The 72,089-nt window shown below is 35.3% G+C and overlaps 2 protein-coding genes across 3 annotated transcripts; one reads left to right on the top strand and one right to left on the bottom strand.

Annotated features, from left to right (window-relative positions):
- The first annotated feature begins 26,002 nt into the window (after positions 1-26,002).
- LOC134848894 (titin-like) lies at positions 26,003-51,668 on the top strand. The gene is made up of 4 exons (XM_063866429.1): positions 26,003-26,824; positions 41,233-41,613; positions 45,878-46,045; positions 46,609-51,668. Exons 1-4 carry the CDS (start codon positions 26,747-26,749, stop codon positions 51,217-51,219), a joined length of 5,238 nt encoding a protein of 1,745 aa, XP_063722499.1. The 5' UTR covers positions 26,003-26,746; the 3' UTR covers positions 51,220-51,668.
- Positions 51,669-55,368: 3,700 nt separating this feature from the next.
- On the bottom strand, positions 55,369-57,919 carry LOC134848180 (uncharacterized). 2 transcript variants are annotated; one of them, XM_063865550.1, is made up of 5 exons: positions 57,805-57,919; positions 57,476-57,560; positions 56,823-57,004; positions 56,338-56,511; positions 55,369-56,000 (listed from the first exon to the last, which is right to left on the bottom strand). In XM_063865550.1, the coding sequence occupies exons 1-5, from the start codon at positions 57,840-57,842 to the stop codon at positions 55,664-55,666; spliced, it is 816 nt and encodes a 271-aa protein (XP_063721620.1). In that variant the 5' UTR covers positions 57,843-57,919; the 3' UTR covers positions 55,369-55,663. The 2 variants fall into 2 exon arrangements, with proteins under 2 accessions (XP_063721620.1, XP_063721622.1); XM_063865552.1 differs by having other exon boundaries at positions 56,823-57,001.
- Between the last annotated feature and the right edge of the window lie 14,170 nt (positions 57,920-72,089).

Here is a 72,089-nt window from a genome sequence, read left to right as displayed (position 1 = left end):
AAGTACCAACCCATATTTGGCCCAAAAATGCAACAACAAATAACATAAATCTAGCCATATTAATCAATTTTAAAATAGCTTTTGAAAGGTACTTGTAGTTTTTGAATTTTTTATGAATTTTCGTTCTGAATTACATTTTTGGTTGAAACACGTTTTTTTGATAAGAGCAGGTTAATTTCGGTTTTAACTTGAAGAGAAATGAAATCCGTTAACGAGCAAGTTTTTTCTGACTATCGACTACAGTAATCAAACTTTGTGATTCAGATAACAATTTTTCTAATTTTTTGATGACTTTTTGAGTAAAGAGATCATTTTTGTTCCTCATTTTGACGTTTGATTTATTAATTAAAATAAATTTGTCGCTTGAACACAATGTGATTCATTAACAATGTCGCGCTCTACGCAAAAATAATGAAGTTGATAATTTAATTTCTAAAACAAAAATATTGTGAATTCAGAACAGGTTTAGTAGAGAACGAGGATCTAAAAGTTCACTCGATCTAAAAGTTTATTAGAGCCAGAGACCTAACCTGGAGAAGTTAATTATACAAAAACCAACCAGAGCTAATTTAGCCATGAGACCATTAAGCTATGGCTATATTGCAATCGTTGGCCCTGCAAATTGCAGTGCACGTGAGATTTGAACCTGCAATGATATGATTGCTGGGCATCATCACTACCCGATTCTCCACAGCGCCATAAAAACTTGCGGCCATTCTCACAGTGAAAAACAGGGCAAACGATTTTAGAGAAAACCCTATCTGTTCATTCAGGTTTTGAGGTTTCTTTGGGCAGTTAGACCAAAACGACAGATTTTGGAGGAATCAAATTTTTCGGCTAGCCTCAAAACGATTAGGTTATTTTTGAGGTTCTTAACAATAATTTTCTTTGATGAACAGTTTTTTTCTAGTTTTTTTTGTGTTTTTTGTATGTACCTTTTTCTTTTTTCGAACAGTTCTTGAAACTTCTTGTTATTTTCCGGTGACGGAGTATGACTGTTGATATTGAACAACAATTAGTTTTATCAGAAGAGGCCTAACAATGGCAGGAAGAAGCGTAAGGTATCATAAAAAGTTACTAGACCATGTGTGAAAAAAAATCTGTAAATCCGTATAGGGAATTGATCATTCACTTGTGTAAAAATTATTATTCTTCTATCTAAATGATTAAATTTGTCCTTTATAAGAAGGGGTGACTGTTTCATTGATGAATATAGGAAATACGCTGTTCACACAGACAAAACCATTTTTCAGAAAATTTTTTTGTATTAAAAAAAAAACGGTCGCGATTATACGGAACTGCGATTAGGTTTAAAAATAAATCATGAAAATCAATATGTTTTAATGGTATAAAACGATAAGCATACGTTTCATGAAATCCTACATAAACAATTTGAATCAGTTCTGGAGAGTACAAAAAAAGAATCAGCCTCTCAGGTGGCATCTCTATTGACAATCTTAATTTAAGCAATTAATGATTAAAAAAGTCACACGTTTTGTACTCAATTTTTACTAAGAAAGTTTGTTCAAAAAAGTTATTTTTTTTTCCGGTTGAAAATTGTCTTTTTATAGCTAGATATAGACCTGTTTTTCAGAATTTTCAAAAGGGCTACTAACACTGTCACTTCTCATCATTGTGATTGAACGCCACTTTTCTGGTGAAAAGTGGTTGATTGCACAAAGGTTTCGACGCGCAATCAAAAGTTTTCACTGAATATCAGGTGCTGTAACAGTGATAACACAATTTATGTTAGCATCAGTCTCGGGCGTTCAAAATATGAGCTAAACGTGTTCATTCTGAAGAAGGATGTTATCAAAAATCAAATCCTTGGCTTGATCTTGGTTTTCAGATTTTGTAAAAGTTTTGGCTTCAATGTTTCTTATGCTCGGTCAAACATGAAACTGACTTGGCTGAATATATGAACTATAATGGTAAGTCGACATTTCAATCTCTTTATATTTTGGTCTGGCAAAAAATTATGCAAGGATTGTGCTAGTTACTAAACCAATGTTTACAATTAACTACAATGATTGCGTTGTATGCAACCAATTCTTTTAGAAAACACACCCTCAAAAAGAATAGAAACACCTAAAAGAATCTGGAATCTAAAACATTATGAAAATTTTCTTTTCTCTTTCAAAAACAAAAATAAGAAATCATCTGAGCCGAAAAAACAACAATAGCTGTAAAAAAGCATAAAAGTTCAACCATGGAGGAGTTCCGATCAATTTTAGAAAACCCAAAAACTTGACATTTCTCAAATTTTTGACACGAATTTTTTGTCACGGGTTGGGTCTGAACAGTGAGGTGACCTAAAATGAAATTAAGTAGGTGACTCAAGTTAAAGTGAGGTGACCTAAAATAGACTGGTCTTGAATTAACATGAAGCAAAATTTTCGGGCCTCAGCCGAAACATCTAGACCACCTGTTACACATTGCACAACACCTCTTCTGTCTAATACAAAAGCAAGGAGGGCAGCTTGATCGTAAAAACTTGAAGACAGATGACGTCTTATAAGATAATTTAGGAAACGCATCATTATAAAGATGGGTTTTCTGAGTTACTTGACAAAACACCATAACTCTTCAGGCTGTTAAAATCAAATTTCTCTCCTTGCATTTGTGTCAGACAAAAGAGGGGTTGTGCAATTTGTAAGATGTATAGATGTCTCTTCCAAGCCCTACATAATTTTACACAAGTTAAGTCATGTTTAGCTTAAATAATGTCATCTTATTTTATTTTAGTTACCTGTTTTCGTTCGACTTAGGTCACCTCACTGACATCTACGACAACTCATATCGAAAAAAGTCAAAATTTTGAAAATGTCTTGTTTTTGGTTTTTTAAATTTTGTCGGAATTCTCCGACTTGATTTTTTTGCACTGATGACAAAAGTCGTTTCTTTTTCGGCTGAAACGATATTTTTGTTTTTGTCTTTGAATGAGATATTAAAAAAATAATTAATAGATTTGCAAATTTCAGATCCTTTTGCAAATTCAGCCTAAATTTTCCCTTTTCGTTTTATGGGTATCTGCTTTTCTAAACAGTGTTGGTTGCATAGATCTCACTCCTTGTCGTTGAACTGTGATTTGGCAGAATTGTGATTTGTAAACTTGTTTTCTGTAACCAACACAATCTTTGACAAATTTTTGTAAGATTAAAATATAGAGAGTTTAAAATGTCTGTGTATCATTATAGCTCATTTATTCAGCCAATTCATTTATATATATTTCTGAGAAAGCATACTAATCGTTTTAGCCAAAAACCTTTACAAAATCAAAAAAACCGAGCTGAAGTTAAAGTTTGGATTTTTAAGATCACCTCTTTTTCTTGGATGAATGCGTTTTGGTTGTAAGATTGAAAATCACTCACTAACACAAATGATGTTGTCACTGTATTCGGTCCTGGATCTCCATGAAAGTTTTTAAATGAAAATCAAAAACAATTTGTAATTAACTAACTTGCACCACTAAATTGGAATCTTGTAAAATGCAAATTCTTGATACAGAAGCGTGAAGATTCATCAAAAGGAAACAAATTGGCAGCAAAGATGTCTAAACTAGCTTAATTTTTTTCACACCCAATTTCGACTATATGAGGAAATTTTGTAGTATTTCAAGTGTAATATCATAATAAAACATTATTCGACGGCATTATGTTTCAAAAACAAAAAACATTGTCTTTTTTTCGAGAATAAGTCATCTGAGTATTTTCGGTTTTCAGATAAATTATGATAAAAATTGAGAGGTTTTTCTCCAAGTAATAATTTTAAAAGTTATTATACAATTAAAACTTTGGGGATATTTAAGCAATTTTTAAAGTACCTCTGTATTTGCTGTTTTTCATCTAAATCAGTTAAGTTTTCGACTTTACATTTTTCAGTTTTTTCATTTTTGCTGAAATCAGTTTTTTCAAAGTATTCTGCATTTGTTAGCAAGCTGAATCTTTTCTCTTTCTTTAGGGGGCTTTTAACTGAAACAACAAGCAAAGCCCTTTTTCATCATAACAATGAATCTATACTGTAAATTAATCAGCAAAACTTGGTCTTTAATGTGTTCTGGAAAACCCTGAAAATCAAATTCGTCGACAAAAAAATCTTTTCCACATCGGGAAAATATCAGATCTGATCCTAACTTCAAAAACAACTGAACTTGAAATTCAACTTTCAAATAATTCTCGCAGGATATATAACATGATTAGCATGTTTAGTATTCTGTGAAGAGGGCAGAGACGCAACGTTTATTCACATCTAGGGGCTTGGGAAACTCATTGCAGTCTATGTCCAATGGCTCATTGACAGTACATTCTTTTGTCTCTCTGTTAAACTCCTGACAAAGATTTCTGCAGGGAGGAATGATTTCTATCATTTCCTTAGTTTCGTCGTCTTCATCAACAAGTTTTTGGCAATTCGGTGTAAAAAGAGAACAGATAAATCTACCGATATTCGGGCTGTCAACGTCGCAATTTTGTCTCTTCAATGCGTTAAAAAATATCAATTGACGAGGATTGTCAGATCCGGATTTTATTTCATCTCCAAATAAATCAGTTTTAAATGTTTGATTCCAAATTGTGCATGGTCCGCTTTTCAATATTTCTGGAATTTCGATACACTGACCCGGCATTGGAGTTGATGTAATTGTAAAATTTGGTTGAATTACAAAGGCACTTCCACTTCTTCCCAGCGAAAGTATAAAACTTACTGCAAAAATATTCATTTTGCTGAAAGATAAAATTAACCAGCCAAGAAAACAATCAGCAGCTTTATTATGTTGAATGCTAGCTATTGGGGCAACCAAATGGTGATGTAACATTATTCACAGTTTTAACGTGAAACAAACACCACTTGTGCAACTCATAAGGTAGAATTGGTGTTATGATTGAAATTTATATGCAAATTTCCTTTGTTTATTTTGCGGGCTGTAAAATAATTGGTTCTTTTTCCCTATTGTCGGTTTTAAAAACTGTAGCCTTAGAATTACGAGGTTAAAAAGGGATGCGAAAACAGGAGTAAATTAATTTTGAGGAAAAATATGTGCAGTGCGAAAATCTGCATATTTTGATAGCTAGGTAGGACTGCTAGTATCAAGGAAAAACCCTGAAACTTTCGACTGCTTTTTAAGTTCTATGGATTAGTACTTAGCGCCGCTTTTGAACTTTTTTTAAAATTGAAACAGAAAATTCTTTTTTTTAATCTTTGAGAGTTATTTCGAAAACGATCCCCACACGTTATGTCAAGTACATTTTTAAGCTTTGTTACGAAAGTAATGAACATTTCAAAAGCTTTAAAAATAACAATTATTCGTAGCATTCTTTGATTTATAATGTACGCATTTCAAAAACCGATCCATTTGACAAACTGAAAGTTGTCACAGTAAAATTGTTTTCATATAAAGCAATTTTAAGAAACCAATTTTCAGAAATCGGCGCATAAACAAAAAATTATAGTCGTTTGAAAATTTTGAAATTCGGCCTGTAAAAATCATGAAAGTCTGTTGTCATAGACCCAAATAGAACAAATTGCAAGCCACTATTTAATTCAAGACGGTATTTAAGACAGATTTATTCTCCGTGTACCCATTATTAGCATAAAATATACGTTAAATATCCCGAATTGAACAATCTTTAAACCCCCATAGTTTTACGAAAACAGATAACAAAACAAAAAAAATTCTCAGACTCAAGACAACAAAACTTTTAGGCGCCCGGGTTGACCAAAACTTCTAATCATACAATTTCCATACAATGCCATACGTACAGAACATTGTATGAAATCTCTATGATAAACATTTTTCCATTTATGAAAATTGTATGATAGGTGTTTTTCCATAAACCAAAAATTTTGATTTTTTCTTTCTAAATTTAGTTTCTGAAAAATTTTCGGTTGTGTTTGCAAACGAACACAAGTGACAAAGACCTTTGTTACTCAAAACACCAAAGATTGGACGGACTTGCATTTACAATGCATAGCAAACGACCTGAATTTGGTTTTTCGCAATTGATATAACAAAAGTAACGAACTTTTTTTTTGGCAAAATTTTTTAATGATGATTAGTTTAAGTTTTTGAATTTTCAAATTATTAGACTTTGATCAAGGCATACATAAACCCAACATACAAACGAAAAGGAATTTTCAGCGTTTTTGAAAAAAAAATTTAGGCAAAAAAAAAAATAAAAGGCAATATTATCGTATCCAGGACTACGTTATACAAACAAAAAATTAAATTTTGCACGCAAAAAAATTTTTTCGAAAAATGTTTGTTTGCGCACGAAATTCGATTTGCGATTGAAAAAAAAAAACAAAAAAATGTAAGCCAAATTTTCAAAATTACTTAGTACTTTTTGGTGTCGCCATCAAAAAAATGCCAGTCATACAACTTCCCTATATGGGAATTGTATGATAAGCATTTTTTTCAAAAAACGAGAACCTCAGTTTTTTATCACCAGACTGTTTTATAAGACATCCACAGAAATAAGTTTATACCAGTTTTTAACCATTTTTAGAGTTTGTATGAAAATTGTATGACAGGCATTTTTCCACACACTTGATGTATGGAATTGTATGATAGCCATTTTCGGTGTATGGAGGTCAACCCGGGCGTCTGCCACCCTCAGGGAGTCGACCACCTGCCGACCCAAAAAGTCCCCCCTCTGTACTATTTTGTTGAAATATCCGTTTTTGGTGATGGACCCTAAATTTTTTCGAAGGACATTTTGGCGCCAAAAGATACTAAATTTGAGGGGAGAGCGCGCATCATAAAAAACGTTTATTTAAACCAAATTTTCCTGTCTGTTTTTTCAAAACTTCTAAGTTTGAGCTCAAGACAACAAAAAACTTTTATGCGTCTGCCGCACCCTCAGGGATTCGACCACCTGCAGACCTAAAGTGTCCCCCTTTTTACTATTTTTTGAAATATCCATTTCTGGTGACGAACCCTAAAATTTTCAAAGGAAATTTTAGCGCTAAAAGATACTAATTTTGAGGGGGGGGGGGGGGGGGGGAGCGCGCATCATAAAAATCGATTATTTAAACCAACTTTTCTTGTCTGTTTTTTTCATAACTTGTAAGTTTGAGCTCAAGACAACAAAAAACTTTTATGCGTCTGCCGCACCCTCAGGGATTCGACCACCTGCAGGCCTAAAGTGTCCCCCTTTTTACTATTTTTTGAAATATCCATTTCTGGTGACGAACCCTAAAATTTTCAAAAGAAATCTTGGCGCCAATACATACTGACTTTGAAGGGGGAGCGCGCATCATAAAAAAACTATTATTTAAATAAAACTTTCCTGCCTAACTTTTCAAAACTTCTAAGTTTGAGCTTGAGACAACAAAACAACTTTCATGCGTCTGCCCCCACCCCTCAGGGGTTCAAACACCTACCAATCCATAGGAGCCCCTTTTTATTATTTTGTTGAATTATCCATTTTTGGTGATGAACCCTAAAAGTTTTTTAAGGAAATTTTGGCGCGAATACATACTAACTTTGAAGGGGGGAGCGCGCGTAAAAAAAAAACGATAATTTAAACAAAATTTTCCTGCCTATTTTTTCAAAACTTCCCAGTTTGAGCTCAAGACAACAAAAAACTTTTTCGTCTGCCCCCCCCCCCCCGTCTGCAGTTTTTTTTTACCCACATTGGCAACGCATGCTTTTCGCTTGTTAATTTTTTTTCAAAAATTCTGTACAATCTTTTTAATTCTGAATCAGCAGCTTTAAATTTTTCCCGTTTTTACCAGAAAAAAATTCAATAGGTTGTTTCTTTCCTTTGTTTTGAAAACTTTGTGTTGCAAATTTTACAAATACTTCTGGTAGTCGTCATTTCTTGAAAAGAAACTTTTACCTGACAAAAAATGCTAGAAAAATCAAACAAATAAAACAGCTTATGAAGAAAAACTGTTTTCCTTTTTTGAGCTATAAAAATTGCTATAAAAACTTAAAATGCTCTGCTCTTCAACTTTATTTGAAAAAAGGTCTCGTGACAGATTTGAGGAGAAATACTAAAGAAATAGTACAAAAGTATTAGCACGAGCGGTTCAATCCGAGGAGAGTCGCTCTGTTAAAGAATTGCTAGTTTGCAATTACTCGCAGCAAACCAATAAATATTGCGTTTTTGTGCCTGCAATTCAAAAATAATCAAAGCGAAATTTTTTTTCTAGATTTTGGGGAAAAATTTGAACCCAAAATTATTTGGTTATAACTTCAGATATATAGTAAAAGTCAGAAATTCTTCTCTGATACCAGTGCCATTTTCAACCAGAACGTTTTTAAAATATTTATATATATATATATATATATATATATATATATATATATATATATATATATGAGATTTTGAACTTAATTTAATTCATTTGAGTCAGCTCGTTTTTTTGAAAATGGTTAGCAATCCTAAAGGCTGACAGGCTGGTCCCAGATGAAATATTGCACTAATTTTGTTGTCACTATATGAGGACCAGAAACTCAATGAAAGTTTAATGAAATTGAACGTCAAAAATTTTTTTAATCCACCACCCTGCAACACTGAATTGGATTCTTGTAAAATGCTAATTCTTGATAAGGAAGTGCGAAGATACAACAAAAGGAAACAAATCGGAAGAAAAAATTAGCTCGATTTTACACACAAATTTGATTATATAAAAAATTTTGTAGTAGGTCAAGTGTAGTATCAGGGTGGATTAAAAGAAGGGCGGGGAGGGGGGTCCGCTGCCCCCCCCCCTTGGTGATTGGACCCCTACTACACACGGGTCCCCTCTTTATACTGTCTTTAAATATCCAATTTTGGCAGAAGGACCCTAAAATATTTCTGAATGCGCCTTGGGCGCTAAACTATTCTAACTTTTAGCGGAGCGCCCGCCGAAAAAACGCAATTTAAAATTTTTAAAGAAGTGCCTACAAACGCTATTTTTGACCTTTTTGTACAAATTTTTGCCTGCAGCGCAAAAACAAATTGGCCAAAACGGAGACTTTTTCAGGATCTGGGAGAGTTCAAAACATCATTTTTTGACCGACCTTAAAAAATTTTGGCTACATTTTTGAAAATTTTTCAAAAAACCGCCCCCTCCTTGAAAAAATCTTAGATCCGCCACTATGTAGTATCAAGTTAAAACACTATTTTTCGAATTTATGTTTCAAATACATTAAAATTTTTCAATTTTTTTCTAGAATAGTTGATCTGATTTTCTTTGGTTTTCAGATTAATTGTGACAAAATTTGAGAAGTTTTTCTCCCAGCAATAGTTTTAAACTTTATTTTACAAATACAAGTTTGGGGTTATTTAGGCAATTATTTTTACTGTTTTCATCCAAATCATTTAAATTTTTGCTTTACATTTTTCAGTTTTGTTAGTTTAGCTGAAATTATCTCGTTTGAAGTATTCTGCATTTGTTAGCAAGATGAATCATTTATCTTTATTTGGGGTACTTTTAACTGTACTTTTATTTATTCTAAAATTATTCTATACTTTACTAAAATTATTCTATACTGTAAAATATTTAGCAAAACTTAACTGTTAACCGTAGTTTTCTTTGAGTTATAAATTACGCATTTCAAAAACCGATCCATGTAACAATCTGAAAATTGTCCCAGGAGAGTTTTAATCAGATACAGCAGTTTTAAGAAACAAATTTTTAGAAGTTGATGCACGAACATTAGGCAAAACTGCTCGTTTTAGGGCGAAGCCTTGAGTTTTCCGACTGCCTTTTAAGGTCTATAGTTCATTAATAACATTAAAAAGTTAAACGTAATAATGTAAATTTTAGTTTTTTTTATTTTGGAGATTTTTTGTAAGAACATCCCCCACACACCATACTAAGTGCAAAGTGATAGATTTTGCTCCTATTAAAAAATCACTAAATAAGCTTCCTTGAACCAATTTTGAACGATTTCTAAGACGGATTAACACTCCGCTTACGCGTTAATAGCGCGAAATATATTGCACGTTAATTGTCCAAAAATGACCGAAACGGCAATCGTTAAACCCCCGTAACTTTACAAAAAATGATCACAGGTGAAATATCTTTTCGATTTTGAGCTCAAGACAACACTTTTCAATACTTTTCGAATGATATAAGAAAAATTCCGTGAAAAATGGCCAATTAAAAAGTCGAAATTTGTCTGAAACAAAAACCACCCGAGCACAAAAATTCCGTTACCTTCGATAGGAAAGTCAAAACAGTTATAGTAATTTTAGTAAAATTTGCAAGCATTCGAAAATTTAAAAATTGGTTTGTTTCTTGAAGTTATAATTTAAATTAAATATCCTGTTGGTATGTTGTTCTAGTCCCAATCAGACCAAATAGCAAGCCTCTGTTCAATTTAGGACGGTTTCTTAGACGGTTTTAACTTCCGCTTACAATTAATAGCACAAAATATACGTTAATTATCCCTAATTGACCAATCTCTAAACCCCTATAACTTCACGAAAAAAGATTAATACTAAAATATTTTTCTAAGTTTGAGCTCAAGACAACAAAACATTTAGTTGACAACTGCTTTTTAACAAAATTTGTCTGTAAAAACCACCCTGAGCACAACTTTTCTGTATAACCTTTTTCGAAAGTCAAAGCTAGCAGTATTAAGCGAGCTCCTAATAAAATCACTTTAGTCAAATTCCACAAAAATGCCAAAAATGTAAGATGTGAAAGCGCACTGCAAACTTCGTTTCAGAAATTTGTCTATCTAGAGCTATGCAACGGGTTTATAATTTTAGGATCAAAGATTTTGAAAAATTAAATGAAGTTGGAGTCAAAAGAAAAGAGAAAGAAATCAAACTGTTACGACTGCTTTGGTTTGTTGTGGTTGCCCCAAATCTGTTTGTGTTGACTGCTGAGAAGTTGGCAACCAATTGAGAGGTCTTAAGTTAAACCAGCAAGTAGAAAACCTTGATAATGTATAACTAGAGACTTTCAATTAGATTTTGAAGACGAAAATGCAAAAAATTCTTTTGTTTGGTTCTCGATGAAGCTAATTTAATTTATTTGGACCAAACAAGTGAAGACTGAAACGTTTTAGACCTAAGATAGATATTCTATTAGCACCAACACTTTATACGACTTAGAATACAGTGCAACAGTTCTCTGATTGCTATTATTTTCATTCTATAAAAATTTCATATCATTTTTTTTTATTTTAGGAAAATGTTAACAGAAAGCATTCTCTTGTTAACAGAAATTGGGATATCTAAGTTGTTTTGAGCGGACTGAAAATCTTAAAATTGAAAATTCAAAAGTGAACTAATAAGTAGTAACATTGCAGGCACATTCAATTTTCAGTAAATACTGCAAAAAAATTCGGCCTCTGTTATTTTCGTGCGTTTCAACCATCTGAAGTTACCACAGGCTAAAATTCAGATCTCAGCTGTAAGTAAACAAAAGTTCTACAATAAACGCAAGTGCATAAAACCATGTTAGGATAAAAAAATGCCTTTTTTTAAAAAAAAAGGTTCAGTGATAATTGGTTTGAGTACGTAAAAGTTTTTTGCCGCTAAATGTCGAGTTAATCTGATCTGCAAAAGCTCTGATATTTTAATTCAATTCATTTTTGGAACTTCTATTATTATTATGTTAGTCTTAAGACTAATTTTTTGACATCAATTTATATAATCAATTTATTCAATGGTATGGCTAAAACGTTTAAAAAAATCGAAAAGATTCAGAATAACGAATTTAAATGACACTGTCCCGCACAGATTATTTTTCATATGAAACATCTTAAATTGCTTAAAAACGTAAAAAGTGATTGAAATTTGGAAAAAAAATAAAAACAAAACTCAGATTGGATAGGAGCTAACTATTGCCAGCTTTCTGACAAAAATTCAAAAATGAAGAAGATTTTTTTTCATACATCAATCAGTTTGAGTCAATTTGAGGAAATTCTTTCAAAAAATCAGTTTTATAATGTGGGCTAGTTGTCGGCTGCTTATATATTTGCGTATGCTGGTACCGCAACTTTTTTTTTTTTTAATTCATTTCATACAACTTCTGTTTCTGACCTGTAATTATCTCGCGAAAACAAAATCAGACAGTTTAACAATATGTCGATAATTATCAAGTCAAATAACTCTTGAAAATTTCCACTTGTATTGGTGTTAAATTTTTGTGCTTGGAAAAATTTAATTGAAAATAGGAAAAATTGAAAAAATTCAGGATGAATAAGAACCTCTTGTTGCCAACTTACCGACAAAGATTCAAAATTGAAACTGATTTGTCTTTCGTACCCCGACTAATTTGAACAAGTTCTTAAAAAACATCTGATTTTAATAATGTCGGCTAATTGTCAGCTGCTTATATTGCTCAGAACCAAGTTTGCATATGTTACCGACAAAGATTCAAAAATGAAACTGATTTGTCTTTCTTATCCCGACTAGTTGGAACAAATTCTTAGAAAATATCTGTTTTTCATAATGTCGGCTAGTTGTCAGCTGCTTATATTGTTCTGAACCAAATTTGAATATGTTGGTACCGCAACTATTTTTTATTTTTTAAAAATTCATTTCTAACAAATTCTGGCTTGTGAGTTTGCTGCGAAACCAATTTTAGGCATGTTGTTATAACAACCTAATTATGCTTTTATATTCAATTCTTTCGACTGCAAACCTTTTCTTGCGTCCGTAGTTTTGGTTTTCGGCTTTGTTTTGTTCGAGAAAGTCAAAAACTACGTTTACGCGATGATTTTGAAAAGCCGAAAGATAGTTATTAATCGAGGGAAATTCGAACAGAAGAAAAAATTTCTATTTTGTTTGCTTGCTCAACTCCAATTGTTGGTTCAACCCCAAATGTTGCTCCTTAAATGTTGCTTCCCGGAACTTTGATTTTCAGTTTTTTTCAGTTGAGACAGTAAAAAAACACATGAATTTAAATAGTAAGGTGGAAACATACACATCATACTAAAAGACGGTAGAATTATACATACACATCATAGTAAAAGACGGTAGCAAAATTGGTAGAGATGTTCGGAACATATCAAGCTTTGCCGGGACAATCAAAAAAATGAGGTCTGGGTATCATAGCTAGACTTTATGGATCCTATATTTGAGCACTACCTTTTTTCAACGATATGCTTAATTTCTTGTCTTTGACTTCCTGGTTGACGTTTCGATAAAAAAAACTTTGGTCAAATTTGAAAGTTTTTTTTTACCCACATTGGCAACGCATGTTTTTTCCTTTTTAATTTTTTTTCAACAATTCTGTACAAGCTTTTTAATTCTGAATCAGCAGCTTTAAATTTTTCCCGTTTTTACCAGAAAAAATTCAATAGGTTGTTTCTTTCCTTTGTTTTGAAAACTTTGTGTTGCAAATTTTACAAATACTTCTGGTAGTCGTCATTTCTTGAAAAGAAACTTTTACCTGACAAAAAATGCTAGAAAAATCAAACAAATAAAACAGCTTATGAAGAAAAACTGTTTTCCTTTTTTGAGCTATAAAAATTGCTATAAAAACTTAAAATGCTCTGCTCTTCAACTTTATTTGAAAAAAGGTCTCGTGACAGATTTGAGGAGAAATACTAAAGAAATAGTACAAAAGTATTAGCACGAGCGGTTCAATCCGAGGAGAGTCGCTCTGTTAAAGAATTGCTAGTTTGCAATTACTCGCAGCAAACCAATAAATATTGCGTTTTTGTGCCTGCAATTCAAAAATAATCAAAGCGAAACTATTTTTAGGTTTTGGGGAAGAGCTTGAACCCAAAGTTATTAGGTAATAACTTCAGATATAGTAAAAGTCTGAACTTTTTCTCTGATACCAATGCCATTTTCAGCCAGAACATTTTTTAATTACTTATATATATATATATATATATATATATATATATGAGCCTTTGAACTTCATTTAATTAATTTGAGTGAGCTCGTTTTTTTTAATATGGTTAGCAATTGTAAAGGTTGACAGGCTGGTCCCAGATCAAAACTTGCACGCAATAAGTAGCGCACAAATGTTTTGCTCCAAATGACAAAACTTTGAGTCGCTTTGCACATTAATAATAATGGCTTCCTTATAAAAATTTTAAAATGCTTGCAATAAAGCAGTCTTAGAAGATGTGGCATTGTTTGTAGTGGTTTTTCGAATTAAAATAGGAACGACCAATGAACGTTTTTGACCAATAAAAAGTTACTCCGAGAATTTTCGAAAGTTGTACATCTGATGAAACAAGTTTTGACTGAATTCGATTAAGCATTTTTTCGAGCAATAAAACTTTGAAATGGCCAAGTAATTACACATGGTCTTTTTGGTCCAACAGTCTAAACACACTTTGTCGATCAAAAAAGACCATGTGTAATTACTTGGCCATTTCAAAGTTTTATTGCTTTTTGACTGTGCTTGGCCTAAAAATTACGTCCCCATGCTTTTCATTGCGTATGATTTTCGTTCACCAGAAAATCTATCAAGGAAATGAAATTTGAGCATTTTAGGCCAAGAAAATGAATAGTTACTGTTTTGCAACAATTATTTCTAATCGAGGAAACAATTGGCCAAAATTTTACCAGTGAATTCATTCCGACCCAACCGAGAAAAAGACATTTTGAGAAGTTGAACAAGCCTGATTTTTAGATGAACAATTGATTGACTATTCAGTTTGACTGTGTTTGAGCGACAAATTGATAAAGGAAACTGCTGTCGACTGTGCTCGACAGGAAATTCTTTGCGACCAAGCTTTACCAAAGAAAATTTTCAACCAAGGAAAAAACCGTCAAAAAACCATTATTCTGAACTTTGTGTTCGGATGCGTTTAGTTTTTTTCTGTTATTTTTTTTACCAAGCAAAATCAGGTACTACAAATAATCATCGGAATGGTTCAAGCAAAAACTCATATTACAGCTTTCTTAAAAACTCCCAAAAAGCTGTGCCAGTTTCGAAAAAAATGGCGTGCAACTTTTCAGTTTCAGTCAAATTTCAAGCGAGTAAAGCGATCGAGCTACGTTCGCTCATATAAAACATAGTACTTTAGGCTGAAAAGAAATTTAAGAACTTCTTTGCACTGAAAACTTTAAATACCTTCGAAATTTTTTTGCCACATATGCGCTAAAAGAAGCTTCCAAAAATAGTTTTTCCTCAAGTAGAAACAAGTTCTTTCATTTTTTTTTGCATAAAGAAAAATTTTTTGGAAGCTTGTTGCGCACATGTGGCAAAAAATTCAAACGTTTTATAACTTATTAGAGCAAAAATTGAAAAGAAGTTATAAAACAAATTTTTTAATTTTTTTAAAAATTTTTGCATGTATATTTTGTGAAGACAATTGTTTATGCCTAACTCGCTCAATTTTACGCGTTCGTATAGTTCTATCATCACACGACGTCCAAGAAAAGACCTTTATTTGAGAAAAATTTCTGATAATGTGGTCGGAGCATTCTGTGCAACTTGCACAGCAACCGGCTATCCTGGTTTTAGTTGGATACCTAAAAGAAGGTGCACAACACTAATTTTTGTATCTGAAAATTTATCCAAGTGTCGTTTTTATCTTTGAATATTTGTTCTCGAAATTGTCTATGACCATGTTTGACCTTTTGCTGCCTTTTGAAATCTACCCCTGTTCATTTTGTTCATTTTGTGTTTTGACTTACAAAGATGGTTGCAATATCAATGTTCGGCAGAAAAATTAAAAAATCGAGACTGTCTTTTGTGTCGAGTTCAAACTCGATCTCGATCACGTTCGAAATTTATCTCGCTCGGGTCGAGCAAATTCGAAAGTTCGGGTCGAGCTAATTCGACAAGACAATGGAAATAAATATGGTTTCATGATTTATAAATCCTGTTTGACATGTGTCGACCGACTCGACTCGACTTCATATTTCGTTCAAAGTGACCTTCTCGACCAGGAGTTATCGGTCAACCCTGACAGTGTTTTCGTCCCACAGTTGTCAAAAATAAATCGCAAAGCGTGTTTTTCTTCCATTGTTATGGGTTTTCAAAAATTCCGTACGCTTTCAACCAGCTTCTATAACTTGTTTTTCCATAAAAATTGATAGTAAAATTGCTATGTAAAACTAGCTAAAAAATTTTCTTTCAAAATTGACCTCATATTATTCATTCATTTTAAGCCTCTTTTTAAGCTTATTTTATTGGATTTTTGCATTAATTTCTGGCACCTGACTGGTTTTAGAAAATATAGAAAGATTGGATTAAGAAATGGCTTTCTAAAAATAAAAACCCCCGGTTTTATCTTTTCCGCCGCAGAGCTTTTAATGATTGCATTGTGTGCACATCTATACATGTATTTGCATTCTGCAGACAAAGCGAGAAGAACTAAAAAACAAAACAACCAGATCTCTTCTGGTGTGCTGGAAAAAAACTCAATTTTGGGTGGTACAGTTAGCAGATATAGACAAAAGCCGAAACAGAAAAACTTTAGAAAAAAATTCGCGCAGCTTGAGCATGGAGTTTCAAACATGTTTTGAAAAAAGTTTAGTATCAGTTTTGTAGTCGCCAGGAAAGCCAAAAAGATCCCGCGAAAGGCGCAACATAGCATAGAAGCCACATGTAACACAATAGGCGCCACATAGCATCTAAAACATTACGTGATTTAGCATACATAAAACCCCTTCTGTGTAAACAAGAATTAACCAGTTTCTGTTCCATATTTTGGTTAGGTTTTCTGATACATCTGCTTAGAATGCCTGTAATTGTATAACGTCATTCTATCATACCATCCTCATTGTCTATTTCTAGCAAGCCCCATTTTCCATACCATCAAAATCAATACTCAATACCTTGTCGTTCTGTTAATCAATTCGTATTTCCCAATCCAATTTCTAATTTATTATAGTCTCCTGCAAGAATTTTTTGTCTTTCTTTTTTTCTTCCCTGAAGTTAATTTGCTGGCCTTGAAAGTTTCCCCAACTACGAAAATGTAATTTAAAAAAGCAAGCGATGGCATCAAGAGAAGACATCGGCTTAATTGCACACTGTCTTAGTTGAAGGCCTGTTATTGCGGTGAAGCTACAAAAAAAATACCGCAATAAAACCGTCTTAATAAATTGAGACGAAATAGAGTCAAAACGAGGGAGTTTGAACGAAACCAAAGTTTTCTCGAATCCCATATTTCAAATGTTCCTGTTTATTTCATGAGAAAAAAAAACATGTTTTGAATGTTCCAATTTCTGTTTAACATGCCTCGTCTGTCTCATATAGTTTTTGGTGATAAAAAAAAGTTTTTTTTTTGAAATCTACGCCACACGCAATAACAAGTTGAAATTGGTGCTTTGCGTCTTTGAATCGTTTACGTTTTTGCGTCTTTTGAATCAGTTAACTTGCCTGAAATCAATTTCAATTTTGATTGTTCCCTGAGCCGGATTTTGCTTTTCAGTTTCAGATAGCTCCAATTTCATTTTTCAATCAATTTCTAATTTATGCACTTTTTATGCACTTCGACCAATGTTCCAATAGCTCCAATTTCAATCAAACTACAAAAATCTGATTGTCTAAGCTCAAATCTGCCAAGTAAAACGGACATCGGCATTCAGGCAAAAATTAAAATCTGCAGCAATCTACAGAAAATGACTCTTCAGTGAAGAATCTTCATTTCGACCATAGTTATTCTTAAACTAAATCGCGGAACTGAAAATAAATACTTACATAACTTAGACTAATCGAGGTCTCTTTTCTGTTTTAGTTTCTAAACAATTTGTTTATTACAGATGGGGAATCTAACTCTATCGCAATTTTGCTGCTTAGTGACTAAAGTTTTTTTTGCTTCAAATTGTTCAGAAAATCAAAAAAGCAAAAAATTTGAGAACTCGATTTTGCATTGAAAAAACGCAGCCGAAAAAAGTTATTTCTTACAATGAAATCGCAGTACCATAAAAAAACCGGCTGTAAAAATCAATTTATTATTACATTTTTAACGCTAGAAACTCAGTGCAATCGTTTTCTAAAATGAAGGCATTCACCGGTCAATCTGGGTGCCCTAATTGAGCACCTGAATTTCTTTTTGTATTAAGAGAAAATCATTTGATTTCTCAATGAAATACTTGTGATGGAACCTTTCTGCTCAAAAATCACAAAAAGTTTCGCAGGATCTTTTTGGTTTTTTTGGATTTCCGGGTTACTACAACAAAAGTTCCAAGTGAATGAGAGAACAATGTTGACCGCAGGCACAGAATGTTCCGACTACAGAAACGCTGGGCTATAAAAATCTTTAAAGTTTTATTAAGTTTTTTTTAAAATTATTTGACTAGTTCTTGTATTAAACTGGGTATTACTCTTTAAAGAAACAAACTAATTAAAAACAAGTTTACAATTTTCCATCACTTTCTTGGAACAACAAGAGTAAAATCTGACACTCACACCGTTTTGTATTTTTTGTTCTAATCTTCAGCCTGATTGAATTACAAAAAAAACTCACAAATAGTTTCTTTTGGTACTGACAAAACAGGCTTCTAAAATCAATGTTTTGATTTACAAATGGAGATGAAGAGACCTTGATACAATATATCTCTGGTTTGGTTACATGTATTTGTTGTTCCTACTTATACACGAAAAACAACCATCGTAGGTCATAGTTATTTACCATTCTGCGGGTGGTTGGAACAACACTTCAACAAATAAGCATATGCGATTATTATTCCGTATTTCGAAGAAATTATCGGAATAGACTTGCTTGGGGTAGATTCAGAGCAATTTTGGCTATCAAATTTATAGTTTTTAACAATTTTTTAACCCTAAATGATGATAGAGGAGTTTTGGCTATCAAATTCAGAGCAATTTTGGCTATCAAATTTAGAGCAATTTTGGCTATCTTATTCAGAGCAATTTTGGCTATCAAATTTATAGTTTTTAACAATTTTTTAACCCAAAATGATGATAGTGATTCATTGGGTCCTTGTGATAAAAAATTTTACTTGCAATAGTTTTTGGTGAGTTTATCAGGCTCTCAAAATTTCAATTTGGTCAGATTCTGAATTATGCGAGATTGAAGAATTTATCTTTGTTGATGACAATTTTAGCTTTGTTAATCTTTAAGCAGAGTGAGTTATACCGAAACTAAATTTTTTAAAATTTTTTATTTGAGGCTGACAAATCTACTTGAGGTTTAAAAAATCAGTTTTGTGTTTCGAAAAAATCAATTATTCGGATATGTTCCATGCAGTTTAGTTGATTTATAGAATTAGTTTTGCGTTACATCGCATTTCCATTACATTCTGAACGTTTCAATACTTTTTCTTGGCGTCGAATTAATAAATACACTCAGGAGTTTGTAAATTTTTTGTTCCAAAACTGATGACGAGAGCGAACTTTGATTTTCAGTTCATGCAAAAAACAAAATAGCTAATGCACAGTTCTCTTCTAGGGAATATCTCCTATATTGAAGAACGTTCAGCTGTGAGTTGAGCTAAAATAAAAACTTTCATCAAGGGATAGTCATTTTAAGGAATGAAAGCACCAAAATTTATAGTTTTAGGTCATTAATTAAAACGATTCACTTCACAACGTTTGCTTTCAAGCCCTCATCCCGACGGTCTACAAAATTTTGAAAAAAAAAACTTTTTTAATTTAAAGTTGTTAATTGATGTTTAACTTAAAGTAGTTACTTTGCTTAAATAATTGTGTGCCATTTTCTAAGCAACGGACAGCCCCAGTTGCAGTTCAAATTGGTCCTTTGAAACTGAGTTGTTTTTTTTTTAACTTCCAAAAAACTGAGATTTGTTTCAGCTATTCGTATCCAGATATACTTTTTGGGATAGTTTTTGCAGCTTTTGAGAAATAAATTTGCGATCCGGATTAAAAAACAATTTTCAAACTTTTGAAAATTACACATTTTTAACTCTTTATAAAATCCAGTGAACGAAACGCAATCATTCAGTATTTTTTAGCAAGTCGCTCATTTTGCTTTGGAAATTTATATTCAGTTATTTTCAGCCAATCAAATCTAAGCTTTCGAAAATCTCAAACGAATCACGAAGGTTTCATTTTGGGCAAATAAATTCCGGTCATCAAAAATGAAATAAACCGACCGCCAAATAAGCAGAAACATGAATATTGAATTGGTGTCAGATCTAAAATGCATTGAAAAATACGGATTACTTACAATTATCAACTTTGAAAACTGAAACAAATATTCGATATGTGCACAAATGGTAGAGCAAAATTTGCCCTTAATTTAGTTTCTGCTCATTTTGACTTCGAATTTGGGCAAAAATCATTCATCAAATAGAAACGAGGAACGGTTCCGAGAAAATGAGAATTTGCGTACCTCCATCATAAAATAGCCCCCTTTTCCAATAGCCGTTCAGTTTGTCATACTCATAAAGAACTTATGATAACACTGATCCACTCAAACAGGTGCCGAATTCAAGTGCAAAGAATTTAAGCTGAAAAAGAGGTTCCTTCTTGTCAATTTTGAGAGTGAAATATCCATTTGAATTTTGTTGCTTTGATTTCAAAGCATTGAGTCGGCTAATAGGATGTAATCTAATGTAGCGATGAACACACGTGCTGTTTGTTAACATTCAGAATTAGAGTAACTAAGAATAAGGGCTGGGGTTAGAGACTGAGATGAAATATGAGGTTTGAAATGAGGATGGATACGATGTAGTGATTGCTGAAGAGTGAATTGAGAAAGTGGATATAAAACACATGACAAACTAAGCCTCAGAAAAAGCACCAGTTATTTAGTGACTGATTAAGTAGTTAGCTTGTGATCGTTAGTTGACCTAATTTGAGTTAAATCAGTTATGACTAGTTGACCTCCACCAGATTAATCTCGTATTTTAATATGTATGGCCTTGGAGTTTTCTTACCTCGACACCCAACTCAGACTGAATTGGATTTTCCAATGTCAGACTGTACCTAATCAAGGTTTGACGACGTTGATCCACCTTAGTCTTGCTCAGGGCTTTTTTCAACAAGTCGGCTTCCATGATCTGGGTAGGACTGACTCATCTTCCCTTTGTTCAAGAACAGAGTGGCACTTCACAGCGATGTGCTGTGTTCGCTTCTGCATCACAGGATTCTCGCACATCTTAATGCAGCTTTGGTTGTTCTCATTGAAAACTGTTGGCCTGCCATTCATCACGCCATCTCATTGAGAAATGATCGCACTTATAAAGCCTCTTGAATCGCTGCCATTGCTTTTACTCAGCCTCACTGGTAGATTTGGCTGCAATTGGTTGATTTTTGGAGCTCCAATTGATTTGTTCCCCTGTATTCTACAAATGAAATCTGTAGCCAGTACTTTACTTTCTATCATCCATATCTCCAGCCCAGTCAGCATCTAAAGATCCATACCGTTTTATACCATCAGCTTCTTTGTTGTAGGACAGCTCCAGATTTTGCTTCCCTTCAAATAACGAAGAACACTCTGTGCTTCCGTCCAGTGCCCGGGCTCTCCAGAAAATGGGAGAGTTGCGTGACAGTAATTAGAGTATTTGGCCTTGTTTGCCTATCTGTATACAAAAAGAAGCGCACAAGCCCTCTGTAGTCCTCACCCTTCATAATCACTGCCTCTACTGACCCAGCTTCAGTGTAGTCTTTTTTGCCACTTGTGTGCTAACATCTGCTGGTGTGGCCACTAGTTTGCAGTTAGATAGCACAAATAACTCTAAGCTGTCGGCGTTTCAGCGTAATTGTTTGACTGTTACCGTCCCAGGTGCCTGCTTGATCTGCAGTCCCATGAACCAGGACAATGCGACTCTGTCATCTAGCTTGAGACTTTCGGAAAACGTTCAATCAATTTGTCATTTTCGTCTGAACGTCTGCACCAAAGATGAAGTCAACTACTTGAACTAGCACATAGATCATTACATCATCTGTTCCCCTTATCCTGAACAAACAGAGATCATTGATGTTTCTAGTGAACCCTTCCTTGAGAACGAATGTGCTCAACGTCTAGTATATGTCTCTTCCAGATTGCCGCAGCCCTTAGAGAATTTAATGCAGCAAGCATACTCGGTTGGTACTGCTGCTGAAGCCCTCTGGCTGCTCCATGTCTCTGATAGAGGAGAGTTTAGCAAGGCTGTCCTAGCATCCATCTGATGGAGTACAAGACTAACTTGTGCCCCCGAAGACAGTAGTATGCTCTTTATTTCGGGTTTACAAGTCAATTCAAGCGTCTCGTTGAAGTCAAGTTCTAACATGTCCATGACATTTTTCACTACATATCAAGCTTTAAACCGCTCTAGATGTAAAATCGCTTGCAAGATCGTGGTTCATCAACAAGTGTCCAACTTACCAAGGCTTCAAAAGATTTCACTTCCAAATTCATGGCTGCCAGCCACTGCTCATTTTCGGGTCCAGGCACTGCTTCTAAATAGCCTGTTGGCTCTTGAGTTCCTATCTTTGAAGCATGGGTATAGGCCAGTCGGTATCGAAAAAGTGGGTTCCTTGTGCCAATTGACCTCTGCACTGGATGCTTAGCAGAATGTGAATCCACTAATTCCTTCTCCACCGGATTCTCTTCATGGGCTCCCACTGAGTATGCAGTATCGCTTTTAATTGGTGTGCTTGATGTTTCTCTGGTCGTCATCGTCGTCGTGATCGTGCTTGATTGTTCAATATCAATTCAAATTTCGTTTAATGGCTTCAGTGTTTGAAATGGCTTATTGCCAACCTTTAAAAGTCTGAAATGAAGCAATCAATGAAAGTCACGCTTCCTGCTCGCACCACTCGTCTTGTCTCCAGATTCATCAATAATTAGGCTTTGCTCTCCTCGTCGTAGCTGATGAACTTGCTTTTCTTGCTCTTTGGATCCAGTTTCCGTCTGTTGCCCAGATCTAGATAGTACACTAGGCAACCGAACACACGCAAGTAGCTCTTTTGGACGGTTTTCCTTTCTGCTACAACATACTGTTGAGTATAAGCACGATGAACTCTTGGCTCACCTGAAAATCTCTGCAAAAAGTATGGCGAAGTTTCACCTCCATTATCAAGCCGCATGCACTGCGGTACTCCATGCTCAGCCACAAACTCCTGGAACTTCTGTGGAGGATCACTCTTTTTCACCAGGTGCTTGACAACAGCCAGCCGACTGAATTCGTCAACGGAACTCGAAGCATACCGTGCCTCATGCATGCTCGGTACTTCAAATGTTTCTTGGACGTCACTGAAGACCCGTTACCCCACTGCCGATGCTCAGCTGTCAGTCTTCTTTGACATTGCTACTATTTACATCTTAGAAGATGTACACATTTTGCAGAAATCTAGCTCGCCCACATAGACAAGTGAAGAAAGATCTTGCATGCTCAGGCTCCCCAGCCGTCGGTGCCACAGTATTGTATCACGGATCTCCTTCTTTGTCTTCGTAATTAGGGTCATCGGGTATCTCTTGATTTCGCACTCCAAAAAAAAGCTAGCCACGCTTCTTTGCAGGTAGCTGTTTCCCATCTGGTTCTAGTAGATGTGAAGCATCTGTGGTAAATATGAAGCTTAACCATCTAACCAAGGCGTGAGCTCGCACACATCGAATTAACACTGTAGCGCGGCAAAAAAAGCACATAGTGTGAAGGCAGATTATCATTGCCCTTAAACTATCCTGAACAAGCCCCTGGTGTGCGTCAGCGCCACAAATTGCATCGACCATGCCGGAAAATCTTTGGACTTTTCACTCAAAGCCGCCAGTTTCAAGTCCACGATTGCGGATTAAAGTATGCCAGCTAAAAGCTGAAATCCCTGACAAAAAAAGATACAAAAAATTAGAAGTCTGGGCCCATAACCTGCTAGGACTCAGAGTTAGAGCAACTAGGATTAAGGGCTGAGGTTAGAGACTTAGACAAAATCTGAGGTTCTAACTGGGGAGTGAAAAAAGGTAGTGATTGTTAAAGAATGATTTGAGAAAAGGAATATAAACTTTATGGCAACTTAAGCATCACAAATTACCAGTTAATTAATTACTGACTAATTAATTAGGCTGTGATCACTACTGGACCTTGTCTGAGTTTAATCATTTCTGACAAGTTGATCTCCGCCAGATTCATCTCTTTAATTAATCCATTTGACCTTGGAGTAGTCTGATCTCAGCACTGATAAGTAGGCTATAATTTTTTTGATAAAATCTTCATTAAAACAAGAATAAAATCTTCATTAAGACAAAAAAAATCGCCTTTAATGTAACTTGATTTATTGAGATGAAAGGAATTTCTTTTTTTTCCGCGTATTTATTATTCAGCAAAACGCACGGTTCAATTTTGCAAATTTGGTGTAGCAAATCTTGAATAAGTAAGCGGTTCGACTGCAATTTTTATGTGGGCGTGCTAATCGACACACATGCTTTTAGGTCGGTCCCCGGCAGAATAATTGGTCTGCTATAAAGTCTAGCACCGGTCTCGAAACACTGATCTTTCATTTCCCCAAAAAGCAACTTGAAATGAGAACATTACATCAATAATGGTCTTTTTGGTGGCAAATATTCATAAGTGCCGCAATTGATGCATTAGGGACCAACATGACCAAAAATGAACAAAGCGGAGATTTTACTGCTGTAACGACTTTCAAACAAAACTAGGATCTCGTGAATTACCCCCCTTCCCCCCTAGCTAGGGCACCTATCTGGTGCTAGGTAAATAAGAACACAAGACATTAAAATGACATGACATTAAGACGACAAATGAGAATTAGAAGTTAGAATATGTAAATTAAACTGTTCGAATTTCTCACAAATACAAAAGGAGAACCTGTGTAGCTTTTTTAAGTCCCGCCAGAAATGGTTGTCGTCTTAACAGCTGTCGTCTCATTTGCCGGACACCAGGGTACCCTTTATAGAATGTAGAAGAAGAAGAAGAATTTATTTCTCCATGTAGTTGATAATACAAGCATCAATTTATTTAAATTATTAAATCAACAACATGTCTTAGCCTTTGAATATTCAAGTCAGTTTCGGAGCTTATACTTAGCATGTGTCTTGTAATGATAAATTCTTCCTTTTTTCTCTGCTTTGCGAAGTATTTGGAGAAAAAAGATCAACCGTACAACCCCCAAAAAAATTGATTTTGGGGGGAGAAAATATGGATTTTTCAGGAAATAACTTTGAGTATACCTAAGATTTATAGAAAGTTAAGTTTATTTAGATAAAATTTGTTAAAAATACGTTAGTTTAGGTAATGTTAGTGAAGATAAAATCATGACAACCAATTTTATGTGCGCTTTTATTGTATTGTAGATTGTACGGTTGATGTCCGAGAAAAAAATTATTTCAAGTGAAAAGAGATATTTTGGGCTACGCCCTGATACGAGCACATACTGGTTGAATTTACGACATGGATTCTGTTCAGTTTCAAACCCAAAACAGGCAGACTAGATTGGCTTCAAATAACTCTTCGAATGACAGTTGAAGAGTTCACTTGCTCATTTAGGAAGTGTGCCCTTAAAAGGAATCTAGCCAACTCCTCGCGAACTGTCCTTGCGCTGTGGCAATTTAATTGAATTACGGGCGCCATGGTGTAAATGAACTCTGGTGAAAATAAACGAAACGCAGAAAGGAGGCCAATAAACCTCGTCGGCGTCGCATTTGTATTGAAAAAAAAAGAAAGTTTTCCTCCTATGATTACAAAAATTCGCCGTCTATTAAAATTTATTTCATAAAACAAGAAAAAATGATTTTTCGGTTATAAGAGGCTTGAGGGTAGGTATAAAATGCATTTGAGACAAACAACATTGTTCCTACTTTTGGAGAATTAGCTTACAAGTTGGCCACTCTGCTTAGTGATCATTTTGCTTTGCAACCACGGCTAATCAATTGACTGCCATGTTGGAGATAGATAAAAGGCAATGACGGAATTTCTATCTTTAAACATGCTGAGATATCTATTCACGCACTTTGATACATACAGTCTTTCAAGCAGAATAACAAAAAAGTCGACACTATGATTATTGCGTTATTAATTTCAAGTCAGAAATCAAACACGCTATCAATTTCAAATTACGGTGTTTGTTTTTAAATAAATAGACAAAAGTATGGATTTTTTGTGCTACGTAACCGAATTTACGCTAGACTTCAGCCAGTTAAAAACTCATTTTTAGTTGATTTGTTGAAAACCGCTTGCAATTGAGCTGGTTATTTTCATGAAATAACCGTATTATGCTTATGCTGTCATTGATCGGATAGACGAATAGCACATTATAGTCATATATAGTCACCACAGAGACGTATAGTCATAGTCAAGATACATTTAGTTGCCCACTTTACTTTAATAGAATCCCCCTGTGAGACTATTTTGCTATTTCCATTTACGACCGAATTTACTTCGCTGAATTTACCTCAAATAATCAGACTTTTCAGACATTTTACTGCGCGAAAAGCCGTGTCTTCCCCTGTCTGATTTTGTGTTAGTAATTTTCAATCTTACTGCGTGTTTTCTTTCATATTATATTATTTCCTATTTCTGTCCGTGACGTGATTTTTGCTACTGCTGCTGCCTTTTACCGTCTTTAGCTTTCAAAACTGGTCGGAACCTAAAGCTTTTGCTTCGCTCTTTCTTTGTATGTGCCGATTTTAAGCTACCTACCTATACTCATAGTCTGATAATAAAATCAAGTCAGTCACAATCTAATTTACTTTGCTCAATAGCAAAGATTTATTTCTAGAAAAACTAACAAAATACTGAAAATACTGACACAATTCAGGTAACTTGAAACTGCTTGATAAATTCTAGCTTCGATTACAAAGCCCCGTGTTTGTGATCTTTGTTATTACAGCTAGAGAGAAGAATTACTCATATTCAAGCTGAGACCCAATTATTTTGTGCGCTCATTTTCAGCCCGATTTTCCGAGGAAATAGAGTGAATAATTTTTTGCATTACATAATACATACCAAGGTGACGTGATCTAATTATGACGTCAGAAGCAGCTCAGTTTTTGGAGGGGGACGGCGGGGACCCCACGTCGTTTCTGTTCAACAATCCACACCAGGTTTGGAAATAGCTAATCTATTCTATCTATAAATCAATTCAAAAAATTTTTAGGTACAAATATGATAGATGGGTCCCAAAAAACTAGATGGAGTCCCTGGATAAAAATGTAAACTCTTCACAATTTTCGAAAAGAGGTTTTGCGATAGTTTTCGTGCGTTTTTGAGATTTTCTTAAAAATGACGGGACCTATATACCATTATTGCTTTTTCTAGGGACCCAACTATTATTATTATTATAATTATTATGATTATTATTATTATTATTTTTATTAATAAAAATTCCACGGGAGAGTCCGTGAGGGTTCATCGACCCTCTGAGATGATTTTCAAGTTGGTAAGTTTCTTATTAATTTTCTGCAGTTGTACTGTACACAATCACAATGCATTTTCCAAGTGCCGGTAACATCGTCATCAAAATATAAAGTGAAATAGTTCCAAAACCATCGAAGAAGGCCTTTCTTGAGAGAACCAATATCTGTAATGTCAACATGACTTGGTGCTAAATTTGCTGGTCGAGTCGAACGAAACCAGAAGTTCTGTTCACATAGCTTCAACTTTGGGCGTTGTACCTGAAACAAACTAGAAGCAATAGACCTTAAATTGAAAAGATTTTGCGTGGGTGAATAACTGATCGCTTTAGCAGCAAAATCGAAATAGTGGGATCCATTCATTAGCTTGGATAAGTATAAAAGATCTAGCATTTGAAGATAATATGGTACTGGTAAATTGTTCAGTTTAATTAGGGCGTCTTTATAATTTTTATGACCAGTGATCCAATAACAAATTCTTTTTTGAAAGGACTCCAATAAACAAGTACTTATGATGTTTGGGTAGAAGCACCAGCTCGAATATGCGATAATAGATAAAATCATACTTTTATACAAGTTCAATTTTGTGCTCATGGAAAGTTTAGGAGATTTTTTTTATTACAAGGAAGGCAGAATTTGCTTTTTTGATACTTTCTGATATAAGAAGATCCCAAGAAAGGTCCTCGGTAATGTAAAGACCCAGGTCTTTGTGAGATTTCAAATTAGTAATTGGAATGTTTTTGAAATATAAATATTTTTGACTTTTCGATTTGAGACTTAGAAAGCAACCAGGGTTGGGAATTTTTTTTAATTGAAAAAATCAATAAAACAGCGTTTTTTTTTATAAAAAACATGTTTTTTGTTTTTTTCTACTGTTTGTTCAGTTCGTGGTAGAAAAATGCAAGTTGCCACATTTTTCCGCCTCCATTTGGTTTCTTAACTTTCCATACGTCCTTCCTGTCGTTGAGAAACATCTTTCCAATCCAGCTGAGTTAGGAACGCCGGAAACGAGAGCCGGTGCAACATCAACCAACGCTGTTTCGAAACCTAGCCTCTTTCCCATTTTTCCACCATGATAACGGTTAACACTTTTGAAATCTTGAAAACAACTTTCATTGTACGGTTCTTCTCGAGTTGTGTACTTAGTGACCTCTCCCATTGCATTTTCGTCAATTGAGCGGATATAAGCGAGAGCTTTTTTCGTGTCATCTGCGTCTAACTTTCTGCCCTCATACCGATGATCTTATAAATATGCGGCAAGAAAAATGGGAGTCAGATAATCGTCTCTTCTTTTTGCTACAAAATGTTTCAGACGATCCGGTGCAGCTTTGTAGAGATCGAGCCAACATTCGAAGCAGTCTCCCAAAACAATTGATTACTTCTGAAGATTGTTCAAATTATTAGTTGCAGGTTCAAGAAAGACCAGCAAATTTTTGTATTCTCTCCTCAGCTGAATTTCCTCGGTATATCGGTATACTTTGTCCGTGCTTTTTGCAACGTTTTGAACGCATAGCGCAATGGATGGAAATTGCTTCTCATAATGAGCGATCAACTTCTTTATGGAATTCCATCTGGTTTCAACAGGCAATGTTTGCTTTGGAATGTCGAGTTTAGTCAGTTCCGCAAGTGCTAAATGACTATTTCGCACAAATTTTGCTATACTTGTTACTTTGGTTGTCACCGATTTTGTTTCAGTCTGACTCACAATGTCTTTTATCAACAAATTGACGGCTTGAGGCTGACAACCAAATGTATGAAGAGTTGTTTCGGAAGAATTTTTTTTCAATTTTCTCAATTTGAACATATTTGCCGCGTTATCAGTTACGAGACAAGATATGACAACTCCCCACTGTTCCTCGCATTTTGTGATTTGCGCTTCACAAATTTCAGCAAGGTTTTCGACAGAGTTGGGCGATCCCGTTGTATCTAATATATCAGCCAGATAAGTACGGTTGGCTGTTGACAAAGCAACCCTATAATTGGGTTAGTGGTGACATTTGACCATCCATCAATAGACAAAGTTGCGAAGTTGCCCTGAATACATTTCGCAATTTTTTCTTTATCAGTTTTGTAAATTTCGTCGAGAGGAGGGTCAGCAACTTGTTTTCTTCCAGGAATCGATATGCCTGGGCGCAACAGCATAATCAGCTTCTTAAACTCTTCATTTTCAACTGCTCGGAAGGGTGCGTTCAGAGCTATAAGAGCCCGGGTGATTTGAATTTCCGTTTGCTTTGCTTTGTCTCAATGATCTTTCGTTCTTTGTACAAACGTACTGCATTGATATTCATATTTGGTACATTTTGCTTTTTCAGTTGAACCTGGCGTTTGAATAAGGCAGAATTTGTTCCCTATTGCATCTTTTGTTCGACCCATATGTTCATATGTTGATCTGAAAGATAAACGCACGTTAAAACAGTGTAACAGAAGTAAGTAGTTAGTTAGTTAGTGAATGAATGTAATTGAGTTAACGTCTGCTTTAAAACAACTCTATTTTATCGTGGAAATTCGTTTTTCATGTGTAAAGGCTCTTCAAATTATCGATACAGTTTAGACTTTGCCTCAGAAATACTGAGCAATATACGTATACGTCATATTATTTAAGCAAACAACCGCATCTTATTAGGGATTGTAGAGCAATTGGGAAGGGCAGGCGACTGCAATTGGGATAGGAAGGGATGGCGCCGGGGCTCGACTCCCTGCCTATACTAGCTTTTTACGATAAAAGTTTTAAAATAAAAAACACTGTTTTTTTTACTGTTTTAAAACGTGCTTTTTTGCCTTGTTTTAAAACATGTATTAAAACATTCCCAACCCTGAAAGCAACACTTGAGGGCATTGAAAGGCATTTTGTTCTTTACGCTCCAAGTATAAAGGATATCTAAATCTGTTTGAAAAAACCGTTCAAGTAAGTTTAAGGCAATGAACATAATATTGGTGAGCTGACAGTACACTGTAAAGGTAAGTCATTGATGAATATTAAAAACAACAAAGGCGAAAGATTTGACCCTTGAGGGACACCACTGGTTACAACAATTAACTTTGACAAGTAGTTTCCAACTTTGTTTCCGACCGCTAAGATAAGAACTGAACAAGTTTAATAGCTTCCTTCTGACACCAAAATCAGAAAACTTTTGAAGTAAAATTCCAATGTCCACTGTCAAAAGCCATCTCAAAGTCGGTATATACAACATCCGTCTATTTCCCCTGTTGAATTGCTGAATAAATTTCATCTAAGTAAACTAAAAGATGAAGTGAACTTGAGCGTTTTTTCCTAAAACCAAATTGAGAATTATGAAAAAAGGGTTTGCAAAAATTATACAGCGATAAAAAAACCATCGCAGATTTTTAAAGGTAGTGATAATAAAGAGACTTTTCGATAGTTTTCTACTTTAATTTTGCTGCCCTTTTTATGTATTGGAGAAATTATTGAATATTTCCATGTTTCTGGATATGCTCAAGATTGCTTAATTTCTTAAAAAAATTGATTTAGTGAACGGCAGATTGTCTTAGCACATCAAGAGAATCAAAAAGGTGGAAGATAATGCGGAGCACCGGCTTTTTCAATTTTTAGGTTTGAACAAAAATCCCTAATTAAGGACTCATCGATAATAAAATCATCTATAATTGGACAATTTGATATAGAATGATGGTTTATTTGATATTGAGAAGATTTGATATAGTTTTCTGCGAAAAAATTAGCCAATAACTCAGCTTTCTTGAGGTTAGTCGAGGCTTCGCAAGGTTGACGGTAGCGGTGATTTTTTTAGAGACCTATAATATTTAAACAAAGCATTTGTGTTTCTACCATCTGCTAGTTGTTTCTCGTATTCAATCTTGTCAATTTGAAGAGATCTCCGACAAATTATAGATCATGCAAGACACTTGGGTTGTTTAGCACCATATTTTCGAGAAATTGTTTCAAGTCGCATTAGACCAGCAATCTGGTTGAAAACCGGATTGAATAATAATGTTGTTTAATTTTTCAAAATCCCCATTACAATAGCTAAAATAGACATCGCGGTTTTATTTTCGAAGTAAAATTTTTTCATTAATGGATACTGGCTTGTATGGCAAAGTGGTCTGACATATCTAGATTCTGTAATGGCAATATTTCTCCAATTTCAATATCTTTGGAAGTAATAAATAAATCTAATAAGCTTGAGTTTGTGGTGAGGAAAGTAACGTGTTGTTGAAAGCTGTTTTCATCCATAAATTCGAGTAAAGATGATTCTGATTCCGTTTTTGTGGAAAAATTAGTCCAGTCAATCCCATAAAACTTGAAATCGGCATTAAAGATCAGGTGGTCATAAGTCAATTTGCGGATAAAAATTAAGCATTCAATTGGATTTTTTGTAATGATATGTTGTAGGGACTGTCATACTTCCTCGGCAATCATAATCCAATCGATGGGCCGGCCTCCTGTTCAGGGGCGGATCTAGGATGTTCTCGGGGGGGGGGGGGTTGGGTTTTCAAAAGATTTCGTAAATGTTGTTGACCTTTTTCTTAGGTCGACCGAACTCGTTTGGATTGGACCATATTGTTCTGCGCTTCCAGAAACATAAATTTTGAAGAAAAAAAAAATAGGTCAAACAAGCCGTTTTTGGGCACTTTCTGGAACATTTTGACCAAAAAAACTGCGGTTTTTTTGGCGCCCGCTCTTCTTAAAAATAAGTTCATATTGGAACCAAAGGAGCCTTGAAAAATTCAAATTCTTCGAGTTGGTCGGCCTTAAATTGATGTCATAAAGAATAGCTAAGGGGGACCCTCTTGTTGGTGCGGGGGTCGAATCCCTAAAAGAAGAAGGCGAGAGCAATCCCCATCCCCCAAATCCGCCCATGATTCTGTTTATCTTTTTCATAAGTGACCTCATCGTTCTCTTATTGGCACCGGGGTGGGGTCTAAACATAGTGTAGTATTGACTCGTTTAATTAAATTGATCAATTCAATGCCGTTCACAGACACCCCCCCCCCCCCCCATGTCAACTGCAACTCCTCATTATCTTTTTCAGGACAGGGAACTAGGGAAATTGTTATGTAGATAGCACAAATTTTGTTCGATAGTTGCAGCAATAAAAGCCTGGCTTTACTCCATTTTGTCATTTTCTATCTGAAATACATCAATGACAATATATTTGCATAATTGCCCACATAATGACCATTACTGATGCCAAATTTTCTATTAATGTTGTTCTTACTGTTGCTATCTAGCATGATTTGTAGCAATTTTCAATAGAAGATCAAGGTCATTTTGACATCGTCTTATCTGACAACCAGATCGCGATGTGCAGCGCACACTGCAAAGTCTGTTCTCCTTGTAATAAAGCATCAGCGTTAAAAAGTTTTTTTTTGGAAAATTTGTCATACAAAACAGCTGTCCAAAACATGATAAGCTAGCTAATCGGACCAGTTCAAACAATAACTAGGAGCGGGCGAAACGGTGGACCTGGGTCTTTGGTTTTTTGCAGTTTGAACTGTGTAATCGACTCTTGCGTTCACATTTCAGTGCAGAACATTCTAATTACCTGACATGCATGTGGATCTGAACCCTGGCCTTCCGCTCAACAGTCATTCGCGTTACCTTATAAGCTAATCACTAGTTACAAGAGTGAATTACTAAGTGTCATAATGTTAGAAAGGATAAGAGATGGGATCATCAATATATGGTAGTCTATAGGCTTGATCCAAACACAGACGTCTCAAACAGTTTTAGTCGAATTCTTTGAAGAATTTCAAATCAATCAAAGTTTTGCTAGTCTTAGTGGGCCTCGAACTGACTCCACTGCTCTGATGGCCAAAATCTTTGCCACTGTACTATCTTCTTTCGATACGAACTGACCATATTTTTTCTTTTTTGGATTTTGTAGCAGGTCTTATTACAATGTTCATGAAAGTTCAGTTGTTTGTCAAAAGTAACACCAAGAGTTCTCGAAAAAGTTCTCTTAGAGTTCTGAAAAAAATTTTCTGGCACATTCTGGGCTTGCTCCAAAGATACACTCAATGTAACCAACAAGGCTATTGGGATGAGTGTCTTGAACTATGCAGCTCTCATTTGGACGTCCACCCTAAGTTACACCAACTGGCAGCGCCTTCAAGTGAAACAAAACAAATGCTCTAAGAACAACAACAGGGTGCTTACGAATGAGTGAAATCACACATCTTAACGACGAAAAAAAAACTTCCGGTCCGAAAACTTAAGGAATTGCTCTCAAAACATTTTCTTCTCGGCTGCTGCCAAGATATAAAGCCGAATATTATTTTGTCAACCCCAAAGGTTTCAATCGGAACATCAGATCTACATTCGAACAGAAGTTAAAGCCCGACATTGTATACTGGCTTTTCGAAAACCAGGAGAGCATCTTTAAGCATGATTATGTGAGAGGAATGAAACAACTTCACACATCAGAAGCACAGAAAGTACAGAAAGCTACTTGATAGAATACCACCTTTATTATCAACAAACGAAAGTAGACTTGACCGGAAAACCAGATGTACTTTCTCTCACTTTAAATTCGGGTACTCGACTCATCTATATGGTTACCATCACAGACTGAACAACAATGTACCCGACGTCTGGTCCAGTTAATATATAGGACCACATACCACCGAACATCTCTTTCATTGCCGGGTACACCCTCCCTACCTTACCATTGATAGCTGGTAGAATCTTAAAAAAAACTGCGAAGTAGTTGCAACTTAACACATAACCGCAACTAATGAGAGCTTTTCTCGGTTCTCTCCACGAACCAAGAACTGCCCGCGTAAACGAGGCCTGGAACTTTTTTCGGTTCTATGCACGCGAAAGTTTTGGCGTGTTATAAGAAACTGGAAACTAAAAACGGGCATATTTTCACCACATCAAGCCTCTCACAGAGTGGAGGTGCCAAAACCAGCACGAAGACGCTAACACTGGAACACGTGGTTCGCTTTTTTGTCATTTTTGCTGCTAGAGACCCTAGGCGAACTGCAGTGATATATTTCACAAGACGAAAACCAAATGTAAACGAAATTTCCTTAGTTCTCTCTCTCTCTATCTCTGAAGCATAATCAATGTCTTAAATTCAATCAGATGTTCAATCAGATTTTATTTCATCTTATACCCAACCAATTGATGGAAAATTGATTGAATTGATTGAAAATTGATTGAATCTGATAAACCAGTCACTGAAGTTCAAAGAATAATTTATTGCTGAAAAAAATTGAAATTTTTATTTAGTTCTGAAAGGTACAAAATTAGGAAACTTTTACAGGGTTCCGGCTGAAAATTATTGTACACAGTGAATTGTGTTTTTCCAGTTATTTGTTGGCATTTTTTAAACAAGATCTGAAAAGGGAAAGTATAAATTTGGAAGTTCAAATGAATAATATAGCGTGTCTTGGGGATGACTGAACATGAATATTTTGTCCATTACTAATGTTTGCGAGCTGTATCATAATTATTTGGCTGTACTGGCTATCAAGTTTTATTGTCTTATGTTCATAATTTAGATATATCTCGAGCGGTTAAGACTTTTCTTGCTTTGAAGGATGCTGGTTTAGATTTCTACATTCTGGATCATCGCTAGTCGATCGGCACACATCAGAGCATGATTCGAAGATTTCATTTTTTGATGTGTATTCAATTGACTTTCAGCTCGTCTCAAGTTTTAGTCGGAGGAGGAGGGTATGGATGTATGGATGGATGGGTGGGTTGGTAGATGTTTTTAAGTATTTATTCAAATTGTCAGATACCCATGTCAGTCAACGAGTCATTCGTCAAAGTAACTTTTCACACCTTGTTCAGAAAATATTTTGTTTAAAAAGATTTAATTGACCAATGTGAAGAAAAAATGTATGTCGTTTAGAACTTCTAATGCCTATTGCGAGTTATCCCATTTGAAAGATTCCCGAAAAAATCATCTGCCATTTAATTGGAAACATTTGCTTTTAAGTCGTGTGTGCAAGATTGCATTCTGCACAATAGATTTTATGAAAAATATCATCTTTTTCTTTGAGCGAGAAAATTGTTCTCAAGTAGGTAGGCTTTGCATAAAAGAGCAATTGAAAACTTTTTTTCTCTATGTTAGTTTTTTATCCTAACGAAAACCTCAAAAAGTTAAAATTTGGGAGTTAATTCATTTTATTGTTATTTGGAAGGAAATAAATCATTTCGAAATTACTATAATTAAGAATTTTATGAGTACAGTAAGTTGATACAATTTTCGGTGGAAGATTTGAATTTCTAGTCTGAAAAATATATTGCCTGCTCCTTATAACTCTCAATTTGAGAGAAGATAGAAACTTATTGCAACCGGGTACTAGACTATTTTGATCCGTAAATAACTTTTTTCAAATAACTCAGTAGTCTCATTTCCTGGGTTAGCAATAAATTTACTGCAACAGACATATTTTGTGCTTGTTAGCATTTTACATATCTGTCCTATTCAAAATTAGCTTTTGTGATTTTACCAACTCAGTTTGTTAAAATTTCATCTTTTTTATTTTGTTTTCTTTTCCTTTTTTCGGATTGATAGGTTGCGGCTTATATTATATCGGCTTCGTGGCCTCTAATTGCGTCGTTTGACGTGAAAAATAGTTGTTTGTGTTATAATGATGAGATGGACTGAATAATTATTTGTATTTTGTAAGTCTTTCGATTTTTTTTTCTTCAGTTTGATATTATAGCGGCTTACTTGCCTCATATTGCGTCATCTCAGAGCGACAAAAGCTTATGTGCGTGTGTAAATGTGTGTTTTGAGGGTGAGGGGTACATAATATTTTCTCTAAGTCTTTGAATTTTTTCGGCTCGAAGGGTTTATGCTACGATGTTTTCGGCTTTGTTACCGGTTGGTAAGTTTTCTTCCGATGCGAATTTCACTTTGTATTGTTTTCGCATGTTTTATTTTAGTTTTAGCTTTTATCTTTTTGATAGATCTGTGTTAAAATGGAATCATAATTTATGCTCAACATTAAGGTTTCCTCGGAGCTATGTACCTATTTTGTTCGTACTTTTTTGTTTTATAAGGATCAAATGAAGCTTTTTGTAGATTTTTTTTCGGGAATTTCTTTTTGCAACTCCTTTTTTAGATGCCCACTTTACGTCTCAATGATTCTGCTCTTAAAGCTCTTGAGGTGATCCTTTCGATAAGATGAATTAATTTCTCTTTGGGTCACCCTATAGGCATTTATGATTGTTTTTAATTAATGTTCCAATGTAGCTGGGGGCCCGACCTACTTGCATGCACTTCGCTTAGCATGTGGCTATTAGTGCAATTAGAAGTGAGTTTGTTTCTCTTACTTGCAACTACAAACTCTGACTGATGCGTGCGGCGTCAAACAGAGTAATTATTTGAATTGCGCATGCTATTCAAATAATTACTCTGTTTGACGCCGCACGCATCAGTCAGAGTTTGCAGTTGCAAGTAAGAGAAACAAACTCACTTCTAATTGCATTAATAGCCACATGCTAAGCGACTTGCATGCAAGTAGGTCGGGCCCCCAGCTACATTGAAACATTAATTAAAAACAATCATAAATGCCTATAGGGTGACCCAAAGAGAAAGTAATTCATCTTATCGAAAGGATCACCTCAAGAGCTTTAAGAGCAGAATCATTGAGACGTAAAGTGGGCATCTAAAAAAGGAGTTGCAAAAAATACCTATTATCAAAATTAAAGTATCTATTATCAAAAAGAACGGCAAGCATGCAAGTCGCTACGCCCCCATGCAGCGGAAAAATTCAAATTTAACTTCACTCAAGGTGTATTCTCAAATGCGCCGATCGCTTTTTAATGTCTTCTCAAATAGGTTTAGCTTCAAAAACAAATGAGCAGTTTCGTTTTTTGATTTTTTTTTCTTCAAATACCGTCCGATTCTTATAAACATTATTTAAAAGAAGTGACTTTAAACCTGATACTTTTGAAAATAATTATTGTTGGCAATCAATAGTTCAATTGAACCCAAGCCATCAAAATCATTGAAAAGGTTGTCAAAAAATCCATCAATTAGTTTTTCTCGCTAAACAAACTGTAAACACTCTCAAACAGCGAAAGCTTTGAATGGATCTTGTACCAGATTGTCCGCATATTCAAAATTCATTCATTCCTGCATATGACTTATTATGCAAGCGTGACCAGTTATCAGAGGCCTTGGAGCTAACCTGAGGTATTCTTGAATCTGTGGAAAAAAATCGTAAATTTTCGTTCTGTTTCTTTTCTTTGTTTCAGTATATCTTTTTATGTTCTTTTTTTTGTTGGTAATTTTTCGTTCATTTTCTTTTCTTTGCTTCTGTAATTTTTTTAAATCAATTTAGAAATTAGAATTTTACATCCCTCCAAGAAAGCACGTTGGTGCCAAATCATTTTGGCAAATAACATTTATTCGAGGATTTCCGTTTGATTCTTTATTACACCTGCTTTCATTAAGTATCAAATTATATGGCAGAAATATGAGTTTGATCTTGATCTTAAAACTGTTTTTACTCTTGGCAGTAATTAGATGCATTATGGGCATGTATCGTCAACAAAACGGCCACGTCTCAGCCGTTGTGACCCTGGGATGCACTACAAACATTTTTAAAAATGAGCCACATTTTTTTAAAATCTAATTGAGATTTCTCTTGATGTCCTTTTGAGTCGAATTTTCGAATGGTTTTGTCCATTTTTCATCGTCGTTGCCTGACTTTTTTGTTTTAAGATGCCCCTTAAGCAGGTAGAATTTTTGAGACTGCAAATTTTAGGCTTTTTCTAAAGAAATGTTCATCCAAGCTTGCTTTTTCTAAGACTTATTGATCACTGCTGCTAAAAATAATATTTTACGAATGAGAGAAGGATAATAAAAACTGTGCTGTGTTGTCTGGTAATGTAAAACATCCTTTTCTTCCAGGTAAGTCGACCGTGTCAAGTTGATAAAACCCAAGGTCAGCCAGTATAAAACAAGTGTGGAATTCAACAAAGCGTTTAAGATTTTAGAAAGCATTCAAACCCCTTTATTATTCAGGGTTTAGCTCAGGCGCCGAAATGCTTAGAAAAATGTTCCGAAAATACTGAAAAAGTTGCCAACGAAAACGAAAAAAAAAAGAATTATCTAATTTAAAACTAACTTCGATTTTCGTTTCTTTCCGGCGCAATAGCCTGAGAATTTAGTTTCTCTCATTTAGTAAATGCAGCATTCCAATAAAATATTGATTAGATGTTTGATAGACAGCGGAACCATAAAATTCGCCAAGGGATATAATATTAAATTGATACAAATGGATGATTACTTTAAATCTATATTTCAGTCTACGAGCCAAGTGAACAATCCCCCCTAAAGCAATTAAGGAGGGAGATCTTTCACTTGGTTAAAAGCATTTTTTTTCAGCCAATCTGATTGAAGAGTAGTACATGCAGGCCTTACTGCTTGAATTTGCATTTAGTGTTTGGGGGAGATTGTTCACTTTGTCTACCTAGGGGGGAGATTGTTCACATGAGCCCAGTCTGCTGACCTTGAATACATGTTGTGCCTTTATTTTTGTAGGTCTGAGACATTTGTCCAAAAGACTTGAAAACTGGTGCAAAGTAAAGGAATAACTAGGCTTGTCCAGCTGAACACATTGGAACTTATGTGACTGTTTTGTTTCAAATTGGTTTCTATAGGACTTGTTTCAAGTTGCACCTCATCTGTTTAGTAGGAAATTACGGATCTTATTTTTTGTTTCCCGTATTGATGTATCTTGAAATAGGGGGATTCGTTACGAAGAATGAAAGTTGCATAGATTGAATTAGTCCTAAATGGCGGCTTTTTCAATTTTTACTATTAACTGAAACAAACCTGCGACCAAATTAATTTTTTAAAAGCTCTGACTCAGACCAATTTATTAGTGAAAAATCAAGCTTCGAATAGTATATCGTTATAAAAATTGAACATTTCAGCACTTCATTTTTCTTCAACATATTAAGCTTTTCCCATTATTTGAAATAATTTTGCCAACCACAGACTGATTCAGACCTTTTTATAAAGGAAAAATTAATTTTTCGATTTATTTGTCGTGAAAAAACTGGAAGTAATTACGATTAGTTTGACAAATGTTCAATGCAGCTTAATGATTTGCCATACAAATTTGAATCAAAATTCTTTCTCTAGTAACTGATATCTTTTTAGAATCAAATAAAGGAACTAAGTGTTCGCTTAAAATTGTTCCCAAAGCTCAATGCTTTCGGAAGATTTAACTCGAGCGAGCATGTGTCAAGCACGGAATATTTGAAAAATGGGTGTTTTTTTCTAGACAATTTTAAATTTTTTAATTAAAACCTGTTTTTTTAATAGTCTTGGGCTCGAAGTTGTAGATTTTGAGCTCGACTGCCACAACTCAAGCTTGCCTCTACTCGAATGTTTTGAGACAAGCTAATTGATCCAAATATTGCGCATATAGACGTAACTTTTATCATATTCTACCTTGACATACGGTGTCGTGTGGTGTACTTGATAATTCATTTTTTTGAAAATGTTATCAACTTTTAGGGCTTCGTCTTAATAAAAACAATATTGTTCGGTCTCAGACTCAAATTTTGAATCAATCTGCCAAAAAAATTGAAAAATCTTCATAGAAAGCGGGTTGCAAAAAAAACACGTTTCGAGAAAAAAAAACATTTTAAACGTTTAAAACGTTTTAAACATATTTCAAACCTAAAAACAATGAAATTATATGTAGTCTGTGCGCCGTTCTTTTCCCCAGTTAAGTGCTCCTTTCATTTCACTTTCAGTAGGATCGACTCCGAAAAGTCGGAGACAAAAAACAACAAATCAAGAATCCAGACTAGAAAGTTTTTACGGTTTCTCGGCACTTTCGAGCCATTCGCGTCGTTGGATACCTCGTTCACGAAATCCATCAAGGAGATTTTTCCACGAATACAGTTCAGTTAGTCAAAGCACACAAGAAAATCTGCCAGTCAGGGAAAGTTATTTTAAACACTAAATTATTCAGTGTTCTAAACACTGTGTTAAACGTGTTTTAAACTAGACGTGTCTTAGACATTGCAACCCTGATGGAAAGTCATTTTTGTACAGGCTTGATTCCGAATATCAGAAGCATTAATGGAGAGCTTGTAGAAAATTGAAGTTTTTTAATTGAGCGTTTAGAAGTTTTGTTCCGACCATCTCTTGAAGTAAGAAGGAACTGTGACTCAAAGAAAGATCGCAAAGAATGTCTCCGTCGAGGAAAATTTCATCTCCAAATTCAACTAGACTTTTTGTACTATTTCAACGTTATTTTACTTTTTGTTGAATTTTTACCTTTCATTCGTGTATTTGCTTACCTAATTCAATCGTCCTTTCTAGAAAAATATCAGGGAATTAAGACCAAATTAAATTGAATTTGGACATTCTTTTCTGAAGTCAGTGTGGTCAGAACATTTTGTGATACATGCAGAGCAACGCGCTGTCCTCGCTTTAAATTTAGATTTTTCTATTCTACATATGAGGCTGTAGAAGTTTTTCTATTTTTTGCAAATTTTTCTCAGAGATCTTACTTGACAATAAATTTATGAATTTCAAAAATAATTTCTTAAAATTAATTCGCACCCCATAAATGAGTATCAGGACGTTAGCTAATTCATTGCTATAGACAGAGAGAAAGGAATATAATTGGCTGTCTCAACTGCGAATTGAGCGATGATGTAAGTCATGTTCGTGTTGGTCGATTTCATGACTGCTGAAGATGATTTGGATTGATCAGACTAGCGTGCCATTTGCTATTATCATTCTGACCACTTTTCGGAAGGTGTAAAAAACTCGTGATTTTGAAAAAAAAAACGGTTCTGAGTTTTTTTGCTATTCAGACTAACTTACTTCTTGAAGAATGGATAAGAAGTTCACGTCCAATATTATTAGAATATTGTTCTTCCATATTTTCATCGTTTATGAATAGTTTGGATAAGCCTAATTTCAGTGTATTTGCCAAAGATGAAGTATAAAAAATAAATGAAATTTTATCTTAAACTTTGATTAATATGTCAAACATTTCATTTTGTAAAAACAAATTGCAAGGTTTGCTATGCTCAGAAATTTTTGGTTCCTTGTACAGCAACCGTTTTTCTTGTTGGACAAATGAAACGACCGTTTAATATATTTTGTAATTTGTTTTAGGATCATTCCAACTCCAGTCACAGCCGAAGTCTCACCTCAACCTCTGACGGCTCTAATGGAGCACACCCGTCGTCCAATTTTTTAGACCAAGAAGATGAGTTGCAGGAGCCTTTTATTCCTCTGGACGGACCCAAACCAGACAGTTTTGGATTTCCTGATTTACAAAATAAACCTGGAATGGTGGACTTAAACATGAACGAGAGTGGACTTCTGTCGTCTGAAGTCGCTCAAGAATCGGAAGATCAGTTCATTTTGAAGTCGCCAGCTGAGAAGAAGTTGATGGATCTGCAAGCGGATGAGTTTGACCCCATTGGCAGTCTGCTAGAAGGAGTTGGTACACAGGAGGGGCTTAATGTGGAAACGGGCGAAGAGTTTATGAATGTAAGCGCTTTGTGATATTTGAAGCAAATCAATTTGGTCGACCTAAAAAAAGGTCGACAAAATTTTCAATTTTTTTAAATCCCCCCTTGAGAAAATCCTAGATTCGCTCATAATTTTGAGCATTTTCAAAGGTTTGCCTAAAATTTGCGTTTTTTGGCGCACTCTTTACCAAAATCAGGGATGCTGTGCTTAAAACCTGCCTTCTTTGAAACTCATTTCAAACATCTTCAATTGTTTAAAACATAAGAGGAAACTCGCATTCAAAAAATCTTACGTGTTTTCTAATGTCTCGTATTTTTAGGGTCTGGATCTGCATTTCATTAACTATTTTTGGTTGTTGATGCACATTTTTGCACCATTTTTATTCATATAATGAGGTGCTTCAAGTAGTTTTAGAGCGGTGAAAGTAGGAAAGGATTTTTAGTGAGTGAGTGAAAGAATGATGCTATGGCATTATGAGAAATCGAAACATCTGAGTTTGCAATTATTTCATTTGTTGAACCGTTGTTTAGTCCTTGAACCGTTTTTTTTTGTTTAGTTTTTTTGTAACAATGTCCAGAATTATTGAACATTGGCGCCAATTGAGTTTCAAGAAAAAGTTTAAGGGGTGGTCGACTAGACATAGCTATATAGTATTAAAGTCAGGTGCATTTGGAATTATTTAGCCACCAGAATCGAGCGGAGAGATAATCATGTATGTAATTTTATCGAAGTTTGAATGAATTTTGTAATTGCTAAGCAGTTGTTACCAAATTATCATATAACCCCCCATCATTTTAGGCTGATTTATTTGGTAGCTGGATTATGCTTCGGCTGGTTTATAGATCACTGCTAAATCTTCGGCTGGTTTATATATCACTGCTATTATCCAAAATATTCTGTCATGATTTTTTAAATCAGATATATCTGTTGTTTCATAAAGATTAGGTCATTAGCAGGGGGCGGATCTAGTATTTTCTCGAGGGGGGGAGGGGGGGGGGGTTGGATTTTCAAAAAAAAATTCGAAAATTTTGTCGGCCAAATTGATTTTCCAATTGGTCAAATTTTGGTCAAATTTTCTGCGCCGCAGGCAAAATTTTGAAAAAAAACCGGGCCAAAAAAGGCATTTTTAGGCCTTTTTTGGAAAAATTTGACTGAAAAATCGCGTTTTTTCGGCGCGCGCGACCCTTCAAAAATTATCGAATCCCTGAGAGAAAGAGGCGCCCCCTCCGCCGCCCCCCCCCCCCCCCCCCCCCTACCTCCCCCCCCCTAAATCAGCTACTGGTCATTAGGGTTTTGTCCGCGATCAAAGTCTTCTGCTTTTGTTGAAGTTTTAGTGACCACTAGTAACGATAATGAAAGCGGTGCCGAAGGGGCCTATTTCTCCGCTTTGCTGTCGAAAGGTCGTTGGCGCGAGGCCGACCATGAATCGGGCCCATTTCTAGCCGGGTGAAGAAGCAATTCTCTTCCCAGAAAATAACCAACTAATACATGTAGTTTCGCAAGAGAGACTCAGTAGCTCTCTTTTTGAATGATTAAATTGCCTCTTGTTGTTGTCTCTTTTTGTTAGGTTTTGACTCTACAATAGTTATAAATTTGGCAGTGAACATTTCGTCGTAACCATCTAAAAAGGGTTGCCTTGAGGCGATTCGCTTTGACATTTTGCTTTAAAAAAGCTTTTCATTACTTAAGTGCTCCAATTTGAATTTGAATGAACAAATTATTATAAGTCGGTTTTCATGTGCGTGTTCAAAATATTTAGGGTGGCAGAAAAATTTTAAAGTAAAGTCTTCGGTCAAATTAATTTGACATTAGGAACCCGAAATTTACCAAACACCTAATAATGCAACCGGTTGTTGTGCACGTAGCACAAAACGGTTCGACGACCACGATATTAACAGCTGAAACAACGTAAAAGGGCAGTAGAATTGGTAAGCAGAAGAGTTCAATCTGTAGTTTTTGTGTCAATCAATCTGAAATCGAAAAACTCCAGACTAATTTTTTCTCGGCAGTTTCTCGGCTTTTTGAGTTATTTATAAATCCGATTGACGACTGAAATTACTGTAATATGATACCGCATATATCTCCCGAAAAGATTTCTTTGCGTAAGTCAAAATTGAAATGAAAAACCCCAACGAATGCCGTAGAATCGTTTAGCCCCTTTGCGGAGATGGCGTTTGAATGGAGAATTTTTGCTGTTCCTCGGGTTAGTTAAGAACTACATGCAATTATTTGCGAATGATACATCTTTGCGGAGAATACATCTTTATGCAGATGATACATGTTTTTGCCGATGATACATCTTTGCGGATGATACATAATTTGCGGATGATGTATCTTAACATTTTGCGGTTATAACTTGCCTATTTGGATGACTAACATACATTGGCTTTTTAAGTCTGTATCGATATATTTATCCCAGTACAAACTCCTGATTATTGCGGACAAAACAGTTATGATTAGTTTTGACTGAGCGTCAGATCTAATAGACTCAATTACTTTGAAAATTAGGAATTGAAAACAAAAGATTCAGCCCGATATCTTGGAGTTTTAATGGACCAAAAAGTATGTTTGGCAAAGAAATTAATTAATTGTCAACGCAAAATAGCTTGTGGAATTCGGTCAATATACATCGTGCGATACAAGTTGCCGTCAATGGTGCGTGTTTTTTTTATTGAAGTCCTTGTTTTTGTATCTTGGTTATAGCGGAATATTTTTCAGCTGATTATAACAGAAAATTATCAATCATTTGAATTGTCAAATAAACAGCCTTTTAAGTTTGCTTTACGACTGAGAAGTTTGATAGACCGTGATCTGATTTTGAAAAAAAAAACTTCTGCAGATTTATTCATAACGAAACCTTGGATCAACCGTACAATCCCCCCGCCCGTACAAATCGCTTTATGGGGGAGAAAATATGGATTTTCATGAGCTAACTTTGATTTTATCCTAGATTCGTTCATAATGAACCATGTTACTAAAGAAAATAGAAATGAAACATTAATTTGTGTAATTAATAGCATATAAATTCAATCCCGCATAAAAAATGTACAAACTAATTGTATTTGGGCGTTTGTATGAAATGCATATTTTATACAGAATAAATTTTCAGAATTAAAACATGCTTGAAGGGCATTCTACGGTAGGTCACTTAGGGGGGGGGGGAGGAGATTGTACGACTGATCCGAAATCTTGCTTGTCAAATTTTTTTGCTGTTTACAGAAAAATTAAGTTCTATTAATTTCTTCAGTAGAAAAAAAACAAGCAAAAAATCATGCAAAACATAAAATGTTAAACAATGGAGCTTCATGAACAAGTGCTAGTAAACAAAAACCATGGTGGTTTTTATGTTAATGTAACTTTTATTTTCATGCTATATTTAATTCCAATATAATCTAGAAACCAGCCTAAAAGGCATTTATCTTAGACGATGTTGGTTTTTGTAAACCAGGGTTGGGAAAGTTTTAAAACATGTTTTACAACAAAACAAAAAACACGTTTTAAACCAGTAAAAAACAGTGTTTTATATTGTAAACTTCTATCGTAAAAAAAACTAGCATTGTCTGGGAGCCGGACCGCTGCGATAGGGGTATGAGTCGCCTTCCTTTATTGAGTCTGCTCGATCTCTGCAATGCTGCACCGGATCATATTTAAAATTTTGTAGCCAAAAGAGGAGATGATTATCTGACTCCCAATTTTCTTGCCACATATCTATTAGATCACCGGTATGAGCAATGGCGGATCTAAAATTTTCTCGATTGAGGGGGGCCCGGATTTTCAAAAAAAAAATTTTAGGTCGACCAAATTATTTTCCTGGCTCTCTCAGAGTACTAAAAAGAACCTGTTTTAGTCTAATTTTCTGGCAAAATTTTGAAAAACAGGCCAAAAGGCGTTTTTAGGCGCTTAATGGAAAATTTTGACCAAAAGATCGCGTTTTTTTGGCGCGCGCTCCCCCCTCAAAATTAGTATATTTTGGCCCCGAAATTAGTATATATTGGGTCCGTCCCAAATATGGATCTCAAAATAGTACGAAGGGGGACCCTTTAAGTCGGCAGGGGGAGGGCGTGTTGTAAAGTTATATCTTAAAACATGTAAACTTGCACCTTCGGATTATGTTGCAAAATTTACCTTTTTTAGAAAATTTTTCTGGCCATAAACACGGATAATGGTGGGCCTCGAACCAACCACCTTTCGATTGAGAGGCGGAAGATCAGCCACCATTTGACCACCACTCCTCAAAAGTCTTTGTTGATTCGTTTTAACACCGTACTTGTAAATGCTTCAGCCATCTCCGATTGAAGCAATCAAAGATACCAACTCCCCTTGTGATGACTTGTTGCAAGTAGACGAGTACAGTGACGAGGAGACTATTGAAACTTCCGAGTTCAACCAGGGGGTGCTCGGAAGAATCGAGGAGGAGGAGAACGGAGGATCGAATCACTCTCAAGACAAGGTTCTTCATCATTGACCTTCTTTGTTAACCAGAATATTCTAACATTTGAGCCCGAGTTTCCCTGTAAAAATTACGTGTGAGCGAAAAAGCGCAACTATGGCCAAACTTCCGTTCCACCCTCGATATAGGTGGTTGAACAAGAACCAAGTGCTATATATGGTTCAGAAAAATGTTAATTCAGTGTGACTTAAGACAAAGGAAAAACATATGAAATAAAAACCAAGGTGATCGTTCATAAAGTTGGTATAATTGTGGCATTTTCTCTTTTTTCTGGAGAAGCCATATTTACTGAAATAAAAATTGATTCCCCTATTTTTGGGCTTAAATTTAAAAGGAGATATTTAATTCTATTACGGCTTCTTATTTTGTTACAAAAGCAAATCCATTGCCCAGTCCCTAGTTTTCAGTGCCTTAATGTCACTTGATTCGGCTTAATGTTACTTGATTAGATCAAAGATAATTAAAAATACCTCAGTGTCCTTGATTCTTTCAACGTAAGTATTGATTTTGAATTCTCTCCTTTGTTCTAACAAGTTTGAATTACATGTAATAATTTGTTTTAGCCAACCACTCTCTCACAGTCTGAAGGCCAACAGGAAATGCAACCAGAAGAGACCCTTGGAGCTTCTCAATTTTCACCTGAGGCTGATTTTGACGACAATAAAATTACCAACGGGAATTCATCAGCTGATGTTGAGAACCAAAACGGGACCCTGGGCGACGACCATAACCAAGATGAAAAGTTATTAATACCAACTAGTGGTGATGCTGCGCCAGATGCGAATATTAATGGCTTTGATCACGTTATAAAGGGTGATGACAGGGGCCTTGATCAGCCTTTGATCTCGAGTGATGGGTTCCCAGTTTTACCGACACCAAGAAACAGTTCAGAAATGGGCCCCGAAGGAATTGAATTCAATGGTCATGGGACAGATCAAATTGCAGATCTAGGGGAGAGGTCTAAGAATAACATTTTTGGTGAATTAGAATGTGAACCAGCTCAGACTAATATAGACATCAATCTTATGGACTCTAAACAACAAGAGTTACCGCAACAAGCTGAGCCTACTGGTGATATAATTAACCTGACTGAAGAATCTTCTGGAACTATGGAACAACCACAGCCAGACAAATTACCGAAAGAAAATCTAGAAGGATCAAATGGAGTTCCGGATATCGAAGAAATCGAAAATGCTCCGGAAAAGCTAAACAATGAATTGGACATTACCGAAGACGAAGAGGCCGAAGAAATTGTAAATCACGAAACATCAAGACCGAACAAAATTGACTCCGAGGAGAATAAATTCGACGGAAAAGATGATTTAGAAGAAGTTGACCAACCGACTGAAATAAAAGAAAATTATTTGGATAGCAATGGTGTGTCCGAAGCTTCAGAAACTGAAGCGGCTGAAAAATCTGCCTTAAACGATGAGCTGAAACCAGAATTAGACCAAAACGACGATGATTTGCTTGGTGCTACAACTACAGGAGACTCCAAAAATGTCGAAGAAGTCAACGAAGTAGAGACCGATTCGGCATCAACTCACGACGAAGTGTACACCAAAAAAACCGAAGACGATCCCGAGGAAAATGCTGAAGTGCGGGGGTGTGAAAAAGAGCTGAGTGGAGGGGATGCGCTTTTGCCAGAGGAGACAAGTGAAGAAAAGGGAATCGAAGTCGAGCTTGACAGACCAGAGAACCCAGCATTTGGAGAGCCGACATCCGGTCATCTAGCAGAAAACGACCCAGCCACCCAGACCCTCGAGGGAAAGCAAGAAAACGAGGAAATTCTCCCAGAAAACGATGAGTTTAAAGACAAAGAAGAGATGGAAAAAACGAAATCTGACTTGACAGAGGATTTTGATGAATCGATGGAACCAGCAGCAGAGGCTGATATTGCACATGAACCAGAGTCGGTTATACAATCAGAAACGACTGCTGAGTCTCTGAACGTTGCTGAACTAGAGTTGAAGCAACAGACTGTTTTACTCTCAGAACCTATTCATGAAGTTCAGCCAGAACTTGTACAGGATCCAGAACAAGTGCCTGAGACTGTTCCTAAACAGGAGCTGGACTCATCATCGGTGCTAGAACAAGAGTCAATTTGCAAGCCAGATACTTCGCCTGAATTGGAACCAGAATTGGCTCAACTTCATCAGGGATCTAATGAAGAATCTGTGGATCTCGAAAATGAACCAATATCGGAGACCGGGAAGGAGCTGGATCAACCTAATAAACCCAATGAAGAAACTCTGGATCTCGAAAATGGACCAACTTCAGAGCCAGCACAGGAGCTGGAGCAATCTATGCAACCTAATGAACAAACTCTGGATCTCGAAAGTGAACCAACATCAGAGACCGCACAGGAGCTGGAGCAATCTAATAAACCCAATGAAGAAACTATGGATCTCGAAATTGAACCTACATCGGAGCCCGCACCGGAGCTGGAGCAATCAGTTCAACCTCGTGAAGAAACTTTGGATCTCAAAAGTGAACCAACATCGGAGTCCGCTCAGGAGCTGGAGCAATCTCCTTCAGAACAGGCAAATTTTTTGCAGGAACCTGAACCATTATCTGTCCAAGAACCAGAACCACAATTAATGCAGGATTTAGAGCGAGAAACTGCAGGGGATCCTGATAAAGTCGCAGAGTCAGAATCTGAGCTCGAACGTCAGTCGGAACCTGAACAGGGGTCTGTTATTGAGCAGGAGCCAGCGCTATTGTTTGAGTCTGAGAAGCCTGAGCAGGAGACCGAACCAGAAGCTGTACAGGATTCAGCACCACAGCCTGAACAAGAGCCCGAACGAGAATCTGTGCAGTCTTCAGTGCCAGAGCCTGAACAGGAGACTGAACCAGAATCTGTACAGGAAGCAGCTTCAGAGCCTAAAACGGGTACCGAACCGTGTCAAAATCTAGAATCAGTTACTGTTCAGGAGACAAAACTGCAACCCATGGAAGTGCCAGAAGCAGAATCCGTGCGTGAACTTGAGCCTGAATCGGAGGCAGTTTCAGAATCCGTGCCACAACATGAGCAAGTACCCGCGCAGAGCCCAGAACCTGCAGAAGAACTATTGCCCGAAACCATCCAGGAGACAGAACAGCAACCGACGCCTGAATCCGTGCAGGAAACTGAATCCTTGTCCACCGAAGAGTCAGTGCTAGAATCTGAAGTGCAGAACACTGAAACGGAGCCAGTTTCCGTACAGGAGCCAAAACCAACTGAGCAATCAGAAGTTTTGAATACAAATGAGCAAGTAACACAATCAGATTCACTGGAGAAATCTGAATCAGAAGACGCGCAAGAGCCAGTGCATATAGAGGATCCTGCAGTCGTTAATGAAGCTCCCCCAGAGCCCGTACAACAACTTGAGCCAGAAACTAAGCTTGAAACCGAAACAGCATTGCAGCCAGAATCAGAACAGGAAATTGAACTAGGAACTCAGTCAGAGCCCTCGCCTGGAATTGCTGCAGAATATGAGGAGGAACCAGAAGCAGTGCACGTTCAGCAGGATGACCTAGAAAACTCCCAGGAAAGTCAGCCAGAAATCACGAAAGAGCAAGATCCAGTAGCACAGTCAGAACCCTTACAGGAAGCAGAACCAGAAAACGTACAGGAATCAAAACCAGAACTCGCACATGTACCAGAAACAGAACTCGCACAGGAACTGCAACAAGAAGCAGTACAAGATATTGAACCCACATCACACCAGGAAGCAGATCCGGCTGCAAAGCCAGAATACGCTCAAGAAGTAGTGCCTGCTGTGCAAGAGCCAATGCCAGAAAGCATCCATGAATTGGATTCGGTGCAAGAACCAGAATCAGTAATTAAGTCAGAATCCCTGCAAGAAGAAAAGACGGAGGCTACAGGTTCAGAACCATTGCCAGAAGCTAATCAACAGACTGTGGCTCAAGAATCGGAAAAAGTACCCGATGATGTTTCATCTGGCCATACCGGTGATCCTTCTGTGCGCTCTGAAGAGATCAAAGAGCTAGAGTCAAGCATGGAAGTCAATGTCGACATCGATTCACAGATGCCAGAAAAAGTCGACATCCCGGTCACTAAAGAGGTAGACGAGAACATCAAACAAGAAGAGAGCCAAGAAACTAAAAAAGACGTCAAGGCAACAGAAAAGAAAAGCCCAGTAAAATATTCGGATTCGAAAACTAGTTCGGTGAATAAGATAGCTCCAAAAGCGTCAGTTTCAAGTGGAAAGTCCGTAGCAACAAGCAAAACAACTACTAAAACGGCAACCTCGACTGCGGCTGAGCGAAAAAGCGCCAGTACAGCTACTAAGACGTCTACGGGAACAACCACTGCCGCCGCTACAAAAGCACGAAGTAGCGCAACTATGGCGGAAAAAAAATCGACAACCGTGACCAAGGATGTAGCAGGAAAGCCAGCTGCGGCCAGGCCTCTTGCGTCCAAAAGTTCTGTTCCGACTTCAAAGCCAACTCCTACAAGCACCAGTACCAGAGCGTCACCATCTCCTAAAACGTCAAAAGTAGGTGTGGCTTCGGTTAGTAGCGCAGCTTCGGCTAATGCTTCGTCAGCTAAACCTGCTGTCAATGGAACTGATTCGCGAAAGAACTCGATTGGATCGACGTCTGCTTCGTCGAAACCGACTAGTGTAGCTTCGGCGAAAGAGAAAGTGAGCGTCACTACGGTTGGACCCAAGGGGAAAGTTTCTGCAACTGCTACTACTAGTCGGCCGGTGGCTACAGCGACCTCCAAAGTGGCTGCTGTTCCCGGTAAGAACTCGGCAACCAGCGCAGCAACCGCTAAAACTGGAGCTACACCTGTAGCTGGAACCAAACCAGCGGTTCGCTCGTCTTTGAACACGACACTGGCGAGCAAGCCTGCAACTTCAGCGGTGAAAAAAGATCCGGTGAAACCAGTGGTGACTGCCAAATCGACGCCATCTAAACCGACTACAACTAAGCCCGTGGCAGCTAAACCGTTGGCAACTAAACCTACAAGCACTGTTAAGCCAACGACTACAGGAGCAAGCAGGCCAACAGTAGTTGCGGCCAAGACAGCAACCAGCGCTGGTGCCAGGGTTCCTGCGACTGGAGCTAAGACCTCTTCGTCTACTTCGGCCAAGCCACTGTCGGCTAGCAAAATGAGCTCGTCTACTGCCACAAAGGTTTCAGCCAATGGAAGTCCTGCGAGCTAAATTATTTTGAAACTGAAAGCGAATGAAAATTTCTAGCGGGAAAATTTTTTCTATGGCACCGCGAAAGAAGATTGCTTTTCAACGCCAAAAATTATTATAGCGGATTTTTTTTTCAGAATTAAAAGGTTTTAGAAGAAAAAAAATCTCAATGTTTTGAAATAGGTTGAAAATTTTATAATTGAGCTTTAAGAAGTCTGATTCAATATTTTGTTGTGAAAGTTTAACAACGATCAATTTGTGACTTTGGTGCTAATTTACTCTGTCGATTAATTGCAGAACCGAAGCCTCTTCGTGCTTGAGAGCCGAACGTAGTCTTCGCTACTGTTGCTATACTGAAGCCTTGTTGCCATTTTGACAAAAAATATTTTTGTTGCTGCACAAATAATAAATTAGCGTCAAGAAGAAAATCAATTTTCGGACCAGTTCAAATATTCCTAAATTGGGCTAAAAATGTCCATTATATCAAATAACATGTTTTGTTTTAAAAATGTAAATTTGATTTTAAAGGTTTTTGGTTTTGTGGAACCCTATTTAGCCCATTTTTGATTTTAGATACAATTACCTGAAGTTATCTGAAACTTAAAAGTTGGGCTAAAATAACATTTAAGCACTCACTTTCTAACGCTGAGAGTGGATATTGTTTGTCGAAAATTGATTTTCACTAGCGCTTACTTTTGATGGAGAAATTTAAATTATTTATAGTGATTTGAACATTTTTCGAGGAATTCTACTTTTAACAGCTTTGCATGAAATCCACTTAAAAATTGTAATTTGCTGCCCAGTTTGTGAAAATAATGTCATGGTTTTTGAAGATATTTTGCTATGTACAAAATAATTTGTAAATTAGTGATCAAACGTGTGCATGTTGAATTGAATTGTGAAACATTTTAAGATTTTGTCTAGCTCCTTGAAGTTTTTTCGCATAGAAAGTTGACATTTTTTTACTAAGATTATAACTCACAACCGATTTTTGCTGGTATTGTTGCGCTAGCATTACTTGTCTACGTGGCTTGCTAGTAATTTAAGGTCCTTTTTAGTTTCTATATTGGAAAGTAAATCTCAAATTCGCTGGAAAATGCTTGAATAAAAAAAATTAGAATGAATTTACTACAATTTGCCTTTAGAATCGATATTCATTTTAAGGGTTAGATTGGAGATATTTTGGTTGAGAATAGTTGGTGTTTATAGTGAGAAAGGTTGTAGTGGCTTAAGAGCAAATTGTTGGATTGAATCTTAGAAGTTTTCGGCCTCTATTTAAACTTTTATTCGCAAATCTCACAATTTGTCGAAGCAAGCGAGAGGTCAGTTTTTAGCTTCATTATTTTTTCGTTACAGACATTCGTGCATTCGTATTTTATGAGTAGAGTCGTTCGTATTTCACTAGAAGAGTCGTTTGTATTCCTAATACTCTTGACTTTTGTCTTGCATTTTACTCGTCCAGCAAACACAGAGACCTTGTATTCTAACCAGGGTTATTTTGTATTCCTCAGTTAATTCTCGAAGCAAAATGGCAAACATTTGTGTCAATGATGTTTTTCCACACAATATTTGGCGATGTAAATTTGTTTTCAACGAATTTTGTTAAAACTACAAGTTGTCAAAATAATTGTCAAAAACTACAAGTTGCCTGATCATTAAATCATTAAATGTGTAGCTATAAAAACTCTGAAATCGCTGATTTGGGTTCATTATTGGACTCCCTATTCGAAAAAATCTGAATCTGACGTTAGCTCGACCGACGAGCTAGTTTGAACCAGCCGCGACCATGTCGAATCCTTACCTGAAGTAAATTGTTTTGACAATCAAATTAAAATTGAGACAGAGCTTTTGAAATTATCGTACCTTAAATTTCAGCAAACTGTTTTGACAATCAAACTGAAATTGAGACAGTGCTTTTGAAATGTTCTATCAATTTTGAATGATAATATTCCAAGCCGGTTCTCAAACGAAAAACCATCACGTAAAAAAATTGTAATTAGGTTTAAAATTTCTTTTTTGTTTGTTTCTTTACCAGAGTAAATTGCTTTTTATGTTATAATTATTTTTTGAAAATTCTCATTTTTTTCCTTTGTAACTCTCACCCCCAAACTCAATGTAAATTACAAATTGAAACATCGAGGACCTTTTAACACTATTTGGAGCACTTAGCGTGCCTGAACTCCTAAAATTTGGAATGGCTGCTAAGGTAAATAAAGTCCCGCTATCAGAAAACTTATGGAGCTTGAACAATTCGAGCAAATGGAATTTGTAATGCGCTAATGAAAAATGCAAATTTCATGGGCTTTCATCATCTCAAATTGACCAAGATTATACCATTTCCGAACCCGTAACTTCGCAAAAAAGGCTTAGAGAAATTTTTTTTTTTCAATTTTGAGCTTTGTGCATTGAAATCATTTAGATAGTATCAAAAAATTTTGGTGTGAATAAAACTTTCACAGCGCACATATACTGGTCCGAGCCATGAATATTTTAGCATTCTTTTCACTTCCAAAGTTTTTTTGCTGAAAAAGATGGCAGATAATTTGTTTTCTTTTGAACTCAAAGTTGATTTTTTCATGGGGGTAGAAAACATTTTTAATGAAAACTAATATTTCGATCACCGAAAACAGTCTGCTTAAAACCACTCTAACCAGAAAAAATCCTTTATGTTTCTCGGAAGATAATTTGATCTAAGGTACCTCCCAACAGTGTAAATTTAACTTAAAATCAAAATAAATTGGTTTCGAATGGTGCAAGGAAAAGTTTTTCGTTGCTTGTTCACCTTGTTTTTCTAAGATTACCACAACAATCTGTGGGAAAATTTTATACTAGTTCAATTTTTTTCTTAGTTTTATAAAATTGTGAAAATTTTGCCTTAAAATTTTTTAAACATTAAGCTTCTAAAAAAGCAAAAGAGCATTCAGAAGCTTACAGAGATTATAATTAGAAGTGTTTAGGCTGTAATGTGAAAAAAATATTATTTTGAAAAGAATCCATGTAAGACGCAAAATTTTTTTCTTAGGTCTCAAAGGCTCTTGTTTACTCTTAATGTTCTTAAGATTGGCTATAGAGCAATAGGAAACATATTAAATAAGGAAGATTCAGCAAACCAACCTCATTTTTTAATTTTTTTTCTCCGTTTTTTCAGACCTGATTTCAGGAAGAGCTCTGCATATTTTTTATTTCTAACTCTTAGCGTATATGTTTAAATATTATTTCTAACTCTTTAAATTCAGTTCAAGTGAGGTTTTCATACAAATTAGTGACAAAATTAAGTTTTTTTACAACACCATCAATTGAGTGAACGTCTCTAGTCAGCTCTTAGCATGTTTTTTAGGCGTCTCAAAGCAAGAAAAAAATAACCGTTGCTTATCGGTTTCGCCAAAAAACTTTTTCATTTAGTAAAAAATTAGCTTAATGGCTAACTTGAAAAGTAAGTAAGATAAAAATAAGATAAGTAAGAAACTTACAAAAACAAAGCAAAGGCAAAAACTTTTGGCGAAAAGTAGGAATTTTAGGGCGGTGAGCTACTTTAAATACGGAACGCTTTGATTATCAAATCGATCGTGTTTTCAACAAAAAATTTCCAATAACTGAAGTTTCCAATAACGTCTAAATTAAATTGACTTTAATTTCAAAACTGCAAACTGCTAAGCAGAGTACCGCCGATTCATACAGCAAGCGAGGTCTTAATGCAAACTTTGTGTTTGTTGCAATGCTTCTATCTACACTTCTTTCGGCCTAACTTTTTTGTAGCATTTTCTTAAAAAATATTTTTTGAGAAGTGTGGATGGCCTATTTTTCTTGAAAATTTTCATACATTCTCTATTAACTCATATATATATATATATATATATATATATATATATATATATATATATATTTCAAAACGGTATGAAACTTTTGATTTTTGTCTAATTTCGAGCGGGAAAGAGAGCGAGCATGCTTCTTTACGCTTAATTTAGGCCGTTTACAATAGCTTAATTATGCTTAATTTTAGTCTTTCTTTGCTTTCTTTTAGTTTTGAATATAATTCGTTTTTGGAGTTTCATTAACGTCATCTTGAGAATCAAAAACTCTAACAACTTAGAAAGTTTCTGCAAAAAAAAACTTTTTTTTTCGATTTATTAATGATTTTTGTAATGAAAATTTTCTTGGACCATAAAATTTTTTTAACAGTTAATCTTGTCATAAATTGTTTTCCGTTCAGGAGCGAATCTAGGAGTTTCTTGACTGGTGTATCATTTTAGTGTATATTGGTGGAAAGGCTACTTGTAAAAACAATTTAAGAGCTGATCAGCCCAAAATGAGTATCATAAAACAGGACCAAATGGGTAACCCTTTTGACGGAGGAGGTGCACAATTCCTGATGGAATGCGCCCCTCACCCTGCTTAATCTCCCCTGAGCTTAGGGTCCATAAGGCATGTTTTTATGACAATTGTGTTTTTGATGTTGGAACCATTTTTATTCATTGTTGTGTTCATTCTCATCTTCAATACTGCCGTTCTGACCCGCCTCTTCATCATTTTCGGACTGTTTCTCTTTCTCACTTTGGAACACAATCTTGCCGAAGCCAGAAATAACTTCAGACAAACTTGAATCCGGTTCATAGACCAAAGGCTTCACTTTGTCTGGCTTAGCTATGAGTTCTTTGAGCCAGTTAACTTGGTTGGAATAGTTGATTAGATCCTGACACAGGTTGCTGAAATCGGGATCGCTCATAGGGTTGTAGTTTCTAAGTCGTCCATTAAAACTGCTCTCTGTGATTTTCAACTCTTTGATGCATTTTTCGACAACGTTGCTGAAATAAATGAATACTTGGAAAATTTTGAATATTTGGCTTAAAACAACTGATTTAAACAAAAGATCAAAATTCCAAACTAATGATTTTTCAACTGTCTAATTAAACTGTTTTGAAATGAGTTACCACCGTTCATGAAGATCTTTAGGATCATTTTATATACCATTAAGCTTGCGAAATATTGTGAAATAAATAAATTATCATTAGTCATATTTGATATTGATATCTAAAAAACTCTCCTTGAGCATGACCAAAAAAAAATAAAAAACCGAGTCCTACTAAAACACTAAAAAATCACTTTAGATGTGATGCGATAAAATTTAAAACGAGTTTGGACCTGTCATCCTTAAGGCCTTTCAGTTTGGGCTTGGCAAAACCCGCCAGTTGAGAATTCAGACTTTTCTTCTGTTCTTCCAGTGCTAGTTTATGGCCTCTGAAATTGTTCACTACCTGGGCCTTGGCTCTTGCTCGACTGTGCTCAACAAACTTCAGTTCTCGCATGATTTTACCCCTGAAACAAAAAGGAATTTTTTCCAAAATTGAAATGTGTTTTATTTAAGTTTTTGAATCTGTTAAAACAAACCTTCTACGATACATAGCTCGGAAACTCGACTTTTAGACTTGGTTAGCTTTATTGCAAAAAAACTCTATGCCCAACTAAACCTGTTTATATCCATGATTTGTTTCTCTTTACACGACCCGCTAAAAACGACACTAATTTGAAAAGTAAAAAAAAACTTTTCGGTTTTGTATGAATATGGTCTGAGCATTCTGTGCTACTTGCACAGCGACCGGCTATCCTTGTTTTTAATTTCATTTTACCTCCTGTCCTTGCCCTTTTTAAGCCTGTCAGCTGTCATCTGTCTCATATTTTTTAGCTCATCTATCACCCCTTTGATGTGTTCCGCCCTGTGCTTCTGGCACAGAGTGTGGCCACAGTGGGCACAATGCATCGTAGCTTCCGACCCCTCGCCACAGTCCTCCTCTTCGCAGGGCTTGAACTGCTTCAAATATTCAGGGATGCTCAAAATTATCAGGCTTATAAATAAAAGAGCCTTTTAGAAAATTGATAGTGAATTGGCGGTAGTAACAGTTTGGTGGATATTGTTCAAAAATAAAAAAGATTAAGACCATTTATCCACGGGGGAAAGGACCAACACAAGAGCTGTACAGCTCATCACGGCGAACCGTTGTTGTGTCCCTGTTTAATTACTACATGCTATTTATTTGGTTGTTTTTCTGGGCTGGGTAATATTGCTTCACCCTCAAGCAACGAGCACAGATCATGGTGGGCCCCGAACATCCGACCCTTCAATTGAGAGCTGAGACGCAACCATTTCACCACCGCTATTTACGAACTAATCATTGCAAAAACCAATTGATAAAGCAAAACTAATTTATTTTACATCCAACTATCGATCAATTCAATACTTTTATGTTATTAATTTGTTAAAACTTCAAGTTTTTGAGCTTGCCTGTTTCCAAGGAGGCTCGGGGGCGTCACTTTTGGGGGTCAAAACAGTTTGCCGTCTATCGGACCCCTCCGATTGGTTCCTTCCTAATAATGGACACCAGTAATTGAGCCTACAGATTTAAATTTATTGAACACAAAGAGAATACAAATATGAAGACATAGAATTACAAAAAATATCCGAGGAATTTTCCGCCCAAAAAAAATCGGCCTTTTAACTAAAGAGATTAAATCTATTTTAACTTTTTTATAGAGTTACTCTTTTTAGTTTTAGTCTGTTGCTCAAAAATTTTGGCTTTATTGCCTGTAGGCTCAATTTTTTAGCCCTTTCCTGATCGATTTTGGTTGCTTGAAGTCCTTTGAGAAGCCATATGACTGCCAGTACTAGTAATAAAATAAATCGACTGTATCAAAATTAATCTACCAAAGTAATGCTCGAAACAGAGAAGCACAGATTGATTCAAAAATTTTGAACGTAATAATATGCATTAAGCGAATAAAAAGTGTAATTTTTAACGTTTGCTTGAGCTTTGATCGTGCTTCGTCAAGACTGAAGTCTCTAACAGTCTTATAGTATAGAAATTCTCAGCTCTCATTCAAAATTTTAAAGACGGCTTGTCACATAGTTAAGTTAATTCGTTTTATCAACAAGGGAAAGGGCCAACGGGGTGAACTGTTGTTGTGCCTCTGTTTAAGAAATACATGCAATCTGTTTGGCTATTTTTCTGGCCCTCAAGTAACAAGCACGGACCATGGTAGGCCTCAAACATCCGACCTTTCGATTGACAGGCGGAGACGTAACCATTCATTCTCTTCCCAAATATTGGTTGACCGACCCCAAATTTTTAAAAGTGCCCTTGGCGCCACAATAAACTAAACTTGATGGTCAAAATTTTCAAAAAAGCTCAAAACGCCCTCAAGTAACAAGCACGGACCATGGTAGGCCTCAAACATCCGACCTTTCGATTGACAGGCGGAGACGTAACCATTCATTCTCTTCCCAAATATTGGTTGACCGACCCCAAATTTTTAAAAGTGCCCTTGGCGCCACAATAAACTAAACTTGATGGTCAAAATTTTCAAAAAAGCTCAAAACGGCATGTTTTTCAGAAAACAAATTGCTGTACAGCTCAGTTCATTAACTGAGAACTACTGCTCTAAGCTTATGAACTGAACACAATTTGTTTGATAAATTTATCGTGAGATAAAAGTTAGGTTTAGAATCATCGAAACTTTGAAAGAACGTCGGAGAATTTCGCCACCTTAACATTGCTTTTAAAATGACCTACTTGGTAATTTAGCTGGCGCTTCTAATAAATTCAAAAAAAAAATCAATAAGGAAGATTAAGTTAAAAAAGCTGGATATCGAATGAAATCAAAAATGCGATTGCTAAAAATTGCAAACTTCTGAAATTAAATTAAAATTAGGGTACTTTAGAGGCAAAGCAAAAACTGAAACAGCAAACTGTCCTAGTAAAAAGTGGTATCGGAAAAAAAACAAAAAATTTATAACGGCTTATTGTTCGAAGAAACTGGACAACACTAGAGAAAATTTTATGAAAGAGGATAACGGCGACAATTAAAACTCGGAAATAAAAAACAAGTAAAAAAATGGACAAAAATTGAACAACCATTTTGTCAAAATCGGACCAGAGATGTCACTTTTTCTCATGAAATTTTTTTGTATTTTCTGTCTATTTTCGGATAAATGGTACATAGAATAACCAATCAGATCCAAATAAAACAAGACTGCTCGTATCAGGGCGAAGCCCTGAATGTTCCGACTGCCTTTTAAGGTTTTATGGAGCAGTAATAACATTAAAAAAATAAATGTTAATAAAATTTAAAAAAGTTTTTTTTTTAATTTTGAAATTTTTTGATGAAAATCATCCCCCACACGCCATTTAAAGTACAAAAAGATAGATTTAGCTTCTTGTAACCAATCAATTATGGCAAATAAGCTTCTTTTAACCAACTTGGAACGATTTTAAGACGGCTTAACTCTCCGCTTACGCGTTAATAGCGCGAAATATATCGCGCATTAATTGTCCCAAATTGGCCAAAATGGCAATCTTTAAACCCCCATAACTTTACGAAAAATGATCACAGGTGAAATATCTTTTCAAATTTGAGCTCAAGACAACAATACCTTTTGAATGATATAAAAAAATTCCGTCGAAAATGGCTAGTTAAAAAGTCGAAATTTGTCTGAAGAAAAAAAAACCCACCCCGAGCACAAATATTCCGTTACTTTCGTATCGAAAATCGGAACAATAAAAAGTTGTAAGCGGCACTTCACCAGGTTAAAATTTTTTCTAAGGTTCCTCAATTTGGTGTTTTATCAATGATAGTTTTTCTATATTGTTAGATTATTGCATAATTTCAAGCAAATATATTATAATAAATTTTTTTCTACCAAATATTGACTTGCATGGTAAAACCTGGTTTAACTATCTATATCTTCAAAAAAAATTAGTTTTTACCCAAAAAGCAAAACCACGATGAACTTTTTCTGTGAAGCAAGAAAGTTTTATCCCATAGCAACTAAATGTATCATATTGTAAAAAAGTTCGAAATCAAATATTTTTTTGTTTTCGCTCTCTGCGGATTGATTATAGGTCGTTGTGAGCACCAGTATCTGAATATATCACTAGATTTGACGGCCACAGACAAAAAATACTTTTTATGCAAAACAATGAATGGAACCTTCGAAAAAATGCTTTTTCGTTCATGAAAATTGAATGACAAGTTATAAACTATTTTATTTCTTTGAAATCAAGAAATCACGTTATGAAGAGTTTACGAAATGCCAAATAAAGTAGCAAAAATTGTGAATTAGACATAATCAACTGCAGTTGTCTTCAAAAAATGAAAAACCATCAAAAAAAGCAAATTAAAAATTAAAAAAAAAATCTTTAATTTTTTTCGCGGAATAATGTTGTTTTGATTTATCAAAAAATTTTTTACCCAAGGAAGAGCTAATTGAACTTTTCAAAAGTAATTGTTCTGGATTGAACTACGTTTTTTACTGCCTAAATTAAATATTTTTCATCATAAGACCTTCCCAGCATAAGACACTTTCCAAAAAGGGCCTAAAAACGGCGTTCCTAGGCTATTCTTTCAAAAATGTTTTGCCTGCAAAAAGTTTGTCACAAATGGGTTTTCATGGGATTTTGAGAGGGCTTTAATCTTTTAAATTTGTTTCTTCTATTTATGGAAAGTGTATAAGCGTTTTTTATGTCACTAACAAAAACTTCAGAATTTGAGAAAAAATTACAAAATCGACGAAAAATTTTTTGAGTAGTCTCCACCATTGAAAAGCTTACTTTTATGCCCCAACAAATATTTTTCGAAAAAAGGTAGTTTTTCATGCCATTTTGCAAATTTTTGCCTCGCGTAAGCCCAGGCATTATTTTTTCAGATATTTGAAACAAAAACCTAATGAGTTTTTGAGTGAAACGAGAACTTTTTTGTATGTTTAATATGGTATGATAAATTTAATTTTGTTAAAGATCCAGCCACAATTTTCAGCAACTGAAAAGCATAATACTTGTAGTCATAAGCAGAAAGTTGTGCTTTTTTTAATTTTGAAAAAATTCTGTTTTTTAAATGACAAGGCTAATTTGCAAATGCAGTTTCTCTGCGAGATTTCTGCCACTTAACTTTGAGTTCTTGTTTCATAAAGTGGGCTCTTTTCCAGTTCCCCCCTTTGATTTTTGGTGAAGTTCATGGCTCTTTTCCAGTTTCCCACTCCCCTCGTAAAATTACAAAAAGTTGTTCATAAATTGTTCACACGGCAATTTGCATGTTAGAAATGTTGTAGAAATTTGTTCACCTGTTCACGCTGACACGTTTTATTGCAGTTTATAACATCAAAAAGTATTTTAAATAGACTTTCATCTAATGGATTTCAGAAAAAATCAAAGGGGGGGGAACTGGAAAAAAGCCAAGTTCATAAAAGGAAAGTCTATTTGAAATTATTTTTCATGTTAAAAATTGCATGAAAACGAGTCAGCGTGAACAGGCGAACAAATTTTCACAACATTTATAACATGCAAAACGCCGTGCGAACAATTTTAAACAGATTTATTTTGCTATTTTACGAGGGGAGTGGAAAACTGGAAAAGAGCCATAAAGTGTTTGGTTATTGTGCGTTAGGACAAACACTAAAATTTACAGGGAAACTCTTAATATTAATCATGTATATACATATAATGTATGGAAAAAAGCTATAGTCATAGATTTTCATTTATGGATCAGATACTAGTAATACAAATCAATTTATCGAAAAATTCTAGTGATTCATTCCATTAATGGAAAAATGCTAGTCTTGCTAGTTTAGTTTGGTTTTCTTTCTTCTATGACTAGCATTTTTCGTCAACTCGCGCAATAGTACATTTCATTTCCAATACCAATTTTTAATCTTTGATTTCTGTCTCTAATAATAAGTCACGTGCTGTTTCCTTGATTTTTGCTTGATATTTTCTCAAAACAAGACTAAGATGAATACAAACAGTCAAATGTCCTTTCTGCTTCTTTTTCTGATTTTAAACTTTATTGCACCCCTGATTTCTGTAAATAAAAATGATCACAACTTCCGCAGAAATACACCTGAACAAAAACTCCGAGCGAAACTTGGTATATCATTTAAGTACGAAAACTTCACCGAGCGCATTAGGCGGAGTGACAGTTTTTCGGGCCATCGCAGTAAACTTCTGCTGAAAGCGAGAGACTCTTTTACCGTTTCTACAACAACAGTTCTTATTTTAATTTCCCACTGCTACGTTTTTTCAACGTCCTCTATCTACCCCTACCCGCAGTTAATTTTTTTTTGAAATTTTTAAAAATAGAATTACGTCAAAATTTAATTAAAATCATTATACCATGAAGTTATGCTTGATTTGATAAAAAACGGTAAGACAATCAAAGCCGAAATCAACAACAACAACGAACTTGCCTTCCAGTGAGTATGGATATGAGAACGAAGCGAAAACAGCGGATAGTGGGAAAATAGAGGCTGGAGACAGGATCATCAATGGAGTGGATGCCGAGTGGTCAGACCACCCCTGGATGGTATTCATCGAGACCAGTAACAGCGAGTGAGCATCCATTTTTGGCTCTTTTTCCTACCCCTCCCTTTTTTCTTATATAATTATGAAGACCAAATATGTTTGTCATGGCATAGTTAGTCCGCATGCCAAATTTTGTAACATTTGGAAAACGTGAACGAAAATTTTCTTATAAAACTTTGCGGGGGGGGGGGGGGAGAGTTTTATTTTCATATTTTTGTTCGATTTACAATGTACAGTTTCAGTTTTTGATTTGAGAGCTGCATTCACTATGAAAATCTCATGCTCTTTTTTACCCGCACCTGCGACATTTGTAACTGTTCTGTTCTCATTATCCGATAGCTACAAAAACTGGCATGTAGATTAATTAGGCCAAGACAAAAAAAAACATATTTGCTCCTCAACTTAACCTTAACTCCTCGTTACTCCATAAAATTGACAATGAAGTGAGGTTGGGGTGGGGGAGGACAAAGAGCTAAATCTCAGTAGATCAGAAGTTTTCAACGCTTTTTGGAATGTTTCACCCCAATTTTCATTTCACTCGTGTCGAGCTACGTAACTGTATGTATTAAGTCAAAATCAAGGTTAAATGGGCACTTTAAATTTTTTGTAGAGATGAACTTTTTTGAGCTATTTTTTTGATTTTTTGGAATACTGGTTTGCAATTTGAGTCGAAAATGTTTTTAAAAAATGTTGACATTTTAAAGATTTTTTTTTACTCTCAATTACCGCGGGACAATCGGTGTTTTTCGACCATGCTCGAGTTATGTTTCGATCGTGCTCGAGGTAAGTTTCGACCTTGCTCGACCGTGCTAGAGGTATGTCTTGGCCGTGCTCGAGGTATGTTTCGACCGTGCTAGAGGTATGTTTCGACCGTGCTCGACCGTGCTCGAGGTATCTTTTTACCGTGCTCAAACGTGCTCGAGGAATGTTTCGACCGTGCTCGAGGTGCGTTTTGACCGTACTCGAGATAAGTTTTGAGTTTGTGCTCGACCCAAACCACCTGTCTCGACTATTTTTAATTTTCCATTTTAAGCAAAAAATGATTTAAAATGTGTTCTCGCTAGAATTCTTAGCGAGAAAAAACCAAGGTCGTAACTAATGACTTGTTTTCTGGTGAACAAAGAACAGTGTGTCAAAAAAAGACGAAAACTGAAAGATTGAAACAAAGTTCACAAATTGTTAAGGCGCCATTTTAAAGTTGACTTTTTAATGTTTTCAATTTGCGTATTTTATGACATTGAATTCTGCTTTTAAATACCGAAATTTATGGCAGTTCGTTATTCTTTGTTGACTTGTAATTTCCGATAATTACGGTTAATTTACGTATGAATTGAAATGTTGTCAATCGGCCAGCTACCCGAAACCGATCTACCTCAGTACCGAAACGAGGCAGAAATAAAATGGGCTCATTTCCACCCCTCCCCCACCTTTAATATTTTCTAATTTTATAGTTATTATACTTATTATATTGGCTAAATGCGTGATGTTACGATGTAAAGTATGGATACAAATATGTTCACAATTGTTCACCATGCCAAGTTTTTTTTGTTTTGTCACAATGTTAAAGTAGTTTTTCAAAATTGAAACGTGGGGGAGGAGAAGTGGAAAAAATCTTAAAATGTTTTAAAGGCAGCTTTTATGTTGGGGTTGAAATTCAAAAAAATCAGGGGGTAATAAGGAGCCAAGTTTTGTTACAATGGCTTAAGTTGTGATTATAAAAATTACAGGTGTGTCGAGTAAATGTAGCCAATGTGTGTTATGGGAGGATTCAACTCTTTTTCAGTTCTTCGCGTTCATTTTTCAAATGCGATTTTCTGAAAGTGATTTAAAACAAGTATAGCTGATTGATGTTTTATGTGCAATCAACGAATCTTTTCCAGTTTCCCACCCCCTCGTAAAGTTTCAAAATAAGGCTGTTAAAAAAATTGTTCACACGGCATTTTGCATATGAGATAGGTTGTGAAAATTTGTTCACTTTTTCACGTTGACACGTTTTAATGCATTTATTACATGAAATGTCATTTTAAATAAGTTTTCATTTTTTAAATTTCCGAAAAAATCAAAGGAGGGGTGCACTAGAAAAAGCCCAATTAACAATTAACACATAACTTTCCAGCCTCAAAAGAAAAAACTATAATTTTCTTCAAATGGGTTGTCGTTTTTCAAAATAACTGGACGAATGCATAAGAACAATAAAAAATCGGCATCATACTTACGGTAGTGGAATAAATCAAATGCAAATTCAAGCTTTCCCTCCCTTAAAAGACTAACTGGGAAGATCCTTTTGGACAACAATCAAATTGAGTTTTAACAAAATTTTTACATCAACCGACAGCAAATGATCTATCTAAACTACCCTCTCTGAAAAAAATCAGTTTTTAATTTGAAGCACTTACCAGTTGTTACCGGGTCTGAAAATTCCAGTTTTCATCATCCGATCTCAGTGTTACAAAACAGGTGAAATTGTAAGAAAAAGCTGAGTTTAGTAAAATGGTCACAGCGATTTTTTCATTTTTCTCGCTGAGATTTTTTCACGTCGCATGAACAATTTTTTACTCTATTTGAGAAAGAGTTCAATACAAAACAAAACACTGTGAAACCAATTGTTGAAAGCAAAATTGATAATTTCACAGAGGACAGTTTTGATTATTTTGCTCATGATCTATGTAAAAATTTAAATTAATTCTCACGTGAAAGTTGTCCAAAATCATCCAGGCATTTTAGAACGAAAAATTTTAATTTGTGCTTAATTTTGTCAATTAGTGTAGTGTACTCTCGGATCTACTTATAGTATCTGCTAAACCCCCCCCCCCTCCTCTAAATAAAAGCACCAAATTAGCATTAGAGCGTTCTTTTTATAATTCGAATTGGCCCCTTTCCAAATTCCCTCATATCATAATCAAATCAAACTTTGCATGGTGAATAATTGTGAACACAGTTGTTCTTTATACCTACCATTGTAAAATCACGGGCTTTTTTTCCTTTAACTCCCCACCTGCAAATGTTTACATGTAAATTAGTGACCACATTGTCCGATTATTATGAAAATTTACGTACAGACCAATGACTAATAAGGGCACGACAAACATATTTGGACTTCATACTCAACCTCGTAAAACCTCTCGTTACAAAAAATTATTGAAGTTCGTGTGAAGTGGGGGGGGGGGGAGGAAAAAGAGCCAAATCACGCATACAGTCATAAAAACATGTTAGACAAACAAAAAAATTTGAAAATTGGAGAAGAAAAAAATCAATTTTTTGACAAAAAAGGATAGTTAAGTAGCTTAAAATTTAATCAGAGCTCATATGGTGTAAGATATATTGCGAAAGTCGGACTCAAAACGTATTATAAAAATTGTGGCTCTTTGCTATTGTATAGTCAACTTCCACTTCTCCTAACATTTCAAATATTCCATTTTCTTTTTTGTCTTACGTACTATTATGGCTAAATGAGTGATCTTACGATGTTAGGTATGAAGAAAAAATGTGACACCGTCTAAATAGTTTTTTAAAATTAAAACTCAACTGTGGAGGGTGGGTGGAAAAGAGACGAAAAAACGAACAAAACTCGAAGACTTTTCAGTGGTTTGAACATTGACTTTTGCGGCAAGTAATTTTTTTAAAACTTCATTGTTCATCAATTAGGAGATTTTAACAAAAAAAATTTTCAAAATTTTTAATGATTTTTTTTGTTTCTTCTCCTTTTTCCCCAACATTTTATTTTCAAATTTAAAAAACTATCTTAGCGTCACCATTAAGCTTTAAATTTGTGAACAGATTTTTTCTTCATAGTTAACATCATATATAACGTCACGGGTTTATTCATTACAGCACGTAAGACTACAAATAAAATAAACTTTGAAAGGTGTACGGAAAATTGAAAATAACTGTTTTTTTTGCAAATCTAAATTGTAATTTAATAAGCGTTGAGAAACTGGAAACAAAAAAACTATAGCTTTTTTTGACACATATGCATGGCAATATGCTGTGTTTGTTGTTAAACCATTGCAAGCAATTTAACCCCTTCTCTCCCGCCAAAACACGAACATCTATTATGTCAAATCCACTGGTCTTGCTAGTTAACGCAAAATTAATGATTCTGGCTTTCGTAGAATGTAACAGTATATTTGTGGTTGGGTGGGTTTTTTCTCTAGACAATAACCAATCGATTTTTTCAACAGCCTCTTTTGGCCAATGTTTTTTGTACCAACTACAAGGTACTGTTGCCCAAAGCTTAAAACCAACAAGAAGAATCCCCTGGGATCAATTGCTCTAAAATTATACTCAACTGTTATTGTTTATTTTACCGCTAAAAATCGCAGAAAAGAAAATAACTCTTTTCGACTCTACCCATCACATTTCAACTTGAAATTTGAAAACTTTTTCGACGCTGTCTTAAGATAATGAAAAATTTTATAGTGAACAAGTTAGCTATTGTGAACAGATCTGCGCATCAAAATTATTACAAAAAAACTGCGTTTTTGTGTTAAGCTACAGTCACGGGACAAAGAAGTTGAATTCAACTTTTTGAATTCAACGAGCAAATAAACAGTTTTTTGATCCGTTTTATCATTTCTATGCAAAAATTGAAAAAAAATTCAACACATGTTAGATAAAACTATTCAAATGGAGCTAGTCGGATCAAAATTAAAAAAAAACATTTTTGGAAAGCGTGAAATAGCCAGTATATCATAACTAGTTTCAGATTGTCTTTGCTGTGAAAAAAAACACCCCACAAATAACACAAAATAATTCAATTTATGAGCTCAAATTGGTTCTTTCTGAAGCTGACAGTTTCGACTGACTCTTTATATTGCCAAAAAGCAACAAAAAATGGAAAATTTTGATGTGCTCCTGCCTCAAAAAAATGAGTAAATTTGCGCTGATAATTAAAACAAGCCAAAGAACTGTTAAAGCAAATAAAAAAATCCAATCTACGCACAGGAATCTCATCTGAAATCCTCGCAATGGAAACTATTTGCTCCAAAGTCTGTATCGTCCATTTTGTATGCCGTACTAAATCATTTTTTCAATTTTTTATCTGTCGCTTTTGGACATTACATATGTTGTTATATATGGAATGTAATTCAGGCTAATCGATTTTAAAAAACAGTCATTTGTTTGTTGTATTCAAAAAGTCGCTTTTTCTGCGTACCTTTGCTATCCTTGAGAGTACGGATGGACTTCCATGTACCATAAATGCTAGTCATACATTCTCCTACAAATTGTCTATGAAAAAATATTGAGTTCTCATTTATGTAAAATCTTTGATTACCTTTATCCCTATTCTCAACACATGACATTTTGTCAACCCATGCAAATCATGCCAAAATGATTTCCAGGCATTTTGTCAACCCATGCAAATCATTCCAAAATGATTTCAAGCTTTTTGCGTTTGTTAATATGTTATTACGTTAATATGTTATTGTTAATACTAGTGGAACCTGATCTAAACTACATTTTATGATTGGATAAATTAAATGTTTTACCAATGTAAAGTATTTAATATTAACCAATCATGATCCATCTAACTAACAACCCACTTATTTGTAAGTGCTGAAGTTACTTGTAATTTCAGCACCAGAGAGATTTGAATTTAACTTAGAAATTAGTTGGACTCTCCCGAGCACTTCAGCAGCCGCAATAAACCAGTATACCCTAGATCTATTGAGCCTAGCAGAGACTAGTTAAACAACCTGAGACTAGATAGTATAAGAGTAAGATTAGGATCGGTATTAGACTAAGAAGTTGCACGAATCTATCCGGCCGAAAATAAGATAGCGTGACGAGCAGACGGTGTACCCTATCCGAAATTACTCTATGAGTTACACTTCGGTCCTAACTCATCTGGTGCGACCATAAGTCTCGAACAAGACCTTAATAGATTAGAATTAACCAAAATAGATTAGAAATTAGACAAAAACATTTACAAAAATGTTATACGACAATAATTTAATCGAAATGTCTCTACGACTCAATAGATCAGAGCCAATATTCCGAACCATAACAGAACTACCCGGAATTGGAAGAAGACCTCGAACCAAAGACGACATACGACAAAGTAGAAACTTGCCGTATAGTTATATGATAGTTCGGCAAAAGCCAGAACAAACTTTTATATTTCGAATACTACTTGCAATGAATTTAGATTTCCATTTGCAAACATAAAACCTTGAAGTTACTCTTCAAAATCATTTCAGGCGCTAAACAAATTTATTAATATACAATAACGATTGATAAAAAGATCTAAGATCGTTTTCCTAAAACTCTGCAGTATTATACAAAACATGTTTGAAAAATATTTATTGGAAAATAAAAATAAAAATTAGTAGCATGACAATAAATGGTTAGTAATCATAAATCATCCTGTTGTTCCAGCTTCATCATCTAAAACATAACAGCAATCATAAACCCACTAATATCATCAAAACACTAAATCTTTCCTTTACACACATTTAAAATTTTATTAAAACTTAAATTCACTTAATTTTAAAACCAGATCATCAAGGCTTATCCTTGGATCTTAAATCATTTTCTACTTAATTAAATTTCAAATTTGATCATCAAGGCTTATCCTTGGATCAAACAGAACAACTTTGTTCTCCCCCACCCACTTAATTAGTGTCTAACGACCTCAAACGTCGATTCACTACCCAACCCTTTCTAAAGACCCAAGACTAATAGAAATTTTTAAACAAAACTAATCATTCAAATTAGGATAAACAGTGAAGAACCTCGGTTATTCATCCTTCACTTGACCCCCCCTCTTACCAGACCCAGGATAAATCTTAGACTTAGTAAGTTTAAAATAGTATCTAACGAACTACTCGCGTTCTAATTATACCTGAACCTTGTGGATCGATTTACTATTCTCCAACCCTTGAACACAATCACTACCCCTAAGTAAGATTAAGTAAGTTAACACCTTAACTTATACTAGCCACGAGAAAGTAAAAAATCATTCTTCGGAATCGATATACTTTTCTCTCCAACCCTGAACAAACAGACCCAGGTTAAGCTAACCAAAAAATCGTAAGAACTAACAGTTTAGGAAAATAGAAATCATTTAACAACCCTTTGCATCCGTCATTCTAAACCTTATGTCATTTAAAAACCTAGGAAATAAACAAACAATCGTTTTACACAATTGTGAAATAGATAACAAAAAATACGACCTTGTAATCACACCTCATACACAAACAGTTGGATACATTCGAACAAAACGACAAACACTAAAAAGAAAAATAATAACGAAACAAAGACAAATAACACGAAAAAGATTTTCAAAAAATCGAAACGCATTTTCAGAATCAGAAACCAACAGTTTAGACGAACTTTACAAACTAAAAGAATCAATAGATAAAAATTGCCCAATTCACGATCAATTATATTTCTCTGACGCAGAAACAACTTCAAATTCATCACAAAGAGGAAAAAGAAGAATAAAAAAGCAGTACAAACACAAACCAGTACATTTATACAATTGGAATCAACCAATTCGACACATTAATAATTACATATTAACAGTAATCGAACGAAAAAATGAGTTCAACGCACACCCCAGGTGAAGAAACTCCAGATGATGATGAAATCTTTCCTTTTATAGTAGACGCAGATACTGATAGAGGACAACACATATTTTGTCAAAATTTACTCGTAAATTTATTTGAACCCGGAATCAGTCCATGTAAAACAGAGTTCCCCGATGTAAAAATCAAAAGACAAATAAAAATCGCAAATTTCATCAAACAGATTTCAAAAATTCTATTAATCTCTTACACTTATAAATTTATAAATTTAATACCAATGCAGTAAATTCATTTCTAAAATTTTCCCCCACAAGCAGTAAATCTAATTATGATGAAAATTTGTATCTTAATATTCCCCCATGACTAGCAGTAAATTTCTAAATTCTATGTAGTAAATTAAATAAATGCAAATGCAGTACTAACCTTTTGATATTTTCATTTATTCGCACAGAAATTCTATCCACACTCGCACAGCTCGCCCACGAAGAATTGTTTAAAATAATGAATTTCAGTTTCAAGTTTTCACACTCAACAACTCTAACATATAATAACATGTTTCAAACCTTCCTTTAACCCGGTTGGAAAGGAATCATATACTAAACAAAACTAACCAACGCAGCTTACTAAATACCACAAATCATAGAATAACAGCATGACTTAGAAAAAGAAACCAACGGTACCCAAACCGGATTAACCCAGTTTAAAACTGGATAATTTATTCTTTTGAAGACTATTATAAAGTCTAAGAAAGAAATAATAAAACACAAAAAAGTCGAAAGACAAACCCATACCACAAACAATTTGATTTTTGAAAAAAGGACACAACCAACAAAACATAAGTAAGACCACAACAAACTCAACATAAAACGTTGTCACATAACAGGACCCCTCACAAAAAACCGCATGAAATCATACTCCCACTCCTGGCCTAACCCACCAGGAAGGACGTCCTGAGCATGCTCTATAGCCGGCCTAACCCACCGCGCTACATCCACGCTTTGTGACCACACCACTATTTTTAATAAGAGCTACTCAAGTGTGAGTAACTCTTCAAAATAACCGAACTAAAACAAAAAGCTTTTGTGAAAACAACTAACTAAAATCATTATTAAAAAATATTAAACTAATAAAAGTTTTAAAAAATGTAAAATCACATGATGCAATATATAGATCAGAATACAACACCAAGGACGAACATCAAAAGACAAGACGACCCCACTACACTCGAGAGAGAATGACCAACTACAATCGATATGCCGCTCACAATCACAACTCAAAGGATTTAGAGTACGACTTGACCTCGCAGAAAAGGACTTCATTGAACTAGACCAATGACCACCTCGATGTTCAAGTATACGTACAGATCCGAGTAACCAGGCATCCCCTCCACGCACAATCTCCACGCCATTCCCAAACTAGATCATACACAAAAGAAGTTCTCCACGCAGAACAGAAAAACCTGACATAGCAAACCATTCTGAAATCAGATTTGAGTTTGTTGCAAAGACGTAGTCGTTGTCACTAGAAGACACAACGTCTTATGTCTCTAACTCCAGCTTCCTGGAACTTCCCTAACAAAAGAGGAAACGGAAGAAAATTATGATGTTCGCCAAAAACAAACGTCCATCATCCATCCTTCGAATTGCAGAAGAACTATTCTAAAAAACTCTGTAAAACCCGGATGGGTGGAACCTGATCTAAACTACATTTTATGATTGGATAAATTAAATGTTTTACCAATGTAAAGTATTTAATATTAACCAATCATGATCCATCTAACTAACAACCCACTTATTTGTAAGTGCTGAAGTTACTTGTAATTTCAGCACCAGAGAGATTTGAATTTAACTTAGAAATTAGTTGGACTCTCCCGAGCACTTCAGCAGCCGCAATAAACCAGTATACCCTAGATCTATTGAGCCTAGCAGAGACTAGTTAAACAACCTGAGACTAGATAGTATAAGAGTAAGATTAGGATCGGTATTAGACTAAGAAGTTGCACGAATCTATCCGGCCG

Source organism: Symsagittifera roscoffensis, chromosome 6 (assembly GCF_963678635.1).
Source record: "Symsagittifera roscoffensis chromosome 6, txSymRosc1.1, whole genome shotgun sequence".
Taxonomy (NCBI): Eukaryota; Metazoa; Xenacoelomorpha; order Acoela; family Convolutidae; genus Symsagittifera; species Symsagittifera roscoffensis.
This window is presented reverse-complemented; position numbering and strand designations above follow the sequence as displayed.

Excerpts from the sequence above, each read along its gene's own strand:
- LOC134848894 (XM_063866429.1), top strand. The coding sequence starts at position 26,747 with ATGACGTCAGAAGCAGCTCAGTTTTTGGAGGGGGACGGCGGGGACCCC. Across the intron at positions 26,825-41,232 it reads TGTTCAACAATCCACACCAG|GATCATTCCAACTCCAGTCA; the intron begins GTTTGGAAATAG and ends AATTTGTTTTAG. Across the intron at positions 46,046-46,608 it reads CGAATCACTCTCAAGACAAG|CCAACCACTCTCTCACAGTC; the intron begins GTTCTTCATCAT and ends AATTTGTTTTAG.
- LOC134848180 (XM_063865550.1), bottom strand. The coding sequence starts at position 57,842 with ATGGCTTCTCAAAGGACTTCAAGCAACCAAAATCGATC. Across the intron at positions 57,005-57,475 it reads CCGAGCCTCCTTGGAAACAG|CAGTTCAAGCCCTGCGAAGA; the intron begins GCAAGCTCAAAA and ends GAATATTTGAAG. Across the intron at positions 56,001-56,337 it reads AAAGGCCTTAAGGATGACAG|CAACGTTGTCGAAAAATGCA; the intron begins GTCCAAACTCGT and ends CATTTATTTCAG.